At 42.7% G+C, this 60948-nt stretch overlaps 1 protein-coding gene across 1 annotated transcript; it reads right to left on the reverse strand.

The window, feature by feature from the left end:
- Positions 1-7134: 7134 nt before the first annotated feature.
- PML (promyelocytic leukemia) lies at positions 7135-60567 on the reverse strand. The gene is made up of 11 exons (XM_031956632.1): positions 60270-60567; positions 59755-59870; positions 58669-58734; positions 58392-58572; positions 42210-42685; positions 20811-21391; positions 20385-20464; positions 17918-18182; positions 9552-9601; positions 7659-7815; positions 7135-7340 (listed from the first exon to the last, which is right to left on the reverse strand). The coding sequence occupies exons 1-11, from the start codon at positions 60447-60449 to the stop codon at positions 7150-7152; spliced, it is 2343 nt and encodes a 780-aa protein (XP_031812492.1). The 5' UTR covers positions 60450-60567; the 3' UTR covers positions 7135-7149.
- Positions 60568-60948: the final 381 nt, after the last annotated feature.

Raw genomic sequence — 60948 nt, forward strand, 5'->3', positions numbered from 1 at the left:
TGAAGAAAGGCAAAATGGAGTCCCTGTTCTCAGGGAGTTCACAATATAATGAGAAGGATGTTATATAAATCACTTTATTTGTGTGTGATTTGTGATTTATTGTACACAGTGTAAATGGAAGACCACTTCAGAGGGAAGGCACCTTGAAAATTTCAGTGGCTCCATTTTAGCCAGTCTTAGAAAAAAAGTCAGGGAGGAACTAGACCAGAACTTGCCAGGTATGGAAGTCAGACTGTAAAGAATCATGGTGTCAGGAGAGGAGGGGTGTGTGTGTGTGTAGCAGCAGCATGTAGCCCACAGTTTGTACAGGGGAGTAAAATATGAGATTAAAAAGGTAGGAAGAGACCCAGTAATATGTTAATTCCATGCTAAACATCAGACTTTATTTTTCTTCCTGGAGGCAACAGGGGACCCCTGGAGCTTATTGAATAATGAAAGTACTGGTGATGGTACTTTAAGAAAATCCCTTTGGCTGCTGAAATGGGGGAGAGATTTGAGGTGGGCTCCCAAACAGCAGTTATTGCAATAATCCGGGCTTGAGTTTATGAGGGCATGTACTGGGCGATTCTGTGGGTACAGAGAAAGGCAAGTTTTTTGTGGGTAGAACTGACAATATATGAAATCCACAGAATGAGTAGGATTGAATAGCTGAAGTTGACACCAAGGTGGAGAAAACCTGGTTGGCTGGGAAAATGGTGGTGCCCTCGACTGCAAGAGCAAAGTTGGCAAGGGAGGATCTGAGGAGAAAGGGTGAATCTTGTTTGGGGGTGAATCTGGGATTTGTGTTTGTAAGACTGTGTCTTCACTCTCAAGCAAAGGAGAGCTTATGGGAGATCTGAGTGTCAGTCTCCCTGACCCACGTACCCAGATTGGGATGGAGACGCCATAAATTCTTTGAAATTTCCACGTTTCAAAGGCCCGCTTCCATTTCTAGGGACTTCACCGCTGCAGTCTCCCATCCAAATCAGTTGGTTAGCAGCCTCTGTATGGCTGCCGAAATCCAGACCCACCTTAAACAAACTGGAATCTTTTTCTCTAGAAGCAGCCTCTTCTTTCTTACAGGGCATAAAGGCGTGAGAAGAGGGTGCAGAGGTGAGACGGGGCCACTAAGTTGGTGCCGACTTGATTTGGTAAACAGCAAGCAGCCAATGAAGGTTTTTGAGTCAGGGAGTTGGACTATTACCTCAGGACCATGATTCTGGTTTGGGGAGGGGGAATACTTTTGTGTTGGAGACTACTGTCCAAATGTAAGATGACAAAGGGTGGGATGAAGAAGGCTTCACAAAGCCAGGTAAATTATAGGCACAGACCTCACAGAACTGGCATCCGCTTGGATGCGGGAGATCAGGGAAAGGGCGATATCGGGTGATTTCAGTTTCTAATCCGACGACGGCCGTTTTCCATTCTTTCTGGAAAGAACTTACTCACACTCGCTGCAAGGATTAAATCATTTAATGATGATAATAGAACAAAGATACACAGGAGTTGTGGGACCTAAGATTCCCCTTTGGGATACACAACAGGTTTCTCTGACCAGAAGGATGTTACACTGTTACACTGCACAGGACAAAAGTTGGAGAACACAACCTAGTTCCACTACTACTTAGGGTTTCAATAGAGGAAGAAGATACTGCAGCTATTACTGACAGTGACAATTGGTCAGATCACAAGGTCCCCCCACCCCCACCCTCACCTTAGACTGAATAATCCCCCGGCCTACCCCGAAGTAACACGAAATTATCTGTAGGCCACTGAGGAGGGAGAGGCTCCTTCTCCTCTTGGATACCGACAGCCAGATGAGTACATGCACAAAGTAACAAATCTCACTATGACCAATAGAATACAAAACAATACAGACACCGGCTGCGGCTAAGCACCCGTGCACGAAACAAAAACAGGGACACCCCGACCACTTCGCAACCACCAACGGGAACCATTCGCGTCTCTTCTTGCTCCGGGAGATGACTCGGATCTCGCCACGAAGTCTTTCCGCTCGAAACCTTTCTCTAGAGACCGCACGGCGCGGTCCCGGTAACAGAACAAGGAAGTGAGGAAGAGGCACGAGTTTGTAGCACGGGGAGAAACGAAGAATTCTACTAATTCTGACAATTCACAAACATCAAAGTAAGGATTTTGGCCCAAATGAGAAAAGCTGTGGTGAAAATCGGACTCTGCCCTCCCGCGTTACAAGGGGGTTGGGGGCTGGGCAGGGACGCGCGGCAGGAGGGGGGGGGGGGCATCTCGCTCGGCGTTAACGGGGCAAAGGCGGCCTTCTGTGAGCTCGGCTTAGACTTAAGACGTGAGACAGAGAGCGGTGAATTACTCTTTGGGTGTAAATGTCACCGCACAGAATCTGCGAATCTGAAATCCCCGCCCCGGGGTGCCGATGGAACCGCTGCATGCTGGGAGTGAGGTCACCGAGGGGGGAGGGGGCTTTTTGTCTTTCCTACAGAACACGCCAGAACACTTTCGGCTCGAGGTCAGTCACGCGGTGGAGCCAGGCCCCGATTCCTGATAAACCCGCCAGTCTGGGAGGCCGCGGCCCCTGCCCGCCTAAAAGCTGCCCTCGGCTGCGGAAGCGGAGCCTCTCTGGGATCTGTTCCAGGGCCAGGAGGCTGCGACAACCTTGGTTTTCCCGGGGGGAAAAAAAGCCCTCCCCCCCCCTGCAGAACCAAAAGTCCCCCCCTCCACGGGGGCCCCCTGCCTCCCCCCCCCAAAAAATAGAACCCAAAGCCCTTCCCCGGGCCCGCCGGGAAAGGGCCCGGGCCCTTTGGGCCCCGAAATTGGGGAATGGGGAAGCCCCGGCAGGAAAACCCGAACCCGGGGGGGAACCCTAAGGGGGAATTTCCGTGGGGGGGCGGGGGGGAAGGCCGCCCCGTTTCCCCCGGGCCCCCCCTTTCTCTGGGGGCCCGGCCGCCCCGGTTTGTTGGGAAAGGGCCGGAGGTCCCGAGGCCCGAGAAACCCGGGAAACCCCCCCAAGGGGGTTTTGGGCCCCCATGGGGCCCGTGGAACGCCTGCCCCGGGGGTTGGGGCCGCATGGCAGGGGCCTTCGGGGCAAAGGCCGTGAGCTCCCGGGGCAAAGGGCAGAGGGGAAACTGGGACCCCCGGGCGACGGACCACCCGGGGCCAGGCCCGGGGCCGAGGGGCCACCCGGGGGTTTTGTCCCACAGGGGCCCATTTTTCGCGAGCGGGCCCCCCGGGTTTTGGGGACCGGACGGCCAGGAAGCCCCCGGGGCCCAACCCCTTTTGGGAAGGCTCCGGCCTTAAGAAGAGTGATTTTCCCAAGGCCCCCCGCCTTGCGGGGGCCCGGGGGGGGGAATTTCCCCGCCCCGGGACCCCGCAAAACTGGACCTCCCCGGGTGTTGGGGTTGTCCCCCCGCCTCCCCCCCCGGGTCCGGTGGGGAGAGGGGGGGGGGGTGGGGGGCAGGGGGGCTGTTAAAGGAAGGAGGGGGGGAGAAATGGAGGGGGGAAGGGGCCCCAAAAAAAGGGGGGGCAAAAGGGGGGGGGGGGGCCGAAGAGGGAGGAAAGGGAGGGTGGGGGGGGCCCCCAAGAAGGGGTAAAGGGGGGGGCCAAAAGGCTAGGAGGGGAGAGGCGGGGGGGGCTTGGAAAGGAAAGGGGGGGAGAATAGGGGAAAAAAAAAGGAAAAGGAAAAAGGCAAAAGGGGAAAAAAAGAAAAAGGGAAAAAGGAAAGGGAAGGGGACGGGGGAAGAAGGGGAAGGAAAAAAAACCCGGAGAGGGGGAAAAGGGGAAAAGGGGGAAGGAGGGAAAGGGGCGGTTAAAAAGGGGGGGGCAGGGAAAATGGGGGGAAGGGGCCCAGGAAAAAAAAAGAAAAAGGGGGGGGAAACCAGGGGAAAGGGAAAAGGGGCAGGGGAAGAAAAAAAGCAAAAAAAAGGGAGGGGGAAGGCAAGGAGGGGCAGGTTGGGGGGCAGGGGGCAAAATGGGGAAGGGGGTGGCCCAAAAAGGGGGAAAAGCGAAAAAAGGGGAGGGAAAAAAGAGCAAAAAAAAGGGGAGGAATAAAGGAGGGGAAGGAAGGGGCGGAAGAGTTAAGGGGGGCCCAAAAACAAAAAAGGGAAAGGAAAACGGGGGGGTGGGAAAGGGGAACAGGGGGGGAAATGGAAATACCACGAAAAAAAAAAAACAAAAGGGGGAGGGAAAAGAAGGAAACAAGGAGGGGAAAAAGGAATAGGGAGGGAGGGGAAAAACATAAAAAAAGAGCCAAAAACATAAAAAAAAAAGGCGGAAAAAAAGATGGAAGAGGGGCTGTGTGGGAAAACGGAAAAAGGGGGAATGACCCGAGAAAAGGGGGAAAAGGATGGAAAGGGGGGGAAAAAAAGGGAACAAAAGGGAAGGGAAGGGAGGGAGGGGGGGAGGGAAGGGGAGGGAAGGAAGGTTAGGGAAAGGAGAAGGGGGAAGAAGGAAAGAAAAGGAGGGAAAGAAAGAGAGGAAGGGAGAGGGGGGGCAGGGGGAAGGAGGAAGCGGAGGGGGGCGGAGAAATGGAGGGGAGAGGGAGAGAAAAGGAGGGAAAAAGAAAAGGGGGAAAAGAGGGGCAAAAAAGGGAAGGGGGGGGGAAAATGGGGAGGGAGAGGGAAGAGAAGGTTGAGAAAGGAGGAGACAAAGGCAGTGAAGAGAGAGAGAAAGAAAGGAGGGGAGAAAGAGGAGACAGGAGCAAGGCATGGAGCGGCAAGGGAAAGGGGGAAAAAGGGGGGAAGTGCAAGACATTAAAAGCGTCTGACCCCCCACGGCCCCCCTTCTTTAACCCATGCATCTGAAGCCAAGAGTGAGACACCTGGGCACACCCAAAGGAATCAAAAAACCAGATTTTTTCTAAAATAAAAAAATTTCGGTCATAAGTATTCATTTTTTCTCCCTTCCGACTCCCATCATCTACTGAGAAAGAAGGAAGAAAGAGAGGGAAAGAAAGGAAGGAAGAGAGGAAGGAGAGAAAGAAGGAAGGCAATAAGGGAAGGAAGGGAGGAAGGGGAGGAAGGAAGGAAGGAAGGAAGGGAGGGAGGAGGGAGGGAGGAAGGAAGGGAGGGAGGGGAAGGGAGGAAGGAAGGAAGGAAGGGAGGGGGGAAGGGAGGAAGGAAGGGGAGGGAGGGAAGGAAGGAAGGAGGGGGGGAAGGAGGGAGGAAAGGGAGGAAGGAGGGAGGAAAGGAAGGAAGGAAGGAAGGAAGGAAAGGGAGGGAGGGAGGGAGGGGAAGGAAGGAAGGAGGGAGGAAGGAAGGAGGAAGGAAGGAAGGAAGGAGGAGGGGGGAGGAAGGAAGGGAAGGGGGGGAGGAAAGGGAGGAAGGAAAGGAAGGAAGGGAGGGAGGAAAGGAAGGAAGGAAGGGAGGAAGGAAGGAAAAAAAGGGGAGGAAGGAAGGAAGGAAAAAAGGGAAGGAAGGAAGGAAGGAAGGAAGGAAGGGAGGGAGGAAAAGGCATGGGGAGGGGTGGGGGAAGGTAAAATTGATTTATTACACCTGTGAATGCCAAACGTTGGAGGCAGAAGGTATGGTAAAAACAGAAATCTGACTTGGTTCCAGTTCTGGCTCAGCCAATGGTAGTGGATCCGAGCAATCCATTCAACCCTTATGCCCAGGGAGCCATGAGGACCCTTGAGTTTATTCATGACCTTAATTGCCCCAGTAGAAGAACTTTCCCTGCCCTTGTTCAGTGCGGTCCCAGATCCAGCGCCTCCCAACCCTCCTTGTAAGACCCGATCCCTCTGATGAAGGTTTTTGAGGAAATTCAGGGGGAACCGGTCACACCATGCCCGGCACAGAGCAGGTGTTTAATAAAGGTTTGTTAACTGAAAGGGAAAAACAATTATTAAAGGCCTCCTATGTGCTAAGCATTTTGTTTTAAAGAATAAATAGTATCGTATATGATCCTCACAAGCCTGTGATTGTTATCCCCATTTTATAGCTGAGGATACCAAGGGGGGACAAGGGGGCCGTAGAAAGTCACCAGCGAGTAAGGGACCAAAGACCAGGACCGAACCAGGCGCCCCTCACTGACCACCCACTGTCCCCAGGGGTCTCTAACACATTTAGTGTCAGTTAGTTTTTCCAACCCCTGAGATGTGGGGAGTTCCATCTCCTCTGCAGTCTTTTACTCTTCTTCAGTATTGCACTGAAGACGTGTCCCCCAGGGATTCTTCTAACTATACTAGAACCTCATTACAGACCGGGCTTTGCTCCCAGTTTGGGTTGCCTGCTTGAGGAAACGATATTAACAACAATGAAAATAATAACAATATTATTCAACATTTCAATGATATTTTAGGGTTTGCAAAGCACTTCATGAATATTGTCTCATTTGACCCTCATAAAATCTACCAGCTTGTCTGGGACATGCTAATCAAATGAGATAGTATTTGTAAAAAAAAAAAGTACCTGGTATACAGTAGGTACTATATAAATGCTTATTTCCTTGCAGTCTCAGAGCAAGGGGCAGAGGGCTTACTTTAGAGTTTAGGACTTGGAAAGCATTTAAATTTTCTCCTCTTCATCAGTTTACAGGGATGTCTAAAATCTGTCTCTATATGCCCATCCTTTCCCACCCCCATTATAGCCCATGGAGCTCTAATGACTCAAGAGGTACTTCCTATATGGGGCTTTTCTGGGATCCCCTTGCCCCCTTCCCCAAGTTGTTGGGGTCTTTCTAAACTATTTTGTGTTTGTTTTGTATCGACTTACTTGTATACATGTTATTTTCTACAATATAATTTAAAACAGGAGGAAGGAAATATTTTAGTTTCTAGAACCTCAATTTACATATAGCATCATGAACACCTTGATTACAACTGGCATAAGAAAAACTGGTAGAATAAATGTCCATTTGGGGACTACTTTGGAGAGAGTGACCCTTTAGAGAGAGTGACCAGACCCCCCTGGCAGTGGATACTGCAGCTGACTGTAATGGGAAAGAAAGTGTTCCCTTTGATTTTCATGTTGCTCTCCCAAAGTAAGGCATTCTTGTTAAGATGGGCCAGCCGGGACCCTGGACTTACACCACAGAAATGAGGTTTCTGGGCATCACTTGGAGAATTTGGGATGAAAAGGATTAAATGGCTGGCCCTTCGAGGGCTCTATTTTCAGGAAGAGGTGAATTGAGCGGAAGAACTAATTCTTTGGGGAACCTGCCTTGACTCATGGTATTAACTACCATTTAGTTCAAACATCCATTTTTCATATAAGGAAACTGAGATGGGGAGTGAGTTGCCCCTCCCTGGTTTGTTCTCCCCAAAATGATTTCAGAACCGTACCCTAAGATCTTTAAGTGTCCCTTGGGCAGAGGTGCTGATACCTGGACTACTTCCTGCCTGGATGACATCGGGCAAATTGCTGGAATCTCTAGGTCTCAATTTTCAGAAAGAAATTAATCAGATCAGATGATTCCCTGAGGTCCCAACCAGCTTTAAATCCCTTGGAACTATGAAAGTGTTGACTTGTGGAATTTGGAATCCATCCATGAACCTTCCCCAGGACCTTCGTTCTGATACTCCACACCCTTAGGGACCAGTGGATAGCATCCACTCGCTGACCACCTCACCAGGCCAGCTTGGGGATGCTTTTCCCGTTCTGAGATGACATAAGAATACCCATGTGACCTGTTTCACCTCCTGGGACCCTGGAGGTGAAGCAGGAGGGGCAAGGGGGTGTTGATGAGAGACTCACTTTTGCTGTCAATCTTCAGGTCAAAGAACACCAGGGATCGGCTTTCCTGGCCGCACTCTCTGAGGTTTTCATTGGGGTGACCGGGAGCAGGCCTTGTGCTGCCTGAGCATTCCATGAGATCTTCGGGGTCGCTGCTGTCCCCGAAATCACTGGAGGACTGAAACACAGCAACCATGGTGACTAGCTCAGGAAGGGGTGCCAGCCCCCCTTCCAGGGGTCTGTGGGTGCGGAATGTGCCGTGGTTTTGCCGAAGTATTTCTTTTCGTTAAAAGGAAGGGGAGTTGTGTATTGGGGTGGGGGGAATATATCAGGATGCTGACTGTCTTATAAAAATAAAAGGGATCAACAAAACGAACTCATCCCAACCTCCTGAATAGAGCCAGAACAAGGTACGTGGATAGGAGGAAAGCAAAGGGCAGCAAGATTACGTGACTGTCTCACGAAGATGCTGGAGATTACTAAGGTTCTCCTCTGATGTGTCACTGGGACATCAAGGCAACCCTGGATTCTCTTAAGGACTTAGAACCCGGGACTTCAAGTTATGGCAGTTCTACCATTCTAGGAAAGGCTAACTGTCCGCCATTGGAGGGCCAGCCTGGTTAAGTTACAGAGAACCGATCACCAAGCATCATTCCACTCACCAAAAACTTTCCTTGGCCTAGCGGCCCCCCGCTTCCCCTTCCAAATACTCACAAATCATGCCCCGTAAAAGCTCTAAGTCCTCTTGTTTCTCACCCAATCCTGGTTGGTGCTCAAATAGAAACATGGCTTAACAAGTGTTCTCCTAACCCAGAGTAATCTGCTCTCCCTGGTCATCGTGCTTCTAGCTACCTAGTGCTGCCTCTTACTCTCACCTTCCAGGCCCAGATACTGTCCAGGGTGAGCCAGGAGGATCAGTTCACAAAAGTCAGTTCCAGTTTCTTTATTATTTCAGTTGGTAAAAATCTATTTTCTCTCCCTCCCATTTCTCTACTCTCTATCCCCACTATTGGAAAAAAATAAAAATAAAAACCCTTCAAAAATATGCAGTCAAGCAAAAATCAATTTCCACTTAGACTATGTCCAAAAAAGTCTCAACCTGCAGTCTGTCTGTCAGGAGATAGGGAGCACTTCCTCAGGGTTTCCCTGGAATCACAGGTGGTCATTGTGTCGATCAGAGTTCTCAAGTCTTTCAAAGCTGTTTGTTTGTACAATGTTGCTGTTTTTGTACAAACTGTTCTCTGGGTCCGCTGGCTTCATTCTGCATCAGTTCCTAGAGGTCCTCCCAGATCCCTCTGAAACCATCCCTTTCATTTCTTATAGCATAATACTATCCCATCACATGCATGTACCCCAATTCTTCCATTCCCCAATAGATGAGCATCCCCTCGGTTTTCCATTCATTGCAACCACGGACTAGCTCTTTTACAGACACAAGAGACATGATCCTATTCACAAACCCCTTGCTGTGTTACAGATATTTACTACAGGCAGCCTCCAACTCACAAAAACTCATCACCAAAAAAGTCCCCCCCCCCTTTCCTATCCCTCCCATGCCCCAGAGTTCCCAGGTACTATGGCTATGGAAACCCTTCGGGAAAACAGCTGTTTCTTTGAGAAACTCAGAAGTGGAGGAAAGTACTGTGGAAACAAGGAACAGCTTATAAGACCTGACCCCTAAGGCTGGAAGGAAGGCTCATTACCTCGACACCTGCCCCTCCTGTACTGGGCATAAGCCCAAATGTTCAGGGAATCTTCTCACCTGAGTCTGTGACCATAGATATGAGAGTTTAGACATGTTGGAGAAGTTAGGACACATCACAGCTAATGGAGGGGAGTGACTCCTGCCCTCTTCCAAAAAGAATATGGGGGAATGTCTCAGAACAAGTGGAGAGAGGAAGAAAAAAGGCTCACCTGACTTTCTTCAGTCTCTTCAGAGCTGCTGATTACCACAATTGGATTATCTACAAAATGGAAAGGGGAGTCAGTAAGCCCTAGGGGTGTGCTGGGAGACAAAGTGTGGGCTTCGATCGTGAATGGGAAATGGCTGAACAAAGACACGGACCAACAACAGAACACCATTGCACCATGATGACAGGTGTGAGGGATGCAAAGAATTATGGCAACTGAGGCAGGGTGGAACAAACAGGACCAGAACAATTTGCACAATGACCACGACAATGCTGAGAGACTTTGAGAACTGTGATCGAGGCAGAGTACAGCCCTGACTTCAGAAAACTGGATGGTTAAAGCATGACATGTTCCTTGCCTCTTGGCAAAGAGGCAGTAGACAATTCGTTCAGAGTGGGACAAACATCTTCAAACACAGTCAATATGCCTATTTGTCTTGCTTGACTGTATTTGCTATAAGAGTAGGTTTTATGGGGGTGTGAACCATATAAGTAACAGTGACATTTTTAAAAATCATAAAACATTATATAAGAGATCAGATTTCTACAGCAAGTTTACAAACCATTTTCTACTAGCGGTCTATAGGGTATGTGCCAAAAATATTAGTATGCCTGTTTGAGAGGTAAAGAGACTGGTTCAGAAAAGTTGACATGGCCAAGATCACTCCGCTGGTAAGTGTTGAAACGGAGATTAAACCCAAATTTTTCCTGACATGAATCCAGTGATTTTTTTTTTTTTTAAGTTTTAATGTATTATAAGCAATGCTAAACATCAATTCTACCAAGTAAGCTGACTTGGCAATTATTTCCATATAAACAAATTTCAGTTAATTATATGACAAGTCTTTTTTTCAGTTACTGTCTCTAAGTTCCATCGCAATTTTTGATTGTCTTTCGATTTCTGCCTCCATTTTAAACTTATGGGATCTGATATCCCCATTGTACAGATGAGAAACTGAGTTAGATCAAGATTACATAACTGCTAAATCATTGGAATTGGGGTTAAAAACTCAGGGCACTCTTGATAGCAAGACCTGTAATTTTCTCTTAAAATTTTAAAACTTTATTATTATAACTAACATCAAACACAAATTCTACCAATTAAACTTAAATTGCAACTATTTTTATTTAAACACATTTATGTAATATTTTATATATTTATAGTTATATAGAGAGACATATAAGATGCTATTAATTATTTTCAGCCTTTATAATTTTCCTCATCAGTCCTTGTTTGACTGTCCATTTCATTTTTTGTCACTTAGGTTTGATAAGTGCATTCCCATTCTTTTTCTTCCTTTCTTTCTTTCTGCTTGACATTACTCCATGGAGGTCTTTCTAGGCTTCACCTTTTTTCTCCTGTGTGATTCTGGGCACCTCATGTAATCTGTGAACTTTGTCTGGGATTAATGGATGAGGGAATCGGTCAGTAGCTACCTACTGAAGTAATCGATCAGTAGCCATGGATGAGACACAGTGAGGTGATGGACAACAAGATGGGCTGAATTAGAGCCAGGGCACTGGATCCTCAGCTGTCAGCAGAGATGTGGTTCATCGCCATCTGTTTGCTCTCATTCCCTATGGGGGACAACTCTTGCCATCTCTTCTTCACTCAGTCCCAGTGAAATGAAACCCCAGGTTGCCTGTGGGTAAACTGCTTCCTGCCCCAAATGCACTTTTGTTCATCTCAATCCATTGCCACTATAACCTCCCATGTCCTACACCAATTCCATTTGTCCCTTCCATGGTACCCTATGGAATTCCTGTTACATCACTGACACATTCCCTTTTATTTGCAACCTCTTTGTCACTTTCCCCTTCCATCTCTAAGCATCCTTTCCCTCCTACCCATCCTTTCCAGTCCTGATCACATCTTCCTTCATCCATATTTTCACTAGGTCAAGCCATACTCGAGGCACAACACCTTTACAAAAGGGTGGAAACCAACCTTGGAAGTCAATCAAGCCCAACTCTCCCATTTCACAGATGATAAAATGAAGGCCCAAAGAGATTAACTGATCTGCACAAACTCAAAGTATGCTCAAAAGATTATAGAGTAATAGAACTAGAAGAGAACTAAGTGCAAGGTCAATGATTCTCATCTTTTCATTTTACCAATGAGATTAATTTATCTCATTGTCAAGAAGACCCATCTTCCAGAGGAATTTCCCTGAGACTACATCATAGTTTGGTCACACACGTTTTTTAGCTGGGACTATGTTCTTATTATAGATCACACGGTTATTTCTTACCCTAATGATTATAGTGGAAAAAAGATTATTAGCAAGGCAATATAGAGCAAAGCACTGAAGGCTTTTCACTTTCCATTCCCCCTTCAATTATTTTATCAATTTATTGAGAATTAGATTGATTACAGGCTAAGCCTGGCATATAGTTCTAGAGAGGGCACTTTTACATAGGTGATAAAAAAAGGGGCAGCCCTTACCAGAAGGGGTTTGTTTTTTTTTTTAAATAATGGATGGGGGGCTTGAAGTTCGGGTGGTTCAGGATGAGTTGAGGGACTAAAAGCAGGAAATAACCAAAATATGAGAATTAGTAGGAAGATGGTGGAGGACCTGAGTAGTCAGGAGAACATCATCATCAGGATAGTTGATCTCAGGGTCATTAGAAAAGTAAAAGCAATGGATTTGTCTCGGGTGAGACAATAGTAAAATCAAATTAGTCAAGAAAGAAAAATAGAGAAACTTATTATTATGCTCTAAGGCATAATAGACCATGGAGTAGTATCAATATTCAATGTAGATGGCCAAATGGCATATTATCATAGGCATTGACAGACAGATTGAGAAAAAAAACCTAAATGCTTTAACAGTAATTGTAAATTACTTCAATTTGGTTCTTTCAGACAAATCTAAGAGAAATACTAACATGAAATATAGTAATGAATGGTCTAAGTATTAAATAAAATTATAACAAAACAATACATGAACATTTGTAATATGAAACTAAATCAGCAAAATAAACTTTATTTCTCTGAACATATATAAAATAGAAAGGAAAAGGAGACAAATGAAGTCAGTGTGCTACTAAAATAAATACAATAATCTCAAAATAAGTGCAAAAGTAGGAAATTTGGTCATAAAAGAAAAAATGAAAATAAAGTAAAAATGTATGGATAAAATAAAGAATCATTCTAACCTCTTGGTTGTGTTACCCTGGCAAGTTACTTAACCTTCCTAGTATAAGAAAAATGAAGTTTAGTTATTGCCACCAATGAGTCAATTGGGCTGAGAATTTTGAAGCTACATTGTAACTGCATTGGGTTTTGGTTTAAATAATATGCCAATGATAATAACATGGAATGATTTAAATTATGCTTTTAAAAAATACCCCTAAGCCATCCCCATCCTGAAAGAAGATGTGGGGACTGAATGAAGATCACAACATAGTATTTGCCCCTTTTTTGTTGTTGTTTGCTTGGTTTTTTCTTTCTTTCTCATTTTTTTCCTTTTTGATCTGATTTGTGCAGTATGTGATGCATGATAATTGTGGAAATAAGTATAGACTATATGTTTAACATAGATTCTTGCTGTCTAGGGGAGAGGAGTGAGGAAAGGAGGAAGAAAAACTTGGAACACAGGATTTTGCAAGGGTGAATGTTGACAACTATCTTCACATGTATTTCAAAAATTATTGTTAAAAATAAAATATATATATATATATATATATATATACATATATATATATTGCTGCTCTTTTTGTGATGGCAAGGAATTGGAAATTGAGGGGAAGCCCATCAATTGGGGAATGGCTGAACAAGTTGTGATATATGAATATAATGGAATACTATTGTTCTATAAGAAATGATGAGCAAGTAGATTTCAGGAAAATCGTGAAAGACTTACATGAACTGATGCTGATGGAAGTGAGCAGGACCAGGAGAATGTTGTATGCAATAACATCAAGATTAGGTGATGATTAATTGTGATATATTTAGCTCTTCTCTGCAATGTGGTAATCTAGGACAATTCTAATAGACTTGGGATAGAAAATGCTATCTGCATCCAGAGGAAAAACTATGAATTGAAGCACAGGGTTTTTACTTTTGTTATCTGTTTTTTTTTTTTCCTTTCTCATGGTTTTTCCCTTTTGGTCTCATTTTTCTTATATAACACGACAAATTTGAAATTATGTTTAAAAATATTGTACATATTTAACCTACATTGAAGGCTGCTGTCTTGGGAAGGAGGGAGAAAAATCTGGATCAAAAAGTCTTACAAAAATGAATGTTAAAAACTATATTTACATGTATTTGGAAAAATAAAATAACTATTAAGAAAAAAAAGACTGTGAAATGAGTTCCTCCATCTAAATCAATGAAAACACAATGGGATGAGGGTTGGGCAAATCTGGGGACAATCTCTCGGAGAATAATCTTGGCAACAAAGGCTGATGTAGTCCTAGATGAGGGAGTTGGTCTGCAAGAATGCCTGATTTGGGCACATTAACACAGTCCATCTGGAGATGTTCAAATGGGGTAGAGGCCAAGGGTTAACCTCCAAAAGTAATTTTCCTAAGAAAATATGCTGATTATAAGACTGACACAAGTGACAAAAAGCACAGACATGAATGGCCACCCATATTTGGTTGACTGGATCTATCATTCCCCACAGGCCCCGTTTTATGAGTTGGAAGGCAAGTTTACTGGTAAAATCTCTTAATGGTTTACCAGTTACAGTGATTCAGACCTGTTCCGTCCAAACCCCAGACACTTATTTTACACTGCACTTCCCATGGGATCCAACTTCTCAAGAGAAACAAAGATGGAGACTACAGCCCACCCAGTACAGGTCTGAGAGCCTGAGATATGCAATTCAATTATTTAGTTTTCTTGATTCATGCAGGGTAAAAGAAAAAGCTGCCTGCGATGCATTGTTTTTTTTTTTTGGTTTTTTTTTGGTTGAGGCAATAGGGGATAAATGACTTGCCCAGAGTCACACAGCTAGGAAGTGTTAAGTGTCTGAGGAGGGATTTGAATTCAGGACCTCCTGACTTCAGGGCTGGTGCTCAATCCACTGTGCCAGCTAGCTGCCCCTTGCAAATTCTTTTTAACTCAAGGAGGCTCTTAAGAAAAATGGTGCTTTTTCATCAGAAGCTCAGGGCAAACAACTACATTTTAAAATGAAGATCAATATAGAAGTATGATTATTATGGCTCATATTTAAGTACACACTTTCTAATGATTTAGTTATACTTCTAAGTTAATTAACACAGGAATTTCCCTGAGACTATATCATAGCTTGCTAACACACACGTTTTCCACTTGGATCTATATTTTTCTATAAATCACACAGTTATTTCTTATCCTATTGATTATAGTGGATAGAAGATCAGCAAGACAATACAGAGAAAAGCACTGAAGGCACTAAGTATTGATCTTTTTCCTCTCATGTCACTTCCTACTTTAAATTAAGGTCATTTTTTGATACATCCTCTCCTTTCCCTTGTTAATGGGAAGCTCCCTGAGAGCAAATCACCTGAGCTTTGCACCCCACACTGTTCCCAATAAATAGAGTTGGATGCATTTTCTGATTTTGAATCTTGATTGGTCATTAGACCTTTTTTGCCACCAGTCTTAGTCTTCAAACTCCCGCTCAGCATCTAGCAATAAGGGGCCCCCAGTTAACATCAGGTGATTGATTGATGCTGTGCTATTTGTCACTGTGACAGGAATTAGGATGTACCATCAGAGGAGGAGGGCACAGACGATGCTCACCATAGGGATATTCTCTTGCCATGCTCCTAAACTGCCTCAAACTGCCAAAGTGATTGGTTCATAATGTATCAGGTCTGCCAAAGAACTAAGTAATAATGGCTTAAGATTAGCAAAGCATTTTATGTGTATTATTTCATTTATCTTCACAACAATCCCATGAAGTAGGTGCTATTATCATACCTGTTTTACAGAGGAGGAAAACTGAGAAGGTAAAAAATTAAATGCATCATACAAGATCAAAGACAGTAAGCATCTGAGGCAAGATCTCAGCTGAGGATTTCTTTCCTCTACATTAAATACTCTAGTGCTCTACCCAAGAAGCTTGGGGTATCCTGCATCAAACCAGATCTTTAAAAAGACATGGATTGGGCTGCCTCAGGAAGACCTGAGCTGGACTGGAGGGAGCAGTGATTCTCCCAGGACTTGCTACTGGGTCTCTCTCCTCATCTCCTTGTGGTAGCAAGCAGACCATTCACAGGTGTCTAGGTTGGTCGGAGGCTGTGGCTTGTGCTGTTCCAAAACTGTTGACCAGGAGGTTCCCAGATCAGAAGAGTGATGATAAAAGCTGTGGTCATATCCGGGGTGAGGGGTGGCTGGTGGGCAGCAGTGAGGGGAGGGGGCGATTATTATTGTAGCCTTGTAAAGAAGCTCCCTCTATCTTCCCATCCCTGCTCCCTTGGCCCAGTCTTGTGGGCTATCTGTGGCAGGCCAGACTGTCACCATGTTCAAAGAAGACTTGTATTTGCAAATGAATTACACGCTAAGATTGCAATGACTATATTGACTCACTCCACGCTAAACGGTTTGGGGAGCCAGGGGATCCCAGCGCCCCCCACAAAGACTAGAGAGCAAAGCTCACCAGATACATGGGGGGAAAGCTGGAGAATTTTGAGAGACGGGCTGCTGGGAATCTGGGATTTGTCAGTGGGACCGCCTGGATCCCAGGAAACCCAGCTTGAAGCCTTTGGGTTCTCTGACTCCTTCCCATTCCTCACATCCTTGGGTGACTGACCATGGGATCCTAGCCTCTTGGCTTCCACTGGTCTCTTCAATCCGTTTTTCCTGTTTCATTCTTGCCTTTGGTTAAGGTTCTTCTCAGCCCTCATTTGGCTAGTAGCAGTAACCTCATAGGGCTTTGCTACCTCAGCCTTCCATATTTGGGGCTGAAGGCAAGGCCGTCCGGCCTGAGTGAAAGGGCCGGGCTGCAGGGAAAAGAGTGTGGACAAATGGTTTCTTTCTCGGAGGCTGGAGAGGCAGGGCACCTCACTGGGAACTGAAGAGCCCAGCTTGGAGACAAAGAAAGGAGGAGAGAGAAAGCCATAGACCCAGAAGGGAGAGAACAGGGGTCTGCACATGTGTGAAGGCTCCCCTAGGAAGACCAGTCTCCACTCTGAGGTGGGCTCTGCGCCTTCCTTTGGCCCTAAGAGACCACCTGGTGGACTTTCTACTATCCACAAGATGGTGGAATCGCCCTCCAGATTCGGGGCCTGCAGCTGGAGCTGAGGAAGAGGAACTGAGAAAAGGGAGGTGGTCTCCAGGTTGGAAATGACCACAACCTTCTGGGGGGGCTGAGTACCCGGTGCTTATCAGAGACTTCCCCTCAGAAGGCCCTTCCTGAGGTGCGGTTCCTCCCCTCGAGAAGCGGGAACAAGCCTTTCCTTTTCATTTTTCTTTTCAGAGACTGTCTCTCCCCATCTCTCCCAGCCTGGAAGTGCAGCAGCCACTCCTGGGTCCAATGGGAACCGATAACATGGAAGTTCTGGCTGCTCACCTCCCCGACCTGAGGCTGCCCCTCCTTGAGCAGATCCGGGCTGTGCCTCTGGACTGGGGTACCCAGCATTCAGACTCCCCCAAGCCTCCCTCCGGGTGATCCAGTGTGGAGCCCAGCCCGGGGGCCTTCCTGACTCCCAGCACGCTCTCTCTCTCATCTCCCTCTCGGAACCGCACGTCAGCCCTTGCCCAGGGACCAGTCTTTCGTTATACCTCCATGAACCTCCTCATCCGGCTAGCCTGGGGGCCCGACACTAGGGAGCCAGGTGTCCCGGCGCCTGAGCAGACAACAGGGTGGAAGGAGAAAGCCTGAAACTGGAGGTCAGGAAACTCGGGCTTCATCTGACGCTCATCAGCTGTGAGCCGTGAGCCAGGACTCAGTTTGCTCGGCTAAATGTAAGCAGGTGAAAATTAATAATGACAACGATGATGATGACGATGATAGCTAAGGTGTATGTAGCATGCTGAGGTTTGTGAAGCACTTTCGTATTCTTACTCAATTCAATTCAAATAAAATTATTCAACTGAACTTCATAACAACTCTGTGAGGTACCTTGTGCTCTCCTTATACCCATTTCATAGATGAGGAGACTGAGGCAAAGGGTCTTGCCCAGGGGGACCCAGCTAATAAGAACCTGTGGCGGGCAAGACTTGAATCCCGACTCCCAAGTCTGCCCCCGTGCCCGGCTAGGTGCCCACCGCAGAGGGTAGTGAGAGAAGTGCTCGGCCAACACAAACTGCTCCATGAATGCATCACGATAATTATTACTACTGTTTGGCGCGTGAGGTCCCCGGATTCAGACGGGCCCTCGGATGCTGCAAGAGAGAGTTAGTCACAGAGGCCCCTGCCTCTCCCATCTCACCTTGCCTACCTCCTTCCTCGGAGGGGGCGCCGCTATTGGACTCCCCTGCAGGGCGCGCGTCAGAGCCGGGGGCCGAGTTGGGGCCGGCGCCCGCCTTGGCGGGCTGGCTCGCCCCGGAGGAGCCGGTCTGGGGCTGCTTGTAGACCTTGCTTGCCCTGTGCCTTTCGCTGTCCCCACTTTCCCTCTTGATCATCTTCCGCGCAGTTATTTTGTTCCCGTGGGCCGATTTCCTCTTCCTGGACTGGGAGCTGGCCTGCTGCCCCTGCTGGAAGGGAACAGAGGACACTGGGACGCATGTTGTAGCCCAGCGGGCGGCCCAGGGAAGGGCGGGATGGTGGGGGGGAAAGGGGGCCTTCCTCACGCTCCAGAAATGGTTTTCTATGGTTTCCTCTCTTTCCCCCCCAAATCCTGTTTGTTCTTATGTTCCTGGCTTCTTCCAGAAAGTCTTCCCTGACCATCCCCGGATTCAGGGGGGATCCCTGACTCCCCCCTAACTAACTATATATAAAATTACATATATAAATAAAACTATATATATAACTGTAACTGTAACTAGCAGACACCAAGCCCTGTGGCCCTGTCTCTGCTTTGTCTCTCCGAGAGCCTTGTCCCTCGAGACCAGGCCGCGAGCCGCTCCCTGAGGGCACAGCCCGTATCCCGCACTCCTCCGTCCGTCCGTCCGCTCCTGTGTTGGACACAAGCTTGATGCTTAATTACCACTCCCGGCCTCCTCACCCCAGCTGAGACCTGTGAAGGCCTTAACTTAAAGCTTAAAAGGCCCAGGTCTCCCACTGCATCCAGGGGCACCTCCAGTGTCCTGGCCCCTGGATCCCCAGGGCTCTGGAGGGGAAAGTGAGGCGGGAGACCTTGCCCAGTCCCCCTCACCTCACGCCGTGGCATCCCCTCTGTGGTACCATGGTCCTTTTCCAGACCAAAGGATGAGCATCTTCCCTCATTCCCCAGGGAGGAACACGGGAGCCCTTGTGAGGGGCAGGGTGTTACCCCCACAAGAGCCTGGCCTTCCGGGGCTAAGCTCACACCACACCAAGCCTGAGAACCCAACGGCTTCTCTCTCACGTGCTGGAGGCACGGTCAGCCTGACCAGGCTCCCATGGGCTGAGCGGTTCAGGGCAGAGCTGGGGGCTTTGCCAAGGGGGACAGACGATGGCTGGGGTTACAGTCACATTCTGCTTCCCCTCCCAGAAATGCTTCCTCCTCCACTTCTCGCTGATCCAGGCTCCCAACCGGACCTTCACATCCCCCTCCTGCCCAAGTCCCCAACCAGGCTACTGGCCACTTCCAGGGACCACGTGGCTCAAGGACCCGAGGGGCAAAGAAGAGAACTGGAGGCAGAAGAGGTTCTTACAGGGGGAGGGGCAGGAAGGGTTACCGTCTCAGCCTTATTTTCTGTGGCTTGTCCCTGTTTCTGCAATTTCTTCTCATCTCGCTGCAAAATCAGGGGGGAAAAGAGCTGATAATAAACATGAAATGCTGTTCACAGATCCTAGCCTGGGCTCTGGATCTTGTAGGGAAGCAGATGAACTAATGGAGAGAGGACAGCTTTGGGTAGCAGAACATAACATTGCTGAACAACTCGAACCCTGAGGCAGAAGCAGAGATTTATGATCCCCGTCTTACAGAGGAGAAAACTAGTCTCTGGGAGGTGGATCTCTAATTATCCAGCTGATTAAGGAGCTGCAGTGGGATCTGAACTTGGGTCTTTTCTCACCCAATATGAGACACTACCTTGTTTCTAAGTGCTGGCTCACGTTCCCTTCTGGAGACATGACAGAGGATCTCCCTCCCTTGTCATTTTGTCTCTGGAACATGGTGCCGTTCTGGAGTCAGGGCAGGGGATCAGTTCTGAGTTCTGCAGGGTCCTCTGTTCCATTCAGCTCTAAATCTAAAGGCCTCTTCTCCCCTAATCTCCCTGATTTCTGGCATATCAATTCCTTTTGTCTTAGAAAGTCACTTGCAGTTTTTCAAATCACAATAACAGCTAGTACTTATAAGGTCTGCAAAGTACTCTTCAACAAACCTGTAAGATATTATTATTATCTCTCCTGGACAGGTAGGGAAACTGAGGTAGAGAAACTGATTTTCTAAGATCACATAGCTAGCAATGGAGGCAAGACTTGAACCCTCCAAAGTCAGCTCTCCATCTACACTGCCATAGCGCCTTTCAAATAAAAAAAAAAAAAAATGCTTCATGAAAATAACTGGCTTAAAGAGGAAACCAGAAGGGAACCGAGATCCGCAGGTCTGTTAGTTTTCTCATTTCCATCTCCTTTCTGCTCCAGAGTGTGGCCAGTCTGCGTTCAGTTTCCGCTCCCCTCCCCAAGAGGCAAATATTTGGGAAGAAAAGTATTTGGGGTTTGTTTTAAACAAGGGGAGATTCTCATGTTTAAGACAGGCAGTCTCCATCCTGGCACCCCCTCCCCACCCCGCGCATTCAGGACCATCTCACCGAATTGCCATCTGTGGGGGCGCGTGGAGCCTCTGCGGATCCCTCCTTTTTGTCTTTCTCAAGATTAGCCGCTTCAAAAACTAGAGAAGAAGAGATCAAGCTTATTAAGAGGCCCAGAGCTCCTAAGGTGACCTTTGTCACTGACTCTGGGGCATCCTGGAACCTGTCAGCTCCCCAAGTACCAGAGCTCTCACAATGGCGGCCTAAGGGACCAGCCTCTGACAGGTCTGCCTAAGTGTAGTTTGTTTGTGTGTTCCCATAGGAATCCCAAAGGCACCTCCCTGGAGCCGTAACGCTCCGTTACAGAGACCCCCAGCAGCCCTTCAGACCCCCGGCAGTTCTCCTGTCCCACTCCCTTCCAAGCCTCCTTTTCCCCCAGGCTAAGAACCCCCAGTCCTTTGCTACTTGTCTGGGGGGCACCTTTACCTTTGTCCTCGACGACTCGGGCAAACAGAGTCTGCAGCTTAGCCTTGCACTCTGCAAATTCTTCCACCTTGACTGCGGTCTGGAGGTTCACAGGCCTCTCCTTGTTGAGGTTCTCCAGAGCCGCCCGGATGAAGGAGTGCATCTCCAGGACCTCCTGGTCCGAAGCGTAATGCTGTAGCTTTTCCACCAAGAGCTCGCCATTGTGGATGCGCTGAAGCATGCTGGTCAGGTGCTGAAGCTTCCCCGCCATCTGCTTGTGGTTCTCCTGATACTGACCCTCCACGGTCTCCAGAAGCTTCTTCTCCTGCGCCTGGATCTTCTCCACCATGACTTGGATCTGAGAATGGATCAGCTCCTGTGTGTCCTTCTTCACCTGCTCCAGGTTGGTGATGGCCTCTTGGATCTTCTCGTGGGCCTCGCTGAAGGTCTGCTCTTGGGTCTTCAGTTCGCTGGTGATCTTGACCAGCTCCTGCTGCCGCTGCTGGATCTCGGAGCTGATGGCGCAGTACTGGTCCTTGTGGTTGCTGTCCAGGAGAGCGCAGGTGCAACAGATGGGCTTGGCGCACCCCCGGCAGTAGATGCTGCAGGAATAAAAACACCAGGATGGCGCACTCAGTTCTGAGGGTCTTCCATCTGGACTGCTAGTTGTATGGAAATAAATCACCCATCCCAGGTCATCCGGTCCAGCCTCTAACCATTAGTACAAATCTTATCTACAGAATTTCCAAAAAAGAGCTCTCTGGGGAACACCTGCTGTGCCCGAAAACTGATCACCTCCTAAAGTAGCTCATTCCCTTCTTGGGAATTTTTTATCCCTAAACAAAGCCATTAAATGCCTGCCTGGACTCTTCTCAGAAGCTAATTTTTATTTATTTGTTTGTTCATGGTGAAATCCCATTAAGATAATGGATTTAAAGTGCCTTTTGATGCCCAAGCCTCTATAAATACAAGCTGATGGATTTTGAGGCCCGATGGCTCAACGTGAACTTGGGAGCTGCTAACATGGCACCCCAAGGATCTGCCTTTGGTCCTGTGCTGTTTGACAGTTTTTAACCAATGACCTGGTTAAAGATATAGATGGCAGTAAAAATGGGAGAGAAAGAGAGAAAACCGTGGCCTAAGAATCGGATCGGAGGATCCCTTAAAAAGGAAAATGGCTGACTCACTGTCACACAATCAATTACTGAGGATTGGAACTAGAAAGCTCTGGGTCTGACTTGCTGTCCAGCAGTCATGAAGCTGTATAGAAGGACACTGGGTAACCTCGTGAAGAAAGGTAAAGGGTTAACTTGGACTAATATCATACAAGCTAATTGTGTTTTAAAACCTATGTAACATCTCTCCTCCAAAATCAGATTTCTGAGCTCTGCTTAGTCGCACACTCCGGGAAAGAGGACTGGTTCCCATCATTTATCTCCATTTTAAAAAGACAAAGGGGAGACACAAAGAGAGGAGACTGCTCTCCTAGAATGGAGTCTGCTCTAACTTGGGGAGAAAAGGAAGAAGGAGGGCTCTAAGTAGGGAGAAATTTTCTCATAATCACAAGTCAGACCCAGAGGCTCCATAACAAGTGCTCCTGGATGACCAGGGGCAGGTGGAGGCTCCTGAAGGCATCCCAGCTTAGATACAGGCCGGCCTAAGTCTCACCTGAGGTCTCCCCCACTTCTGGGAGGGAGCCTGCTTAAGAGAGGCAACCTAGAGTTCAGAAAGCAGGCAGGCTCGAGAACAAAAAAACAAACCAGGCAGATTCAAATGTAATTTCCAACAATTTAGTTAGAGGCAAAGAAATGTAAAGAATAATACTGAAATATTAGGATTTTAACTGCTAAAAATTTATGTTTTAAGGAGAGACACAGGATGCACTAGACATGATGAGCTGCCATCTGTATCCCTGAAAAAAACTCCCCACCCAAGAAGACAGACTTGAGTGTGTTAAGGAATAAAACTAATGAGAAAATATGCTAAGGTGGAGATCTATTTTTGCTTGATGAGTAAATCTAGTTTGTTTTAGTATGTCTGTCTATCTTCTATTGATCTACTCATTTATCAATCTATTTGCCTTTTTATTTTTTAATTTTTATTTTCCCTAGATACATGTAAAAACAACATTTTTGGTTATACATGTAAATTAATTTTTTTACATATATCCTTGTGAATCATGTTAGAAGAGAAAAATCAAAACAAAAGGGAAAAACCACGAGAGGAAAAAAAATAGAAGAAAAATAAAAAAAGTGAACATAGCATGTACCGACATATTCATATTTATATTCTCTCTGGTTTCAAATGGCATTTTCCATCCAAAGTTTATTGGGATTACCTTGGATCATTGAACTATTTGCCTTTTTATTGATTATTTTCCTTATCTCTCTTCCTATCTCTATCCATCTATTATTCACCAACTTACTTATCAAATATCTATCTATTACTCTACCTATCTATTGATTTATCTACTTACTTACCAACCAATTTATAGATTGATATATATCTATTTACCTACTTTACTATCTCCCTATCTATCACTCAGATATTTACCTACCTACCTATATCCTGATATATTATCTATATAGGTATCTAGCTAGCTAGCTACCTATGTCTCTGTGTGTCTATCTTCTCTATCTACACTGATTTACCTATATCGATCTATCTATATCTAGTGATTGACACTAGTCATCTATCCAGCCAATATTTATATATCTCTCTATATCTATGCTGATTGATACATTTTTTCAATGTATTGAGTGGTTGTATGTATTTTTCTCTCCTTCCTATTTATTTTTAAAAATTATTTGTTATAAGAGATACTTCTTGGAGGGGAAAGAAAAAAGATGCCAGGGGGGAAGGGCAGAAATCTAAGCCTTGGAAAAAAAACAAATTAGTAAAAATTACTTTAAATATAAATAATTTCTATTCATATCTTTCGCATTTATATCACTTCTATTTCCCAATTCATTCTCTTCCCCAATCTCTTCCAGAGAGCCAGTCCTTATTGCAAAGATTTTTAAAATGGGAAGAAAACCCAATTAATTACAACCAATCAACATCTAGAAAATGTCTGATATTATATGCCATGTTCCTCGCCTGCAGTCTTTTATTTCTGCAAAGAAGTGAGGAAAAGGCCCTTCTCATGTTACTTCTTTGGGACCAAGCTGGGTCCTGATGGCGTCACAACATTCAGTGCCTATTGTTTTATTGTTATTGTTCTTTTTATTCACATTGCTGGAATGATTGTTATTTTCTTATTTCACTTATTTCACTTTGCATCAGTTCAGATGCATCTTCCCATGGTTCTCTGCATGTGTCATATTCATCACTTCTTACAAGCACAGTAACACTCTATTGCAGTCACTTACCACGATTAACCCGTGGGCATCTATTTTGTTTCCAGCTCTTTCCTATGACAAAAAGTGCTGCTATAAATATTTGTAATGTGTGCAGGGCCTTTGGGGGCACCTTTATTTTTATCACTGACCTCCCTGGGCCATATTCCTAAAAGTGAAATTTCTAAGTCAAAGGACAGGGATAGGTCACTTATTTCACATAATTTCAAACTGGTTTCCAAAACTTATATATCATGAATATTTTTCTTCAAGAAGAGAGTTGGGAAATTGGGTGGTATTAGCTGTGTCAGAAATAAAATAACATAAAAAATGAAAATGATTGATTCTATTCTAATTGCCAGAAATGATTAGTTATTGGTGAGTTGTTTCTGTGTCAACTGCCTATGTACACAGCCAGATCAATGACCACACAAAGATCAAAATCAATACCATATTAAACAAAAGAATTAAAATGACCTAAGTTGGCGTGCAATACAGGTTAGACACTGCTTGTTAAGCCTGACAAATTGGGAAATGGATAAAGAGTCAATATTATCATAGCCCAGAGGTTCCTAATATGGGAACCTTTTTTGCAAGGCAGTTGGTAAGGGACTTGCCCAGGACACACAGCTTGTAAGTGTTAAGTTTCTGAGACTGAATTTGAACTTTGGTCCTCCTGACTTCAGGGCCAGTTCTCTGTCCAGTGTGTCATCAAGCTACTCCAGGGCCCTTGAACTTTCTAATAAATATTTTTATAACTGTATTTAAATATAATTGGTTTCCTTTGAAAATTTAGAAATGGCACTAAAAAAATGAAACTGAAAAGAGCAGCTGTAATAAAGCAGGAAAGACAGCAGACACTCATGCTGGATGCCATATATTTGGGGGCACAGAAAGATTAATCCATAAAATATCCGGAAGAAGGAAGGTTATCAAAAGTTTTTTAATAATATCTTGAAACCTGTTGTTACCCAAAAGAAGGTAACCAAAAATATAAATAACTACTAGCTCATATGACTACTTTTTCATTTCTACAAAATTTATATGAGAACAATGTATATATACATACACACATATATATGTGTGTGTGTGTGTGTGTGTGTGTGTGTATATACAGAGAGAGGGAGAGAACATCTTTGATGAAAGTATAAGAATAATGTTCTACAAAAGATCACATTTTGGCAATTATAAAATTGATGAAAAGATGTTATAAATATAAGTTAGAGAATTTGAGAGAATATTACTTACAGATTATTTTTTTTAAATTTGCTTTGACAGAGCAAAATCTCTCTTCCAATGAAGTGAAGCCATGAAGACATTTATAGGTTAAAATTAATATATTTTCCTTGACCACAGGGATAATTTTATTTGGTGACATTACCATAAAGTGAGGCATAAGATAGGGAGATGTGCACAAGGAAAAGGAAGTAGTGATCTCTTCCAGATGCTCCTTTTCACAGATGGCAATGAGTGCATTACACCAAATCCTGGATTACATCAAGAAACCTTCTAAATGAGAACCACCCAGCTACTCTGTTGAGTCCCATCTAACTTGACTGGAAAAGTCAAGTGACTAAATAGTGTCTATCGTCCATACTGTGGCATCCAGTTGGATGCACAACCTTTAGAACTGGTCTATGAGCAGCATATATTGCACATATTTAAGGTACATTTTATTCATGAAAAAGGAACTGAGCAACACAAATGATGAGCAGAATGAGGAGGGTGGGCTGGGCTGCCTTTGGGAAACTGATCTTAATGGCCACAAGTTTCTCCTGGAAACAAAGGCCCATCTTTTCAACAATAATTTTCCAGTGATATTATATATATGTATATATAGGAGAGATGTATTACTGGCTGTTCACATGTCATAAACAAGGAATGAACAGTGTACAACTGACCTACTCCATGGGTTTCCACAAAACGTCAAAAGACCTAAAAGAAAGGCCATACGCATGTCAAGTGGATACCATGGAAGAATTTATGGGAGGATTGAGAAATAGTTAAAGGATATGAGCAGGCACTTTTCAAATGAAGAAATTGAAATTTTCTCTAGTCACATGAAAAAATGCTCTAAATCACTATTGATTAGAGAAATATAAATTAAAACAACTCTGAGGTACCACCTCACACCTATCAGATTGGTAAAGATGACAGAAAAATAATATGAGAAATGTTAGAGAGGATGTGGGAAAACTGGGACACTAATGCATTATTGTGAACTAATTTGGACCTATACCCAAAGGGCTATAAAATAAACCCTTTGATCCCAGCAATATCACTGTAAACCAAAGAGATCATAAAAGGGGAAAGGATCCACCTGTATAATAATATTTATAGCAGCTCTTTTTCTAGTGACAAGGAATTGGAAACTGCGTGGATGCCCATCAACTTGGGAATGGCTCAACAAGCTGTGATATATGAATATAATGGAATACTATTAGGCTATAAGAAATAATAAGCAGGCAGATTAAAAAAAACTAGAAAGATTTATGTGAACTGATACTGAGTGAAGTGAACAGAACCTGGAGAACATTGTACATAATAAGTGCAAAATTGTGATGATCAATTATGATAAGCTTAATTCTTCTCAGCAATACTGTAATCCAAGACAATTCCAATAAATTTGTGGTAGAAAATGCCATCCGCATCCAGAGAAGAAACAAAAAGTGAATGCAGATAGAAGTGTATGATTCTTGCTTTTTTGTTGTTTTTTTTTTCTCATTCTTTCCCCTTTTGTTCTTATTTTTCTTCCTAACATGACTAAGATGGGAATATATATTTTTTAAATAATTGCTTTTGATTTTCAAAATATATGTAAAGATAGTTTTTAACATTCACCTTTGAAAAACCTTGTATTCCAAATTTTTTTCTCCCTCCCTTCCCCATACTCCCTCCTCTAGACAGCAATTAATGCAAAATATGCTAAACATGTATAATTTTTCTAAACAGGAAATAAGTTTAACATGATCTAATTGGATTGCCTGCTATCTTGGGGAAGGAGGGAGGGAAGGAAAAAGGGAAGAAAAATTTGTAATTCAAAATCTTACAAAAATGAATGTTGAAATTATCCTCACGTGTAATTACAAAAAATATATTATTATGTTTTTAACATATATTATTAAGTAAAAATAAATTTATGGGACAAGAAGAAAAATTGTACAGGAAGTGAAGGGCTGGATGGGCTGCAATCTACATCTCTGGAAGGGGTACTTATAGGGATGAGAACATCGATCTACAAACAGTGACGTCTCCCTAAACTTTGTAGTTTCCCAGGACTAAAAATATCTTCCCTAGTGGCTTGTATGGAATAAGTGCTTAATAAATGTTTGGTGAATTTAACTGAATGACATAAACAGGTATGTTCTTGTGTTGTGTAGTAGGAAGAACACTGCTCTTCCTTTAAAATATTATTTTGCATCCCAATTCTTAGACATTGGGGCACATAGGGCATCATTACTCTATCTCAATCCCCATTTCCTCTTTTCTAAAAATCAAGATAAAAGCACTTGCATGTTGTTTGGGGGATCAAAAGTAACATTCAATGTAAAGTGCTTAAGCACTTACATGAACAGATAGAGAAGAAAGGAGGAAGAAGCAAGAAAACATTTAAACAAAGATTATTATAATGGGCAGAAGACTAACACTGAAAGACATCAGCATTCTGATCAACACAGTGACTATCTGTGACTTTGGAGAATGATGAATATGGCATCTTATCTCTTGCAGAAAGGTTGGAGACCAAAGGTGTAATAGCAAAGAGTTATCCCCAGGATAATACACCATAATCAAGTAGGATTTATACCAGGAATACAGGTATTCAATATTAGGAATTACTATTAGCATAATTGACCATATCAATAACCAAATTAAAATCATATGATTTGCTATGTTCACTTCTTTTTTTTTGTAATGTCTCCCATGGTTTTTCCCTTTTGTTCTGATTTTTCTCTCCCAACATGATTAATAAAATAATATGTGTTAAAATAAAATAATTAATTAAAAATTATAATACAAAAAAAAATCATATGATTATCTCAATAGATGCAGAAAAATCATTTGACAAAATCCAACACCCATTCCTACCAAGTTGTATAGGAATAAATGGAGTTTTCCTTAAAATGATCAGAGCATCTATATAAAACCATCAGCAAGCATCATATATAATGGGGACAAATTAGAACCATTCCCAATAAAATCATGAAAAATGTTGCCCATTATCACCATTACGATCCAATATTGCATTAGAAATGTTAACTTTGGCAATGAGAGAAGAAAAGGAAATTAAAGAAATTACAGTAGATCATGAGGAAACCAAATGATCACTCTTTGCAGATGATATGATGGTATACTTAGAGAACCCTAGAAAATCAACTAAAAAACTACTAGAAACAATTTACAACTTTAGCAAAGTTGCAGGATACAAAATAAATCCACATAAATCATCAGCATTTTTATATATTACCAATAAAGTCCAGCAGCAAGAGATACAAATAACCAAAGAGAAGTATCTGTGATGTTTTAAAAATACAAAGCGCATCCATAAAACATTTCAAAAAGAAGCAATTAAGCAATGTAATTTCTTGTTATTAATAATTATCTAATTAGAAGTATAAGACACTTTGTGACCATTCTAGAGTTAAGAGCAGAAGCTGGAGGAGGAAAAAACACTCTTTTTTTGCTCTATCTTTAATCTAACTCAGATTCCATTATAATATGGAAGAAGAACAGAACTCAGTATTTTTCAGAAGCTAATATCTTGGAAGATGAAAAAAGATACTTAGAGAAGGAAGGCTGTCTTACAGACTAATATAGATGCACAGGGAACTCAGTGATAAGCTTTAATTTAAAAGGGTATCTATGGAAACAAAGTACTTGAGGAGGAATGACTAAAAAGCTGGGCCTCTGTAAAGACTGTCATGAAAATCAAAATACAAAATGGGGAAGGAGCTGGTGATAAATGGCCAGAAAACAAAGAGAGCTTTAGAGGATGGCTCTAGGCGCAAGAAGGGGAAGAAGGAAAAGATCAGAATCTTGCTTAGGATGCAGGGAACAGGGGAGGCAAGGTCAGTTTACCCAGAACCTACTTTTCTTATTTTCTCTATTAGACAGAATGATATTCAAATGGGAGAAAGAGAGAATAAAATGGAGTGAGCAGGGAACTGAGCCTCAACAAGACCCTTCCTGACTCTCTGGGATTGCTCAGATCATTTTGTCTCTTTCTGCCTCATTTTTCCTCCTATGTAAAATGATGGTTTGAGTTAGGTAGTCTCTAATTTCCCAAATCAAAATTTTCTTGATTTCTATGGATTAAGTATCTCATAGGAAGATTCTACAATGTTATTAAAGAAATGATGTTTTGTGAGTATTGTGAAAGGAAAGGAAAGCTCAAGAGCTAACACAGATTTACTTGGTGTAGTAGCAAAAGTGCTTCATTTGGAACCAAAGGAAAAGGTTTCAAAATGCCCCTTCTCTAATTTACCTCTTGTAGGATTTGGGGCACATCATCTGAGGTAGCTGGATACTACAATAAATAGAGTCCTTGACTGGAGTCAGGAAGATCTGAGATCAAATCCAGGCTCATTCACTTACTAGCTGTGCAATCCCAGACTAGTCATTTAACTTCTCTCTGCCTCGGTTTCCCCATTTGTAAAATGAGGATAATAACAGCACTTATCTCCCAAATTTATTGTAAGGAACAAAGGAGATAATGTTTGTAAAGTGCTTTATAAATTATAAGTAGTAAATGGATTATAAGAGCTATTTAATTATTTTGATTTAATTTAGTTTAATAATATTATTTAATTATAATTCCATTATTATTAATATTATTTCACTTTTCTGTGCCTCAGTATCCTGAGGGACACCGGGTTAAATGAGCTGCTTTCAGTTCTCTATTTCTAATCCAATTTAGTATATATATATATATATATATATATATATATATATACACACCAAGATTATAGATCATAGATCAGAAAAATACTATGGAAATAAATAAGACATTGGAGTGCTTGCAAGACAAGCCCTTGCAAGATATTCCATCTTAGGAATGGGATAGAGAGAGTTGTGTATTAGATGATAATAAAGCTATGTCAGATTTATCGAGTTAAGTATATGATCAAAAGTCAAGGTATGGTTAATGTTCTCCCTGAGAACTATCTTTGACCTTATTCTCTTGCACATTTGGAGTCAAGAAGATCTGTGTCTAGATCTCACTCCGGACCTTGCTAATTGTATGATCCTGGGTAAATCACTTATGCTCTGTCTGTCTCAATTTCCTCAACTATAAGATGAAGAACAAAATAGCCCTTAAAATCTAGAATTGTCAGGAGACCAAATGAGATATTTGCAAAACACTTAGCACAGTACCTGATATATAGTAGGTGTTTAATAAATGCTTATTTTTTTTCCTCCTGAAAGACCACAGGACTACTGTTCTACAGCTAGAAGGGATCTCTAAAACCAACCATTTCAACTCATTTTACCTAGGAGAAAATTTGGAATGAGATATAAAGTGACTTGCGAAGTCATACAGGTAGTCACTGTTAAAAGGAGGTATTTGAGCCCAGGCTCCTCCAGAGCAATTTCCACAGAATCACAGGGGTATATTTTCTCAAATTTTTGAATGACACAAGGAACAGCTAAGATGTCAGAGAACGGAAAAGGTATTCAAAAACAACCCTGAGAGGTCAAAACAGTATTAGATATTACAGTATTAAGATAAACAGTTAAGATTAGATAAATAGTATTAGAAAATTGATGGAGATAAATGTAAAAATCAACACTTGAATTCAAGTAATCAATTGCAAATATATACAAATACAAAAAATAATTGTGAAGACAGAGTAAGAGTTCAGGTAAAAGGGAACCAGGCATCTTTGTGTACGGCATACAATTTCATGAGGCAGCTAGATGGTACAGTGAATAGAGCCTGAAGTCAGGAAAATCTAAGTTCAAATCTGGCTTCAAAAACTTACACTGTATGACCCCGGGCAAAATCAGTTAACTATTTGTTGCAGTTTTCCCAAACAAGGAATAACATACTCCTCAACAAGAATAACAAATTGTAAGGATCAAACAAGATGACATTTGTAAAACATTTAACATAGGGTATGGCACAAACAAGCATTATATATGTGATTATTTATTATTATTATATTATGGTGGCCAATATTATTATATTATGTGGCTAATTCCACAAAGCTGTACTTATAAAACCATTGTCCCCAAGATCATCCTAGAATTTTAACATGAAGGGACTTCAGAGGCCACCTGGTCCAACCTGTACCTGTGCATCCAACAAGTCCCACTAAACTCTGTACTCGTCAAATCACAACTGAAATACTCTGAAAACCATCTCTTTGGAATAACACTGACAAGAAAGACCACACCTAGAAAAGGCTGAGCAGGGCAGGTAATGGGCTAGAGATCATATCATTCAAGAACCAACTGGGAGAATCAGGGATGCTCAATCTGGGAAAGTGAAGGCTTGGAGGGAGACAGGATTTGGAAGCTGTGAGTAGATTAGGAGCCAAAACATATGGAGTTGAATACAGATCCTCCTACTTTCTTCCTTGGGTTGTGACTTTGACCAAACCATCATACTTCCTGGGGCCAGAGTTTCTTTATTTATAAAATAATAGACTTGTCTATCCTATAAATGGATCTCTAGGGTCCATTCCAAGCCTACATTTTTTAAAGCCTACAACTATGGAAATAACTGAAGAGCTGACATTTAGGAAAAAAGATTAGACTTATTTGGTCTGGAAGATGGAAAGACTTAACAATAGATGTAGAAAGTTAATCTGTCAAGAAGTACTTATTAAAGCAATGTTGTGGGATGATCAGCTGTGAATGACTTTGTTATTCTCAGCAATCCACAAGTACCTGAAGGATTTATGATGGAAAATGCTATCAGAGAAAGAACTGATTGTGTCTGAACACAGATTGAAGCATGCTCTTTTTTAACTTTATTTTCTTGAGTTTTATTTTTGTTGTTGTTGGGGGGAAATTGTGTTTTCTTTCACCAACATGACATAGAAATGTTTTGCATAACTTCACATGTACCTTCTTAATGGGGGTGAAGATGAGGAAGAAGGGAGAAAATCTGGAACTCAAGAGTTTTAAAAACAAATGTAAAAATTGTTTTGCATGTAACTGAGGAAAATAATAATATTAAAAAATAGATAATAAAAAAATTACTCAAAGAAAGATAAAAAAGATCTCAAAAAAGAAGCACCTATTAAGCACTTATGCCAAGTACAAAAAATTTTCTTCTCAATATACATTCTAATGGGAGAAGACAATGGGCAAAAAATGAAACATGTACATATGTATGGATATATACACACATATGTATATACCAATATACATATACACACAGGTGAGATGAAAGGGAAAGCACTAGCAGCTCAAGTGGAAGAGGAAATGAGAGAGGGGATAGAAAGCTGCATTAATAAAACCATTGTCCCTAAAATAATCCCAAAATTTTAACATGAAGGGATTTCAGAGGCCACTTGGTCCAACCTATACCTGTGCACCCAACAAATCCCATAGAAGTAGAGAGTAGATTTGAGCTGTGTCTTGAAGGAAGCCAGCAATCCTAAGAGGTAGATGTCAGGAGACCAAAGCTTTGATACCTGGGAGGGGGACACTGAGTGTGAAGGCACAGAAAGGAGAAGTGGAATTAAGGACCTGCAGGCAGCTGGACCAGTTTGTGGAGATAGAAAAAGAGAAGAATACTACCTTATGAAAAGTAGGGATAGACTTGATTATAGTTGCAAATGCCAAATGAGGATTTTCTATCTGATCCTAGAAGCAACAGGGAGCTATTGACTAAGGAAATAAAATGGTCAAATCTTATGATTTAGAAAAAAACAAAAAAAACAAAAAAAACAAGTGATGTTGGTAGTTGAGTGGAGGATGAATTATCCAAGGCCAAGAGCCCAGCTGGAAGACTACTCAGGTAAGAGGTAATGAGGATGGACTAGGGCTGTGGCTACATGTGTGGAGAGAAGAGGACACATATAACAGATATTATGAGGGTAGCAATGACATCATTTGGCAATGTCTTAACTGTATGAGATGATTAAGAATGAGCAACCCTTTTCAACAATGAGATGATTGAAGCTGGTTCCAATGATCTTGTGATGAAGAGAGCCACCTATATCCAGAGAGAGAACTGTGGGAACTGAGTGTGGATCACAACACAGCATTCTCACTCTTTTTGTTATTGTTTGCTTGAATTTTGTTTTTTCTCATTTTCTCTCATTTTTGATCTGATTTTTCTTGTGCAGCACAATAATTGCATAAATATGCATCCATATACTGGATTTAATATGTTTAACATATATTGGATTACTTGCCATCTAGGGGAGAAGGTGAGGGGAAGAGGGGAAATGTGGAACACAAAGTTTTTCAAGGGTCAATGTTGAAAAATTGTCCATGTGTAAGTTTTGAAAATAAAAAGCCTTAATAGAGAAATTAATAATAATAATAATAATAATAAAAAGAGTGAGCAACCAAGGATGACCCTGAGGTTGACAAAGCCTGAGAAAATGAAAGGATGATGCTGGACTTGACAATATTAGGGAAGTTCAGAAGCAGGAGAGTTTGAGGGGAAAGATAATGAGTTTTGTTTCGGACATGTTGAGTTTGAAATGTTTATGGGATAGCTAATCCAAGAGATCCAAGAAGCAGCTGGAAATGCATGACTGCAGCTTAGCAGAGAGATTGGGGCTAGAAACGGGGATGAAAACTGAACCAAATTCAAGAGATCATCAAATGAGATGGTATTGATCGAAGAGAAGAGAGCCTATCACAAAGCCTTGGGCACACACCTTGGGTATTACAGTGATGGAGGATCAGCAAAGCAGAAGGGGTGAGACAGGGAGAAGGACCAGGAGAGAATTGTGTCATGGAATTCTGAGAAGATCGAGTGTTTAGGGGGGAAAGTGAGCAATAGTGCCAAATGCTGCATCATGGAGGACGAGTGAGAATTTCCTAACCGTGGAGCTCCCCCAAACAGGACCGAGGCAGAGAGCTTCCTTTTACTGGAGGCCTTTAAGAAGGGCCTGGGTCACCATTTGGCTGGGATGCCATAGAGGGAGAGGTGTGTCCTGTTCAAAGGAACAGTGACTTGAACATTATTTGAGAAAAGCTATATATAGCTGCCTGATGACAACTGAAAGTACCTTGAAAGGAAAGGATGCAAATTAGCAGGTCTCACACCCTCCTGGACAGTCAAGCCTGGTTCCAGCTCTCACCACCCAAGAGAGCAGCACGAGACTAGACAAGCTTATTTACAACGGCAGGGGGACAACCACAAAGTCCTGTTTCTGTTGCCATCAGGGGGTATCCAGAGAAGGAACCAAGTTCTGTTTTGACAGTATCTGTGTGGGGCATATTTTATACGGTGTGCCGATCAAATAATGAAAACAATCTGTTTTTTATTTAAAAAATAACAACGGAGCACCAGCCCTGAAGTCAGGAGGGCCCGAGTTCAAATCCGGCCTCAGACCCTTAACACTTCCCAGCTTGTGACCCTGGGCAAGTCACTTACCCCCGATTGCCTCAGCAAAATAAATAGAAAGTTAATAATGACCATATTTTTCCACCCCAACCCCACCCCAACCCCAGCCCCAGCCCCGATCCCTCAAGCATTATGAAAGCATAGGACACTATTCGAATGAAAGGACCGTTTAGGAGTCCACTCTGCGATCCTCAGCCACCATCTTCCCTCCTGATCCTCCACCGCCTCCTATTAAACAAAGGGTGGAACCAGAGGAAGGCTGCCCGGTTTGTTCTGGGATCTCGCACACTCGGGGGGCTGGGGGTGAATTGTAATTGTGGTCAAGCAGGAGGTTTGATCTTAGCTCTGGAGTGGGAAGGGCCCCGGGACAAGAAGCAGAGCAGGAACCTCAAGCTTTGCCCCGTCTAACGCCCTCATCTTATGTAGGCTAGCCTGAGGTCACACGAGAGTCCCGAATAGCAGCAGAGACCTTGGAGACCACTCTCTGAAGCCCTTTCTTTTTACAGAGGAGGAAACTGAGGACCAGAGAAGCTTTGAGATCTGCCCAAATGGTGGAGCTCAGCTCCCAGATGCTTCCGCCCCCAGGCTTGAGGCTTTCTACAAACCAGTGAGTTGTCTCTCCCTGGAGGTTGGAGACTAAACATCTGGGCACAACAAGGGCAATTGTTGACAGGAAGGACTTCGGCGTATGCCCAGACTGAGGAAACCAAGCCCCAGGGCGGGTATTTGCCAAAGTCACACAGGTGGCAAGTGTCAGAGGCAGAACTGGAAACTGGTTTTAATCCTGGCTCTGCTACGCGTGACCTTGGCTGAGCCAGTCCCCTCCCTTCTCTGAGCCATGCTGTCCTTATCTGCAAAATCAGAGATGGTGAGAGGACCCAGGAGCTCCTTTTCAGCTCCAAACCTATGGGCTTATGATCTGCTATTTCCCCCCCAAACTACAAGTCCTTCTGTTAGCTTGTCTCACAAGTTCAAATAATAATCACTGTGGTTAGACAGGCAGGGGGAAGCTGTGGACTCCTCTCATTTTGTACTCCTTCCCTGGGATCCCAAATGGCCTTCCAAGGTCATCCAGACCTCAAATAAATCAGTCTCTTTGTCCTTGTCTGTCTCTTCCTATGTCTCTGTCTCTCTTTTAGCTTTAATTCAGTACTTCATTTTCAGTTCCAAATTCTCTCTGTCTGGGTTTGGGCCCTTTGCCCCCTTGGGCCCCTCCCTTTTCTCCCCGCCCTCCTTTCCCCTTTTCCGGGAAACTTTCCCGTTTGTTTCCCTCCCCCCCCTTTTTTCCCCTTTTCCCTTTTTTCCCCCCGGGGCCTTGGCCCCCCTCCCCTTCTCTTTGACCTTGGCCTTCCCGGGGTCCCCGGGGCCCTTTTCCCTCCCCCTTTTTTTTCCCCCCTCCCTTTTCTGCCCTTCTCCTTTTTCTCCGCCCCCTGGGCTTTCTCCCCTTTGTCTCTTCCCTGGGGTTTCTTTTCTCGGACCCCTTTTTTGCCTTGTTGTCCCTTTCCCCCCCCTTGGTTTTTCCTCTTTCCCTCTTTTTTTTTTTGGTGCCTCTACCTCCTTCTCTCTGGCCCCTTTCTGTCCTTTTCTGCTCTTCCGCTCTTTCGCTTTCCCCTGGTTTGCTCCTTTTCCCCCCCCCTCTCCTTTCTTTTCTTTCTCTTCTTTATTCCTCCTTTTCGGGGGTTTTCCTTCTTTGTCCCTTTCCCTGTCCCCTTCCTTCCTTCTGCCCCTCTTGTCTCTTTTTCCTTTCTCTTCCCTTCCCTTTCTTTCTTCTTTTTTCTTTTTCTCCATTTTCTCCTTCTCTCCTTTTGTTTGTTCTCTGTGTCTCTTTTTTTCTCCTTTTCTCTTCTGTCCTCTCTCTGTCTCTCTTTCTCTCTTTTTCTCTCTCTCTGTTTCTCTCTCTCTTTCTCTCTTTTTTCTCTTCTCTTTTCTCTCTTTTCCCTCTTTTCCTTTTTGTCTCTCTCTCTCTCCTTTTCTTTCTCTCTCTTTTTTTTCTCTGTTTTGTGTTCTTCTCCTTCTCTCTCTCTTTCCCTCCTTCCTCTCTTCTTTTCTTCTCTGTTTTTCCTCCTCTCTGTCCTGTCTGTCTCTCTCTGTTCCTTTCCCTCCCTCCTTCTCTTCTCTGTCTTCTTTTCTCTTTCTCTTCTCTCTCTCCCTCCCCCTCTCTGTCTCTCTCCTCCTTTCTCTCTGTTTTCTCTCTCTGTTTTCTCTTTTTTTTTTTTCCCTTTTCTCTGTTTCCCCTTTCTGTCTTCTCTTGGGTCTTTCCCTTTTCCCTCCCTCTCTCTCTCTTCTCTCTTTTTGTCTCTGTCTTTCTCTCTCTTGTGTTCCTCTTTTCTCTGGTTTTTCTCTCTTTTCTCTTTCCCTTTTCCCTTTTTTTTTTTTTTTTTCCCTCCCACCCTTCTCTTTTGTTTGTTTGTGTTTCCTTTCCCCTGTCTCTCTCTGTCTCTTTCCTCCCTCCCTCTCTCTGTCTCTTCCTTTTCTCTTTCTCTCTTCTCTCTCTCCTGGCCTCTCTTCTCTCTCATTCTCTCTTGTCTTTCTCTCTCTTGTTAGCTCTTGGTGGTGTGTGTGTGTTTTCTCTCTCTTTTCTGTCTCTTCTCTCTCCCTCCCTCCCTCCTCTCTCTCTTCTCTCTCTCTTTTCTCTTGTCTTTCTTCTCTGTGTTTCCTCTCTCTCTGTCTCTCTCCCCTCCCTCCCCTTCCCCTCTGTCTCTCTCTCTGTCCCCTCCTCCCCTCTCTCTCTGTCTCTGCCTTGTGTCTCTCTCTCTCTCTGTCTTTCTTCTTTCCCTCCCCTCTCTCTTGTTCTCTTGTCTTTTTCCTCTTTTTTCTCTCCCCTCTGTCTCCCTCTTTCTCTCTCTGTCTTTCTCTCTTGTTTGTCTCTTTGTGTTGTTTGTGTTTTTTTGTTGTTGTTGTCCTTCTCCTTCCCTCCCTCTCTTCTTTCCCTCCCTCCCTCCCTCTCTCTCTCTCTGTCTCTCTCTGTCTCTCTCCCTCCCTCCCTTCCTCTGTCTCTCTCTCTGTCTCCCTCCCTCCCTCTCTCTCTCTTCTTGTCTCTGTTGTTTTCTCTCTTCTGTCTGTCTTCTTCTCTTCCCTCTCCCCCCTTTTTCTCTCTGTCTTTCTCTCTGTTTTCTCTCTTGTATTTTGTCTCTCTCTCCCTCCCTCTTCCTCTCTCGTTCTTCTTTCTCTCTTTTTTTTTTTTTTTCCCTGTCTCTCTGTCTCTCCCTCCCCCTCCTCCCCTTCCCATCTCTCTCCCTCCCTTCCCTCCTCCCTCTTCTCCCTCCCTCCCTCTCTCTCTCTTCTCTGGTTTTTCTCTCTCTGTCTGTCCCTTCTCTCTCTTTCTCCCTCCCTCTCTTGTCTCTCTCTCTTGTCCCTTTCTGTCTCTTTCTCTCTTTTTCTCTCCTCTCCCTCTGCTCTTCTTCTCCCTCCCTTTTCTTTCTTTCTCTCTCTGTTGTTTCTCTCTCTTCTTCTGTCCTCTGTCTCTCCCTCCCTCCGTTCTTTTTCTTTTCTTTCTTTCTCTCCTTGTGTCTCTCTCTCTCTCTGTCTCTTTCTCTCTTCTTTCTGTCTTTCTCTCTTTTTGTATTCCCTCTCTCTTCTTCTCTCTCTCGTTCTTTCTGTCTTTCTCTCTTTTATTCTCTCTCTTTTTCTTCTCTGTTCTTTCCTTCCCCTTCTGTTTTCTCTCTTTCTTCCTTTCTTTTTCTTTCTGTCTTTCTCTCTCTTTGTTATCTCTCTCCTCTCTTTGTTTGTCTCTCTCTGTTCTTTCTTCTTTTCTTTTGTCTTTCTCTCTCTCTCTGTCTCTTCTTTTCCCTTTTCCCTTTCCTTTCTCTCTCTGTGATTTCTCTCTCTCTTCCCCTTTCTCTGTCTCTGTCTCTCTCTTGTTCTTTCTTCTTTTTCCTCTCTCTGTGATTCTCTCTCTCTTCTCTTCTCTCTCTTGTTCTTTCTGTCTTTCTCTTTCTTTGTTTCTCTCTCTCTCTCTTCTCCTTCTCTGTTCTTTTTCTGTTTTCTCTCTCTGGGTGTATTCTCTCCTTCTCTCTCTCCTCTCTCTGTCTCTCTCTCTTGTTCTTTCTGTCTTTCTCTCTCTTGTTTCTCTCTCTCTCTTCCTCCTCTCTGTCTGTCTCTCTTGTTCTTTCTGCTTTCTCTCTCTTGTTGTCTCTCCTCTCTCTTCTCTGTCTCTCTCTTTTCTTTCTTCTTTCTCTCTCTGTGTTTCTCTCTCTCTCTTGTCACTCTCTTCTTGTCTCTCTTGTTCTTTCTGTCTTTCTCTCTGTGTTGTTCTCTCTCTCCTTTTTTTCTCTCTCGTTCTTTCCTCCTCTCTCTGTTTTCTCTCTCTCTCTTCCTCTCTCTCTCTCTGTCTCTCTCATTTCTTTCCTTTTCTCTCTCTGTTTCCTTCTCTCTTCTCTCTCTTTTCTTTCTGTCTTTCTCTCTTGTTTTTCTTTCTTCTCTCTTTCTCTTCTCTCTTCTTCTTCTGCTTTCTCTCTCTGTCTTTCTCTCCTCTCTCTCTCTTGTTCTTTCTGTCTTTCTCTCTCTGTTATTCTCTCTCTCTCCTTTTCCTCTCTTCTCTTTTCTTTTTTCTTTCTGGTTTTCTCTCTCTCTTCTCTGTCTCTCTCTTTTTCTTTCTGTCTTTTCTCTCTCTTGTTCTCTCTCTTGTAAATTTTCTCTTTCTCTGTCTCTCTTTGTTCTTTCTGTCTTTTCTCTCCTCTCTCTCTTCCTCTGTCTCTCTCTTGTTCTTTCTTCTTTCTCTCTCTGTGTATTCTCTCTCTTTTCCTCTTTGTCTCTTTCTCCTTTTGTTCTTTCTGTCTTTCTCTCTCTGTGTTCTCTCTCTCTCTTTCTCTGTCTCTCTCTTGTTCCTGTCTTTTCTCTCTTGTTTTTCTCTCTCTGTTTGTCTCTCTTGTCTTTTCTGTCTTTCTCTCTCTTGTTTTCTTCTTTCTCCTTCTCTCTCTTGTCTTTCTGTCTTTCTCTCTTGTTTTTCTTCTTTTTCTCTTTCTGTTTCTCTCTTTTTTCTTTTCCCCTCTCTCTGTCTCTTCTCTCCTTTTTCTTTCTTTTTCTCTCTCTGTGATTCTCTCTCTCTCTTCCTCTCTGTCTCTGTCTCTCTTGTTCTTTCTTTTTCTCTCTTGTGTATGTCTCTCTCTCTCTCTCTCTCTCTCTTTCTGTCTCTCTCTTTTCTTTTGTCTTTCTCTCTCTCTCTCTCTTTTTCTCCTCTCTCTTGTTCTTTCTGTCTTTCTCTCTCTGTGTGTCTCTCTCTCTTCTCCTTCTCTCTCTTGTTCTTTCTGTCTTTCTCTCTCTTGTGTTGTCCTCTCTCTCTTCTCTTCTCTTTGTTTCTTTCTGTCTTTCTCTCTTTTTTCTTTCTTCTCTCTCTCTGTTTTTCTCTCTCTTTTCTTTCTGTCTTCCCCGGGCCTCTCTCTTTGTTCTTTCTGTCTTTCTCTCTTTGTGTATGTCTCTCTCTCTCTCTGTCTCTGTCTCTCTCTTGTTCTTTCTGTCTTTCTCTCTCTGTGTATATCTCTCTCTCTCTGTCACTCTCTCTGTCTCTGTCTCTCTCTTGTTCTTTCTGTCTTTCTCTCTCTGTGTATGTCTCTCTCTCTCTCTCTCTCTCTGTCTCTGTCTCTCTTTTTCTTTCCTTTCTCTCTTGTATGTCTCTCTCTCTCTCTCTGTCTCTTCTCTCTTTTTTTTTCTCTCTTCTCTTGTATGTCTCTCTCTCTCTCTCTCTCTCTGTCTCTGTCTCTCTCGTTGTTTCTGTCTCTCTCTCTGTGTATGTCTCTCTCTCTCTCTGTCTCTGTCTCTCTCTTGTTCTTTCTGTCTTTCTCTCTCTGTGTTGTCTCTCTCTCTCTCTCTCTCTCTCTCTCTGTCTGTCTCTCTTTTTCTTTCTGTCTTTTCTCTCTGTGTATGTCTCTCTCTCTCTGTCTCTCTCTCTCTTGTTCTTTCTGTCTTTCTCTCTTGTTGTCCTCTCTCTCTCTCTCTCTCTCTGTCTCTGTCTCTCTCTTGTTCTTTCTGTCTTTCTCTCTCTGTGTATGTCTCTCTGTCTCTGTCTCTCTCTTGTTCTTTCTGTCTTTTTCTCTGTTTTCTCTCTCTCTCTCTCTCTGTCTCTGTCTCTCTCTTGTTCTTTCTGTCTTTCTCTCTCTGTGTATGTCTCTCTCTCTCTCTCTGTCTCTGTCTCTCTCTTGTTCTTTCTGTCTTTCTCTCTCTGTGTATGTCTCTCTCTCTCTCTCTGTCTCTCTCTTTTCTTTCTTTTTCTCTCTTGTTGTCTCTCTCTCTCTCTCTCTCTGTCTCTCTCTCTCTTGTTCTTTCTGTCTTTCTCTCTCTCTCTCTGTCTCTGTCTCTCTCTTTTTTTCTGTCTTTCTCTCTCTGTGTTTCTCTCTCTCTCTCTCTCTTCTCTGTCTCTCTCTTGCTTTCTGTCTTTCTCTCTTGTATGTCTCTTGTCTCTTCTCTCTTTTTTTTCTTTTTCTCTCTGGTTTCTCTCTCTCTCTGTCACTCTCTCTGTCTCTGTCTCTCTCTTGTTCTTTCTGTCTTTCTCTGTGTATGTCTCTCTCTCTCTCTCTCTCTCTCTCTCTCTCTGTCTCTGTCTCTCTCTTGTTCTTTCTGTCTTTCTCTCTCTGTCTCTGTCTCTCTCTTGTTCTTTCCTTTCTCTCTCTGTGTTCTCTCTCTCTCTGTCTCTGTCTCTCTCTTGTTCTTTTCTTTCTTCTCTTGTATGTCTCTCTCTCTCTCTTCTCTTCTCTTTTTTCTTTCTGTCTTTCTCTCTCTGTGTATGTCTCTCTCTCTCTCTCTCTGTCTCTGTCTCTCTCTTGTTCTTTCTGTCTTTCTCTCTCTCTCTCTCTCTCTCTCTCTCTCTCTCTCTCTCTCTGTCTCTGTCTCTCTCTTGTTCTTTCTGTCTTTCTCTCTCTGTCTCTGTCTCTCTCTTGTTCTTTCTGTCTTTCTCTCTGTGTGTATGTCTCTCTCTCTCTCTGTCTCTGTCTCTCTCTTGTTCTTTCTGTCTTTCTCTCTCTGTGTATGTCTCTCTCTCTCTCTCTCTGTCTCTGTCTCTCTCTTGTTCTTTCTGTCTTTCTCTCTTCTCTCTCTCTCTCTCTGTCTCTGTCTCTCTCTTGTTCTTTCTGTCTTTCTCTCTCTGTGTATGTCTCTCTCTCTCTCTCTCTCTCTCTCTCTCTGTCTCTCTCTTGTTCTTTCTGTCTTTCTCTCTCTGTGTATATCTCTCTCTCTCTGTCACTCTCTCTGTCTCTGTCTCTCTCCCTCCCTCCCTCTCTCTGTCTTTCTCTCTCCCTCTCTCCCCCTCTTTCCTTCCGCTTTACCTTTTCTCCACTGAAAAGACAAGAAGTATAAAACCCCTTACAAATATGTATAGATATGCAAAATAAATCTCCTTATTGGTCGTGTTCCGAGGAAAAACCCAAAACAACAGAAGACAATCTGCTTTAATAGGCCCCTCATCTCTGGAGGCGGATAGCATGTGTCATTTAAATTAGCCTTTTCACCTTCCTGGGCCTCTGTTCCCTCCTATGTAAAACATGGGTCGGTTCCCTCCATGCTTGCCGTGGTTGGGCTGTGGTTCGGCCCCTGACCCTCGGGACCCCCGGAGCTTACCTGGTAAGGGACGGAGTCCGGTGAGTAGGGTTGGGGCAGAAGAGGTTGTTGGATTTCCGGGTGCCATCTAGGAAATCCTTGGCAGATTCTTTTCTCAGCTCCTCCACGGCCCTGGCCTCATGCTTCACAAACCACTGATGTGCTTCGAAACACCTGGTGCAGATGAGCTGCTCACACTCGAAACACCAGAAATCGGCCGGCTCCCGGCACCGGTTGCAAGAGGCTTCCTTCCCGCCCTGGATGATGTTGTGGTAGACAGAAATCCGCCGCAGCAGGCTCTCGAAGAACAGGTTGTCCATGGAGTGCAGGTTGGTCTCCTGGGAGTGGGGGTACTGGCAGATGGGGCACTTCCCAGCCGGCTCGTGGAGCTCCAAGCATTTGGAGCAGATGGTGTGTAAGCACGCTAGGAGCTTGGGGCATTTCGATTCTGATTTACAGCTGTGACACAGCAGGAAACAAAACTCCTCACCTATGGCCTGGACGGGAGAAGATCAGAGAATCAAGAGACCCCGGCCCGAGGTTGCCCAAGTCCGGGTTCCAGGGACCAGGAAGGACTATGGGGGTCCAGGGAGAATAATAAAGGAGGAATATCAAAGGCCCCAAAGTCCAACCCCTCCTGGCGGAAGGAAGGCAAGGGAAAAATGTTTTGAGGGTTAAAGATGGGACTGAAACTCGGGCCCCTCTCGCTCAGGCTGCGCTTGACCACTTCATGGTTTTTATTTTAATATCCGGGGCGCGGAAAGGGTTCTTTGGGAAGATGGCTGACTTAGGAGCCAGCGAACCTGCCTGGGTCTGTTTCCTCCTCTGTGAAAGCGGGGTTCTAGATATCTTTGGGTCCTTCAGGCTATCATCTAAAGGCAAAGGGAAACTCTTGGCGTCTGGCCACGGAGGCTTGATGTTTTTCCCCTTTCCCTCTCACTAAATCTAGGATGCTGGGATAATTGATTATTGCTAGCTTAAAATTTTCCTACAATTTATGCTTTTCTCCTTTTATTTGAGAGATGGAGAGCAACGAGGCAGAATATTGTAGGTATCAATTTTATGCAGTCTTGAATGGAAATCATGGGGAGCCCTTTCAGGGTAATGCAAGGAAAACTATACAGAACACTGGACGAGGAAACAGGTTGGGGTTCTTTCCCTTCTTGCACGGGTACCCTGGAGGCGGCTCCAACCAGCTTTAGTGAACCAAATGTTAAATTTTCAGGATAAACTTTTATGTTGTAGAAAGAAGGAAATACTAATTTGCTATTTGCAAATAGACTTAAACATCAGGAAACACTACAAATTGGGCTTGATTTGTTTGATTGATTTTCTAGTCCTAAAAAGTCAGGTTACTTACAAATTACAGGACTTATAAATCAGGACTTAATTTCTTTTTTGGTTGATTAGATGAACTTAAGATTATATGAACTAAGAAAATGATAGAGAAACTTAAAGTGTGTTGTGTGTGTGTGTGTGTGGAATAGAGAGATAAGGTGAAGAACTTACAGGAATATGTGAATTCTTTTTCTGTATTTTATTTTCATTATTTCTGTGTCTCTGTGACCCACATAAGTACACTATGTGCAGGTCCATATTTATTTGAGCCTTGGCCAACTTTTTATTTACTTAACCTGAGCTGATGACATTCATCAGTATTTGGCATTTATCAATATTTAGACTATTAATTTAAACATGTCTTCTTGATTATCTAAAGCCTGAAGGCCTGATTTTCTGTTTCCTAGAAATCAGGTGATTTCAGGGAAACAGACACCTTCCATTTCAGTCTCTCTGGATAGCAACAACCAATAAGATAACTCTCCCCCCTCCTCAATGCTCTTTTACTTGTGATGTAATCTCTTGTACCAAAATCTATAAAAGCTGTGTATCTTTACTAATTCTTGAGCCCTCCTACCACGAGCTTTCACTTTCCTTTATCTCGTGAGGATTCAATAAACCATCTTTCTGCTTTCTACTTTGAGTGATCTCTGAGTAGTCATTTTGAGTAAGGGTCTTTTTACATCCAACACATGTGTGTATATTTGGAGGGAGGGGGAACCCTGTTGTTAAATGTTTACCAGTACTTTGCTGTCCCTCTGATACTTATTAGTTATGTGACTTTGGACAATTCTTTTAACTTTCTCAAGCTCAAGTTTCCCAAGTTGAAAAATGAGGGGTTGAAGATGATTTATAAGGTCCCTTCTAGGTCAAATGTGGAAGTTTCTTTTGAGAAAAAGTTGGCTCCCAAAATTTTTAATGGCGTATGTTTCTTAAATTTGCTCCCACCTTTTTCTTAATCTTTTTTTTCCTCAAGATTTTTTTTTTTGTTTTCTTTTTTCCCCTCCTCTCTCCCCCCCCTCCTTTTTTCTCTTCTCTTTTCTCCTTTCAATTTGTCTTTTTCGCCCCCCCCCTCACTCCTCCCTCACACTTCTCCATCTTTCTCTCTCCCTTCTCCTCTTTCTTCCTCCTCCTCCTCCTTCTCTCTCTGTCTTTCTGTCTTTGTCTCTCCCACTTTCCCTCCCTCCCTCCCTTTCTTTCCCTCCCTCTCTCTCCCTTCCTCTTTCCTCCTTCTTTCTTTCTCCTTCCCTCTCTCTTTCTCTCTCTTCCCCTCTTCTCTCTTTTTCTTTCCCTCCCTCTCTCCCTTTCTTTTTCCCTTTTCTTTCCCTCCCCCTTTTTTCTTTTTTATTTTTCCCCAGCTCGTCTCCCTCTTTCCCCTTCCCTTCTTTAACCATTTTTCCAGCTTCCTTTGCTACATCATTACTTTTCTGTTGGACTTTTTTGGGGTTCCCCCCCACTCCTTCTTTTTAATTTTTTTCCTAATTATAATTCAAATTTTTATTTATATCCAACTCCCTTCTCCTAAAAATTTACAAAAAGCTTCAATGGGAGCCTGGATCTCAATCAATGTGTTACAAGGAATCAATTATCTTTTCTCCAATCCATCCCCTTCTTCCCTTTTTTAAAAAACCTCCCACCTTCCAAAGGTTAAACCTTGGGTTCTGCTCACTCTCCCCCTCAACCCTTAAAAAATATTAACCCAAATTTGCCCTTTTTCTCTTGGAATCTCTCCCCCCTTTTCTCCTCACACAATCACTACCACATTAGGCCAGCTCTCATCTCCTGAGAGCTGGTACTCTCTGAGTACAACCTGAACTGGTACTATAGCATCCTAATTGATCCTCAAATATCTCCCTTCTCAAATCCATCCTCCTTCCCCTCCCTACCTAAAACAACAACAACCCACCTCCAAACTCTCTAGTGGGCTCCTCTGTCCATCAGGATAAAATCTTCAAAGCTCTTGGCTGGCTGGCCCCTTCCATATGGACTGCCAACAGACACGTACTCTGCAATCTCCCCAAACTGGCCTTTGCTCTTCCTCGCACCTGACACTAACTACCTCAGTATCTTTGCCTAGTCAGAATGCGCCCTTTCCCACTTCACCTCTTGGAATTCCTGATTTCCTTCCAGATTCAGCTCACGTCCTGGGGTCCCAAAGCTCCTAGCACCTTCCCCACCGAGGGTACCCAGTATCTATTTCTGCACATGGCAATAAGGATGTGTGTTGCTGCTTCTCCCCTCTACCTCCAGAACATAAACTCCAAGAGCTGAGGCTGTCCCCAGTGCCTGTAGCATGGCTTGATGATTGACTGGTACTGGTACCCAATCTCCAGTCCCTGCCATAAAGTAACCCATACCTTGATGCCCTCCCAAATTCACAGAAAGATTGATAAGCTCTTTTAGAGATTTCGTCTAACCCCAAACCCCTTATTTGACAAAGGGAGAAACTGAGTCTCAGAGAGGCTAAAAAAAATTGTGGCCAAGGTCACAAAGCTAGGAGAAAGCAGATTGCAGATGAAAACTCAGATTTTTAGGTCCAGTTAAGTGAGAACTGACTCCGAAATCAGAAGGCCTGGGTTCAAATCTCACAGCTGCGGTTTACCTCCTCTGGGGTAACCTCCTCAGGGCTTGTTTTCTTCAGGTGTAAAATAAAGAGGTTTTAGCTGCCTGGCTGTCCTACATCAACGATCTGGGATTTTCTAAGTTTTAGCCCAGGGTTCCTTCCTTCCTAGTCCCAGCAGCTTCCCTTAGCAAACTGCCTAGAGATAATTAGGGGGATACAAATAGAGCACAGAGTTTGGAGTCAGCAAGTTGGGTTGAATTCTCGTAAATTGTTTTTTTTTTTTAGCAAAGATACTGGACTGGTTTGCCATTTCCTTGTCCAACTCATTTTACAGATGGGGAAACTGAGGCAAGCAGGGCTAAACGATTTTCAGAGAGTCACACAGTTAAGAGTTCAGATTTCAACTCAGGAAGAGGAGTCTTTCTAGCTCTAGCCCAATGCTGTGACCACTGCGGCAACGGCTTGCATGAGCAATTGGACAAGTGGTTAGAGCGCTGGGCAGGGGTCAGGAAGACCTACATTCAAACTCTGCTGCTTCACTTTCCTTCTCTGTAAAGTGGGGGAAATAATAGCACAGAACTTCAAGGTTGGTTGTGTGAGTCAAAGGTGATAATAATTACAAAGCACTTAGTGTAGTTTCTGGCAGACAATGGCACTAATTAATTACACACTAATCACTGCTACTATTGTGTATTATATGAAATAACAGTAACCACTGTATGTGTATTATTATTGTTGTTATTAAATCACTCCTTTTGACAATTACTAACTGAAACATTTAGGGCAAGTCCCTTAATTCTGTCTGCCTTAGTTGCCTTACTGGAAAATGGGGATGCTCCTAATAGCTCTACATCCTAAGACAGTGTAAGGCTCAACTGGGATGTTTGTAAAGCGGCTGGCTCCTGGCACAGAATAGGTGGTATATGCTTGCTGGCTACTTTTATTCTTCTCATTAAATGAGATAATATTGGTAATATCCTTAGCACCGTGCCCAGCACCTAGTAAATGCTCCCTAAGTGCTGGTTATTGTTAATGATATTTAATAGCCATGCTCTATGTAAAGCATTTGGCACATAGTAGGGCCATTATGCTTGCTGGCTACTTTTATTCTTCTCATTAAATGAGATAATATTGGTAATATCCTTAGCACAGTGCCCAGCACCTAGTAAATGCTCCCTAAGTGCTGGTTATTGTTAATGTTGTTATTAAATGCCAGGCTCTATGTAAAGCATTTGGCACATAGTAGGGCCATTATGCTTGCTGGCTACTTTTATTCTTCTCATTAAATGAGATAATATTGGTAATATCCTTAGCACAGTGTAGCATAGTAAATGCTCTAAATTACACTGGTTATTGTTAAAGTGTTGTTATTAAATGCCAGGCTCTATGTAAAGCATTTGGCATAGTGGGGGCCTTTCTGCTTGCTGGCTACTTTTCTTCTCATTAAATGAGATAATATTAGTAATATCCGTGGCACAGTGCCCACAGGCACCTAGTAGAAATGCTCCTAAATTACTGGTTATTGTGTTAATGTTGCTATTAAATGCCAGGCTCTTTGCTTAAAGCATTTGGCACATAGGGGAGGGGGAGCTTTTCTGCTTGCTGGCTACTTTTATTTCTTCATCAAATGAGATAATATTGGTAATATCCTTAGCACTGCTGGGCACTATAGTAAATACTCCTACGTGCTGGTTATTGTTAATGCTGTTTTAATAGCCATGCTCTTTGTAAAAGCATTTAACATAGTAGGGCTTTTTCTGCTTGCTAGCTACTTTTATTCTTCTCATCAGATGAGATAATATTGGTAATATCCTTGCTTTGATGCCGGGCACCTAATAAATAACTCCTAAGTGCTGGTTATTGTTAATGTTGCTATTAAATGCCAGGCTCTTTGTAAAGCATGTGGCAAATAGGAGGGGCTTTCTGCTTGCTGGCTACTTTTATTCTTCTTATTAAATGAGATAATATTGGTAATATGCTTACTTTGATTGCTGACACCTAGTAAATGCTCCCTAAATGCTGGTTATTGTTTTTTTGTTTGTTTGTTTGTTTGTTTTTAAATAACAGCTTTTTTATTTTCAAAATATATACAAACGTAGTGTTCAACATTCATTCTGGCAAAACCTTGGAATCCAATTTTTTTCTCCTTCCCTTCCTCCCACCCCTTCCCCAGACAGCAAGTAATCCAATATATGTTAAATATATACAGTTCTTCTATACATATTTCTATATGTATCATGCGACATAAGAAAAATGAGAAAGAAAAATGTGCTGGTTATTGTTAATGGCATTTAATAACCATTCTCTTTGTAAAGCATTTGGCACATAGTAGGCACTTTATGCTTGCTGGCTATCTTTACTCGTCTCATTAAATGAGATAATATTGGTAATATCCTTAGCACCGTGCCCAGCACCTAGTAAATGCTCCCTAAGTGCTGGTTATTGTTAATGTTGCTATTAAATGCCATGCTCTTTGTAAAGCATTTGGCACATAGTAGGGGCTTTATGCTTGCTGGCTACTTTTATTCTTCTCATTAAATGAGATAATATTGGTAATATCCTTAGCACAGTGCCCAGCACCTAGTAAATGCTCCCTAAGTGCTGGTTATTGTTAATATTTATATACATGCGCTCTTTGTAAAGCATTTGGCACATAGTAGGGGCTTTATGCTTGCTGGCTACTTTTATTCTTCTCATTAAATGAGATAATATTGGTAATATCCTTAGCACCGTGCCCAGCACCTAGTAAATGCTCCCTAAGTGCTGGTTATTGTTAATGTTGCTATTAAATGCCAGGCTCTTTGTAAAGCATTTGGCACATAGTAGGGGCTTTATGCTTTCTGGCTACTTTTATTCTTCTCATTAAATGAGATAATATTGGCAATATCCTTAGCAAAGTGGTGGGCACCTAGTAAATGCTCCCTAAGTGCTGCTTATTGTGAATGGCATTTAATAACCATGCTCTTTGTAAAGCGTTTGGCACATAGTAGGGACTTTATGCTTGCTGGCTACCTTTATTCTTCTCATTAAATGAGATAATATTGGTAATATCCTTAGCACAGTGCCCAGCACCTAGTAAATGCTCCCTAAGTGCTGGTTATTGTTAATGTTGCTATTAAATGCCAGGCTCTTTGTAAAGCATTTGGCACATAGTAGGGGCTTTATGCTTGCTGGCTACTTTTATTCTTCTCATTAAATGAGATAATATTGGTAATATCCTTAGCACAGTGCCCAGCACCTAGTAAATGCTCCCTAAGTGCTGGTTATTGTTAATGGCATTTAATAGCCATGCTCTTTGTAAAGCATTTGGCACATAGTAGGGCCTTTATGCTTGCTGGCTACTTTTATTCTTCTCATTAAATGAGATAATATTGGTAATATCCTTAGCACAGTGCCCAGCACCTAGTAAATGCTCCCTAAGTGCTGGTTATTGTGAATGGCATTTAATAACCATGCTCTTTGTAAATCATTTGGCACATAGTAGGACCTTTATGCTTGCTGGCTACTTTTATTCTTCTCATCAAATGAGATAATATTGGTAATATCCTTAGCACAGTACTGGGCACCTAGTAAATGCTCCCTAAGTGCTGGTTATTGTTAATGTTGCTATTAAATGCAGGCTCTTCCATTTAAGCATTGCTTTATGGGAGGGCTTTCTGCTTGCTGGCTACCTTTATTCTTCTCATTAAATGAGATAATATTGGTAATATCCTTAGCACACTGCTGGGCACCTAGTAAATGCTCCCTAAGTGCTGGTTATTGTTAATATTGCTATTAAATGCCAGGCTCTTTGTAAAGCATTTGGCACATAGTAGAGGCTTTGTAAACTTTCTGGCTTTACTTTATTCTTCTCATTAAATGAGATAATATTGAAGGTAATATCCTCCATGAAAGTGGTGGGCACCTAGTAGGCCTTCCCTAAGTACTGGTTATTGTTAATGTTTTATTAAATGCGATTCTTTAGCAAAGCATTTGGCACATAAAAATGAGAGCTATGCTTGCTGGCTACTTTTATTCTTCTCAGTAAATGAGATAATATTGGTAATATCCTTAGCACACTGCTGGGCACCTAATAAATGCTCCGTAAGTGCTGGCTATTGTTAATGCCATATAATAGCCATGCTCTTTGTAAAGCATTTGGCATATAGTAGGGGCTTTATGCTTGCTGGTTACTTTTATTCTTCTCATTAAATGAGATAATATTGGTAATCACTTAGCATACACACTGCTGGGCACCTAGTAAATGCCTAAGTGCTGGCTATTGTTGTGCCATTTTAATAACCATGCTTTTACATACAAGCATTTGGCACACAGTAGGGCGTTATGCTTTCTGGCTACTTTTATTCTTCTCATTAAATGAGATAATATTGAAAGCGTATCCTTAGCACAGCACCTAGTAAGTGCTCTAAATGCTGGTTATTGTTTTTTTTAAATATGACTTTTTACCTTTTCAAAATATATCAAAGGCAATTGTTCAACATTCATCCTTGCAAAACCTTGGGATCAATTTTTTTCTCCTTCCCTTTCTCCACCCCTTCCCCAGACATTAAGTAATCCAATAACCAATTAAAAATATATACAGTTCTTCTATACATATTTCTATATGTATCATACACATAAGAAAATGAGAAAGAAAAATGTACCCAATATTATTTAATGCCATTTAATAGCCATGCTCTTTGTACAGCACACAAAGTAGGGGCGTTATGGCACAAAAGCTGCTTTATTCTTCTCATTAAATGAGATAATATTGGCAATATGTAGCACAGTGCCCAGCACCTAGTAAATGCTCCCTAAATGCTGGTTATTGTTTTTTTTTTTTTTTTTAAATAACAGCTTTTTTATTTTCAAAATATATACAAAGGCAGTGTTCAACATTCATCCTTGCAAAACCTTGGGATCCAATTTTTTTTCTCCTTCCCTTTCTCCCACCCCTTCCCCAGACAGCAAGTAATACAATATATGTTAAATATACAGTTCTTCCTTCCATATTTTCTATGTATCATGCGACATAAGAAAATGAGAAAAGAAAATGTGCTGGTTATTGTAGATGGCATTTAAATAACCATGCTCTTTTGTAAAAACATTTGTACATAGTAGAATAGTATGCTTGCTTAGCTACTATTCTTCTCATTGGTGAGATAATATGGGTAATATCCTTAACACAGTGCCCAGAACCTAGTAAATGTCCCCTAGAGGTGCTTAGTTATTGTGAATGGCATTTAATAACCATGCTCTTTGTAAAGCATTTGGCACATAGTAGGGGCTTTATGCTTGCTGGCTACTTTTATTCTTCTCATTAAATGAGATAATATTGGTAATATCCTTAGCACAGTGCCCAGCACCTAGTAAATGCTCCCTAAGTGCTGGTTATTGTTAATGTTGCTATTAAATGCCAGGCTCTTTGTAAAGCATTTGGCACATAGTAGGGGCTTTATGCTTGCTGGCTACTTTTATTCTTCTCATTAAATGAGATAATATTGGTAATATCCTTAGCACAGTGCCCAGCACCTAGTAAATGCTCCCTAAGTGCTGGTTATTGTTAATGTTGCTATTAAATGCCAGGCTCTTTGTAAAGCATTTGGCACATAGTAGGGCCTTTATGCTTTTTATTCTTCTCATTAAATGAAATAATATTGGTAATATCCTTAGCACAGTGCCGAGCACCTAGTAAATGCTCCCTAAGTGCTGGTTATTGTTAATGTTGCTATTAAATGCCAGGCTCTTTGTAAAGCATTTGGCACATAGTAGGGGCTTTATGCTTGCTGGCTACTTTTATTCTTCTCATTAAATGAGATAATATTGGTAATATCCTTAGCACAGTGCCGGGCACCTAGTAAATGCTCCCTAAGTGCTGGTTATTGTTAATGTTGCTATTAAATGCCAGGCTCTTTGTAAAGCATTTGGCACATAGTAGGGGCTTTCTGCTTGCTGGCTACTTTTATTCTTCTCATTAAATGAGATAATATTGGTAATATCCTTAGCACAGTGCCGGGCACCTAGTAAATGCTCCCTAAGTGCTGGTTATTGTTAATGTTGCTATTAAATGCCAGGCTCTTTTTAAAGCATTTGGCACATAGTAGAAGCTTTATGCTTTGCTGGCTGCTTCTTCTCAATCGTGAGATATTGGTATATCCTTGGCTGCATACCGGTAAATCCTCCTAAGTGCTGGTTATTATTGAGTGCATTTAATAATAATGCTCTTTGTAAACATTTAACATAGGAGGGCTTTTCCTTGCTGGCTACTTTTATTCTTCAACATTAAATGAGACCATGTTGGTAATATCATATAACCAACTGATTGCCGGGCACCTAATAAATGTCTAAAGTGCTGGTTGTATTTAATGTTACTTTATTAAATGCCAGGCTCTTTGTAAAACATTTAACATAGGAGGCTTTCTTGCTTGCTGGCCGCACCTTTATTCTTCCTCATTAAATGAAATAACCAGTATATCCCTTCAAGTGCCCAACACCGTAGTACTAAGTAGTTATTGTTAATATTATATTAAGTACTTAGGCTCTTTTACTTTTGGCTATAATTGGGGCTTCGCGCTTTCATGCCATTGCTTCTAATTAAATGAGATAATATTGGCAATATCCTTATTAAGTGGGCACCACAGTAGTATAACTCCTAAGTGTAGTTGTTAATTGTTCAATATTGCCTTCTGCAGCTTTGTTGCCTGGCGCTAGTAGGGCCATTTATGCTTGCTGCTATTCTTCTCATTAAAATGAGATAATGTGGTAACTCCTTGTAAAATTGCCCAGCACCTAGTAAATGCTCCTAAATTTAACCGACAATGGTAATGTGCTATTAAATATAAGGCTCTTTGTAAAGCATTTATAGTAAGAGACTTTGCTTGCAGGCCTGCTACATGTTCTCATTAAATGAGATAATATGGTAATATCCTTAGCACCGTGCAACAGCACCTAGTAAATGCTCCTAGTGCTGGTTATTGTTAATGCCATTTTAATAGCCATGCTCTTTGTAAAACTGTTTGGCACACTAGTAGGGGCTTTTATGCTTTCTGGCTACTTTATTCTTCTCATTAAATGAAATAATATTGGTAATATCCTTGGCGTGCCCAGCACCTAGTAAATGCTCCTAAATTGGTTATTGTTAATATTGCTATTAAATGCTGAGCTTTGTAAAGCATTTGGCACATAATGAGAGGCCTTTATGCTTTGCTTAGCTACTTTAGTTCTTTACCATTAAATGACATAATATTAGCAATATCCTTGGCACAGTGCAGGCACTAGTAAATAACCCTAAGTGCTGGCTATTGTTAGTATTTGCTAATGATATGGGCTCTTTGTAAAGCGTTTTGGCACATAGGACAGGCTTTCCTGCTTGCTGGCTACTTTTATTCTTCTCATTGAATGAGATAATATTGGCAATATCCTTAGCACAGTGCCCAGCACCTAGTAAATGCTCCCTAAATGCTGGTTATTGTTTTTTTTTTTTTTTTTTTTTTTTTTAAATAACAGCTTTTTTTTTTTCAAAATATATACAAAGGCAGTGTTCAACATTCATTCTTTGAAAACCTTGCAGGATCCATTTTTTCTTTCCTTCCTTCTCCACCCTTCCACAGACTGTACATTGATAATATGTATTAAATATACAGTTCTTCTATACATTTTTATGTATCATGCTACATATAAAGAAAATGAGGAAAAGAAAAATGTGTAGTTATTGTGTGATATTTAATCACACTTGCATGCTCTTTGTAAAGCATTTGGCATAGTAGGGCCTTTATGCTTTTAGCTACTTTATTCTTCTCATTAAATGAGATAATATTAGTGGCTTATCCTTAGCACAGTGTGGGCACCTGTGGTATACTAAGTCCACAGTTTATTAATGTTGCTTTCTATTAAATGCGGGTTCTTTTGGCTTGTTTGGCACATAGTAGAGCTTTTGTATGCTTTTCTATTTTACTTTTATTATTCTTCTCAGTAAATGAGATAATATTGGTGGCATCATAGCACTGTGCCCAGCACCTAGTAAATCATACTCCCTAAGTGCTGGTTTATTGTTAATGCCGTTTTAATAATGCGTGCTCTTTATGACATTTGGCTTTTATGGGAGGGAACTGGCTGCTGGCTACTTTTATTCTTCCTCTATTCACAAATATAAGGATAATAATAGTGGCTGTCTTAGCATAGTGCGGGCACTACAATAAATGCTCTAAATTTTTGGTTATTGTTTAATGTTTGTAATAAATGCAGGCTCTTTGGCAAGCATTTGGCACATAGGAGGACTTTCTGCTTGCTGGCTACCTTTGTTTAACTACTCATTAAATGGGATAATATTATTTAATATCCTTAGCTTATTTTGGCACCTATTAAATGCTCCTAAGTGCTGGTTATTACAATATTTAACTATTAAATGTGAGAACTCTTTTGTAAAGCATTTGGCACATAGTAGAGAGCACATGCTTTCTGGCTACTTTTGATATTCTCATTGATGAGATAATATTGGCAATATCCTTAGCAAAGTGGTGGGCACCCTAGTAGTATCTAAGTGCTGGTTATTGTTAATTTAATATTATGTCTTTGCAGAAACATTTAACATAGTAGAGACCATTATTATGCTTAGCTGCTTTTTATTCTTTCTCCTTCAAATGGGGACAATAGTGGTAATATCCTTAATAGAAATGCCCAGCACCTAGTAAATGCTCCTAAGTGCTCGTTATTTATTAATATTCTTTATTAAATATGAAACTCTTTACAGCGAAACATTTGGCTTTATGGTAAAGACTTTCTGCTTGCAGGCTACTTTATTCTTCTCATTAAATGAGATAATATTGTTAATATCCAGCACCGTGCCCAGCACTAATAAATCTCCCTAAGTGCTTTTAGTTATTGTTAATGCCCATTTTATTAATACATGCTCTTTGTAAAGCATTTGTACATAGTAGGGGCTTTATGCTTTCTGGCTACTTTTATTCTTCTCTTCGTGAGCAACATCTTAGCACAGTGCAAATCACCTAGTAAATGCTCCCTAAGTGCTGATTTGTTATTGATGTTGCTATTAAATGCCAGGCTCTTTTTAAAACATTGGCACATAATGGAAAACTTTATCTTTGCTTTGGCTCTTTATTCTTCTCATTGAAATGGACAATAAATATCCTTAGCACAGTGCCCAGCACCTAGCGTCTGAAATGCTCTAAGTGCTGGTTACATTGGCCCAAATATTTAACAATAAATACTTGGACGCACTGGCAAGCATTTGGCACATAGTAGGGCCATTATGCTTGCTGGCTACTTTTATTCTTCTCATTAAATGAGATAATATTGGTAATATCCTTAGCACAGTGCCCAGCACCTAGTAAATGCTCCCTAAGTGCTGGTTATTGTTAATGCCATTTTAATAGCGTCTCTTTGTAAAGCATTTGGCACATAGTAGGGGCTTTATGCTTGCTGGCTACTTTTATTCTTCTCATTAAATGAGATAATATTGGTAATATCCTTAGCACTGCAATTATGGCGTGCACCCTGATAAATGCTCTAAGTGCGGGTTATTGTTAATGTTTGCTATTAAATTACTTGACTCTTTTAAAGCATTGCTTTTATAATCACGACTTGCTTATGCTTGCTAGCTACTTTTATTCTTCTCATTAAATGAGATAATATTGGTATTATCCTTAGCACAGTGCCAGGCACCACAAATGTGTTCCCTAGAGACACTGGCTATTGACAATCATTTATTGATGCTTGGGCTCTTTGTAAAGCATTTGGCACATAGGACGGGCTTTCTGCTTGCTGGCTACTTTTATTCTTCTCATCAAATGAGATAATATTCGTAATATCCTTAGCATAGTGCCCGGCACCTAGTAAATGCTCCCTAAATGCTGGTTATTGTTTTTTTGTTTGTTTGTTTGTTTGTTTTTAAATAACAGCTTTTTTATTTTCAAAATATATACAAACGTAGTGTTCAACATTCATTCTTGCAAAACCTTGGGATCCATTTTTTTTCTCCTTCCCTTCCTCCCACCCCTTCCCCAGACAGCAAGTAATCCAATATATGTTAAATATATACAGTTCTTCTATACATATTTCTATATGTATCATGCTACATAAGAAAAATGAGAAAGAAAAATGTGCTGGTTATTGTTAATGATATTTAATCACCATGCTCTTTGTAAAGCATTTGGCACATAGTAGGGCCTTTATGCTTGCTGGCTACTTTTATTCTTCTCATTAAATGAGATAATATTGGTAATATCCTTAGCACAGTGCCGGGCACCTAGTAAATGCTCCCTAAGTGCTGGTTATTGTTAATGTTGCTATTAAATGCCAGGCTCTTTGTAAAGCATTTGGCACATAGTAGGGGCTTTATGCTTGCTGGCTACTTTTATTCTTCTCATTAAATGAGATAATATTGGTAATATCCTTAGCACCGTGCCCAGCACCTAGTAAATGCTCCCTAAGTGCTGGTTATTGTTAATGCCATTTAATAGCCATGCTCTTTGTAAAGCATTTGGCACATAGGAGGGGCTTTCTGCTTGCTGGCTACTTTTATTCTTCTCATTAAATGAGATAATATTGGTAATATCTTTAGCACCGTGCCCAGCACCTAGTAAATGCTCCCTACGTGCTGGTTATTGTTAATGCCATTTAATAGCCATGCTCTTTGTAAAGCATTTGGCACATAGTAGGGGCTTTATGCTTTCTGGCTACTTTTATTCTTCTCATTAAATGAGATAATATTGGTAATATCCTTAGCACAGTGCCGTGCACCTAGTAAATGCTCCCTAAGTGCTGGTTATTGTTAATGTTGCTATTAAATGCCAGGCTCTTTGTAAAGCATTTGGCACATAGGAGGGGCTTTCTGTTTGCTGGCTACTTTTATTCTTCTCATCAAATGAGATAATATTGGTAATATCCTTAGCATAGTGCCCGGCACCTAGTAAATGCTCCCTAAATGCTGGTTATTGTTTTTTTGTTTGTTTGTTTGTTTGTTTTTAAATAACAGCTTTTTTATTTTCAAAATATATACAAACGTAGTGTTCAACATTCATTCTTGCAAAACCTTGGGATCCATTTTTTTTCTCCTTCCCTTCCTCCCACCCCTTCCCCAGACAGCAAGTAATCCAATATATGTTAAATATATACAGTTCTTTTATATATATTTCTATATATCATGCGACATAAGAAAAATGAGAAAGAAAAATGTGCTGGTTATTGTGAATGGCATTTAATAACCATTCTCTTTGTAAAGCATTTGGCACATACTAAGGGCTTTATGCTTGCTGGCTACTTTTAGTCTTCTCATGAAATAAGATAATATTGGTAATATCCTTAGCACAGTGCTGGGCACCTAGTAAATGCTCCCTAAGTGCTGGTTATTGTGAATGGCATTTAATAGCCATGCTCTTTGTAAAGCATTTGGCACATAGTAGGGCCATTATGCTTGCTGGCTACTTTTATTCTTCTCATTGAATGAGATAATATTGGTAATATCCTTAGCACAGTGCCCAGCACCTAGTAAATGCTCTAAATGCTGATTTATTGTTTTTAAATAACAGCTTTTTATTTTTCAAAATATACAGTGAGTGTTCAACATTCATTCTTACCAAAACCTTGGGATCCAATTTTTTCCTTCCCTTTCCACCCTTCCCAGACAGCAAGTAATACAATATATATTAAATATATACGATTCTTCTATACATATTTCTATATATGTCATACCACATAAAAGAAAAAATGAGAAAGAAAATGTACTTATTGTGGATAATAACCATACTCTTTGTAAGCATTTGGCACATAGTAGAGGCCATTGTCTTGCTGGCTACTAATTATTTTATATTAAATGAGATAATATTGGTAATATCCTTAGCACATTTGCCCCAGCACCTAGTAAATGCTTCTAAGTGCTGGTTATTGACTGGCGTATTTGCTATTAAATGCAGGCTCTTTGGCATTTATAGTGCATTGTAGCATTTATTTCTTCTCATTGAATGAGATAATATGTTAATATCCTTAACGCATTGCAACACCTAACAATAAATACTCTAGTGTAGTTATTAATACCATTTAATAATATGCTCTTTGTAAAGCATTTGGCTTTATAGTGAGGCTTTTATGCTTGCTTTGGCTACCCTTTATTCTTCTCATTTAAATGAATATTATTAATATCCTTAGCTTTAATTACTGGCACATTGATACTCCTAAGTGCTGAATTATTTAATGTTACTTTATTAAATGCAGGCTCTTTGTACGCAACGGGCCACATAGTAAGTGTCTCATCTGGGTGCATCCTTCAAATTCTCATTTCAATTCCCCCGCCCTCCAGGTCAAAGTGCCTGCTTGCCTCCACCACTTGGGCTGGAGCTCGCTTTAGGGTCCTCCTCGCTGGTGCTGGCTTCCGGCTCGCTGGGGGCCACCGGTTCGGTGGGAAAGGACCAGGTGGAAGCTGTCGCCACCGACACCAGGATGGGAGGAGGAGGAGGGACGGTAGGAGGTGGGCAGATCACAGTGGATGGGCTCGGGGCCGGGGGCGGAGGCTCAACTTGGGCTCAAGGGGCTCCAGCAGGCTCCTTGGGTTCGGCGGCCTCGGTGGGCTCAGCGGGCTCTGCAGGCTCTGTGGGCTCTGCAGGCTCTGCAGTCACGGAAAGCTCCCCATGGTCTTGATTCTCTGTGGGCGACCTGGAAGGAGCGGGGTAGAGAGGGTCAGAGGAGGTAGTGCGGGATGCGCATTGGGAGAGCCTGGCATCTGGGAGGAGCGCCCCGCGAACCCGCCTCCTCGAGAGGCCGGTCTTTCAGAGCATCGCAGAGAAGAGGGGGGGGGGTAGGGAGGGAGGAGGAAGGGAGGAGGGGGACAGGGCAGGAGCCAGGAGGGAGGGGGAAAGGAAAGAGGAGGAAAGCGAGATGGGAGGGGGGAGAAAGGAGGAGGAAAGGGAAATAAAGAGAAGGAAGGGGAGATGGAAGAAGAGGGAAAGGACAGGCAAAGGCGGGGATGAAAAGGAAGAAGGGGAGGTGAGGAAGAGGGACAGGAAAGGAAAAGGAGAGAGAGGAGATGAAAGAGGAGGAGGGAAACGGGAGAAAAGGAGGAAAATCAAAGAGGAAAAGCGGAGGAGGAAGAAGAGGAGGAAAAGAAAAAGAAGGGGAAGCGACGAGGAAGAAGATAGGAATAAAAAGAACAGGGAGAAAGAGAAAGGGGTTAACAGGAGGAAGGATTATAAGGGCAAAGGAGGAAGATGAGAAGGAGAAATGGAGAAGGATGGGGTTACCATCCCCCCCCCCCCCGCAATGGATACTGCAGGGTCCCTGCACTAGACCGGCTCCAGAAAGGAGGCCTGGCCATTATACGGTCCTAGGGATGGATGCAGCTCACACTCTAGCTAGCCAGACGTGAGCAAGGGAAGAGACAGGTGCTGATGCTGATGCTGAGGCAGGAGCCCCGGGGGTCTGGGCCGCCAGAGGGTCGGAGGATAGAAAGACGCGAGGATATAGGGTCAAGATGGGTACCGAAAGCCGCGACAGATGTTGTTGTCAAGCAGCCGAGCCCCCCCCCTCCCCCCCCCTAGGGCGTTAGACCCGCAGCGCAGGCAGAGACGTGGCGTCTGCGAGATGCGCTGCCTTCTCTGTCTGAACCCAGGGGCTTGGCGACGGGGAGAGGCCGGGGATGGCATGGCGTGGGGGATGGGAAGCAAAGGGCAGCCTCACCCCGACTCCTTCTCGTCCTGAGACATCTGGCCTCCTTGCGCCGGTCCGACCTGGCGCGATGGCAGTGCAGACGGTAGTCCCGGATGACAGCAATCTCCCGAGCTCCTCTTCTGCACCTAGAGCCGTGTTTTGGGGCAGGAGAAAAAAAAAGCTCCTGGTGGAGTCAGATCCCTGCCCGCCAGGAGCTCCCAGTCTAAGCTGGGGATCTGAGACACGCAGGGAGAAGGGCTGGAGAACAGAATGGATGGTCCTCCTTAAACTGCGGTCTTTTCATCTATCCCCTCCCTCCTCTCTTCCTCCTCCCTTCCTCCTTGTCCCTCTTCCCCCCCCCTCCCCTTCTGCACCCACTCAATTTTACCAACTCTGTACTTGCACTCATTGAACGAAGCCTTCTACCCTCCTCAACCTTCAAGATGGAGCCTTCTCTGACCACCAAAGCCAACGCGATGTCTGAATCACAGTATGTGGGAGAGGAAGGGACTCGCGCCCCGCCCTCACTCCACCCCCACCCCTACCTCACACGGAGAGCCGCAATGGTAGTCCAGCCCCTCGATTACCGATTGGGAACTGAATGTCTGAGAAAGATGCGGTGATTTCGGAGGCTCACACAAGTTAATGGTAGACGTTGGTTCAACCACCTGCTCTGCCGATTGCGGTTCTGAAAGCAAAAGAGATGGGGTTTCTGTGCGCAGCATTTGGCGGCGGAGGGTTCCCCTCCCACCCTGGCTGCTCACTGTCCGCGTGACCTTGTACAAGTCATTTACTTTCTCCGCGTTGCCCCCGTCTGCACAGCCCCCAGAAGGGAGGGTCGGTCCCCAAGGGCACTTCTGGCTCCGAATATTGCCTCTGACTGGCTACCGCCTGTTGCAGGGATGAACGCCACACCGTTGTTTGGCTGCGGTTTTTTACATCCTATCATTTCTCGATTCCCCCAACCAGATTCTGAGATTCCAGGGAGGAAAGACTGGGCTATGCTTTCATTTTCTGACCTCCTACTATGTGCTAGCCCTCAAGGAGTTTATAAGAGGAACCATAAACTGTATCACCTACAAAAGGCTTCACGTTTTTTATAATTTCGGTAAATAAGGAACGAGTAGTCTGGGGAGTCCAGACTTTGTCTGGGGAGAATAGACCCCTTTGCCTTCTTGCCAGAATCCTTTTTAGATGTTCTGGGAATGAAAATGAAATTTGTCA

The sequence above is a fragment of the Sarcophilus harrisii genome, chromosome 2 (assembly GCF_902635505.1).
Source record: "Sarcophilus harrisii chromosome 2, mSarHar1.11, whole genome shotgun sequence".
Lineage (NCBI taxonomy): Eukaryota > Metazoa > Chordata > Mammalia > Dasyuromorphia > Dasyuridae > Sarcophilus > Sarcophilus harrisii.

What these genes read in the sequence shown, in the direction of transcription:
- PML (XM_031956632.1), bottom strand. Translation starts at nt 60,449, where the DNA reads ATGCTGCGCACAGAAACCCCATCTCTTTTGCTTTCAGAACCGCAATCG. An exon ending in CAAGTGGTGGAGGCAAGCAG is followed by an intron (nt 42,686 to 58,391) that starts GCACTTTGACCT and finishes TCTCCCGTCCAG; the next exon opens with GCCATAGGTGAGGAGTTTTG. An exon ending in CGAGGAAGGAGGTAGGCAAG is followed by an intron (nt 9,602 to 17,917) that starts GTGAGATGGGAG and finishes TCCATTTTGTAG; the next exon opens with ATAATCCAATTGTGGTAATC.